This window comes from Thunnus maccoyii, chromosome 9 (genome assembly GCF_910596095.1).
Source record: "Thunnus maccoyii chromosome 9, fThuMac1.1, whole genome shotgun sequence".
Taxonomy (NCBI): domain Eukaryota; kingdom Metazoa; phylum Chordata; class Actinopteri; order Scombriformes; family Scombridae; genus Thunnus; species Thunnus maccoyii.
Genome location: NC_056541.1, coordinates 6604302 through 6676390, shown reverse-complemented (window position 1 = coordinate 6676390; position 72089 = coordinate 6604302). Strand labels below are relative to the sequence as shown.

General features: G+C 38.8%; 1 protein-coding gene across 2 annotated transcripts; it reads left to right on the top strand.

Annotated features, from left to right (window-relative positions):
• Positions 1–21205: 21205 nt before the first annotated feature.
• On the top strand, positions 21206–70622 carry smarca2 (SWI/SNF related, matrix associated, actin dependent regulator of chromatin, subfamily a, member 2). Of its 2 annotated transcripts, XM_042420927.1 has the most exons (34): positions 21206–21328; positions 22933–23196; positions 23564–23693; positions 23909–24394; positions 25036–25119; positions 26619–26871; positions 28822–28948; positions 29299–29472; positions 29728–29901; positions 30599–30769; positions 31396–31446; positions 33437–33567; positions 33857–33914; positions 34206–34300; positions 34788–34935; positions 37571–37734; positions 39853–39919; positions 40034–40144; positions 42983–43225; positions 44680–44793; positions 45704–45808; positions 46272–46358; positions 46845–46891; positions 48452–48618; positions 49552–49715; positions 51152–51379; positions 51790–51867; positions 53087–53305; positions 55369–55592; positions 60078–60183; positions 60489–60590; positions 61556–61682; positions 62447–62580; positions 68345–70622. In XM_042420927.1, exons 2-34 carry the CDS (start codon positions 22963–22965, stop codon positions 68378–68380), a joined length of 4839 nt encoding a protein of 1612 aa, XP_042276861.1. In that variant the 5' UTR covers positions 21206–21328; positions 22933–22962; the 3' UTR covers positions 68381–70622. The 2 variants fall into 2 exon arrangements, with proteins under 2 accessions (XP_042276861.1, XP_042276862.1); XM_042420928.1 differs by lacking the exon at positions 25036–25119.
• The last annotated feature ends 1467 nt before the right edge of the window (positions 70623–72089 follow it).

Below are 72089 nucleotides of genomic sequence, written 5' to 3'. Positions count from 1 at the left end.
AACATTTGAGAGGTTGCTTTATTGAGCAATCTGCACCAATTCATCAACAATACAACATCTGTCACTGTCGAATAAAAGCGTTTCACATATCCATAATATTGTTGATGCTGCACAGATCCACACGCAGAGCGTGATTGATACCTTGTTTGTGCAGTAAAGTACACTGAACCCTGCTCTTGTGGCTTTGTGCTCAATTCCCCTGTAGCAAAATTCAGAGCAGGCTGGCACACGCTCAAAAATAAGATACAATATTGCAATTTAATAAAGATGCAGATATAAAAAAAAAAATAAAAAAAGACTCCTCTGAGGCACCTCGCCCTGTAAAACAACAAGAAATAAACCAGCTCAAGTGTACCCATTCAACATCCTTGTTGACATGACAGCTTATTCTGTTGGCAAGCGAGTGAAAAGGGCCTGTTACATGCTTCTCTGACACTTTTCATTATCACCTGCACAAAAGCAACAGTGAAAGACGAGGAGGAGGAGGAGGAGGAGGAGGAGAGGGAGGAGGAGGAGGAGGAGGAGGAGAGGTGGGGTGAAGTTGACAGTATCCCCACGCTCATTCATCATAGCCAAAGGTATCTGCATCATGCATTAGAGTCAATAAAGCCTGGTGAAACTGGAGCTGATTTCTTGCTAAATTCCGCCATTAGTCACAGGCCCATATTTCAGGATTAGCCAATCCTAAAAGGGGTAATTGTTGCACAGGGAGGACTCTTAAGGCTGTCTGAAGCAGTGTGCACTCAACTTTTTAAGAGTGTTTGTTTAGGTATGATTTTTTTTTCCTTTTTAAAAAGTGGTGTCATTCTTCAGGATTGACCAGCTGTAGAATTCCTGAGTTTGTGGCCCTTTGAGGTTTTCAAGTGATCTTTCTCTGAGCACAAAAGAGAGACATCAGAGAAGCACCACATGGAAAGGCTACTGTATGTTTTAAAAAGTCTAATGGTTACCTTCTGAAAGTATTCAATTGTCGCATGAACACTTTTTTTTTTTTTTTCCCAGCAGCGCTTAGCATGGCGTGATCACATTTCTTCATCGAGGTGAGGTATGCACAAGACAATATGACGCCGCAGAGCCACTTAAAAAAAAACCCCCCGGTGATATTTGATAGAAGTCTTAATCGTTATTTTGGGGCAAAGCGGGACAATGGCGCCTGCAGGAGTAGCGTCAGATTGAGTTCCGTTTTTTTTTTCACGCAAAAACTCTTAATACGCGCATGTTAAATCGTTTGCAATTGAGGGAAATTTTCAGCACCGGGCTTTACCCACAAGAGAAACCGCTGAGAAATAAGCTATTATTTGCAACTCTATCCCGTTTGATTTCTCTCAGCAGTGAAAGGAAATAACTCCCATTGAGCTCTGTGAAACAAGTAAACCATAACATTTGGTCAGTCTCTGTCGTGCGGTTTCAGGGAAAACCAAAATATCCCATTCAGAACAGGCTTCCACAGGCTCACGGTGCACATTGAACTCCCGCTGAACTGGTTGTTAATGATTATAACCCTGATATATGCGGGTATATACGGTAAATGAGGGCACACTTAGGAAACCACAGGGGCCTTGTTATGCTTTTGCTATTTTCTTACAGCTTAAGGAGGTCCACCTGTTCCCCGTTAAGTCACACCATGTTACTGTTAACTCGGAATATTTTAGAAGCAACATGAAGAAACGCAAAATCAGTGCTGTCAGCGAGTCACTTCCAATCATTTTTTGGTCAAAGGTTTCATTAAAACGAGACAAAAACATTAAGCTCCTCCGCTTTTAGACATTATAAACGCCAAACATTTAAGACTCCGTCCACTAACAGAAGTGAAAGGACATGTTTTATTGTCGAACTAACTACACGTTTCATTACGCTTGTAGCTTTCTGATTCATGCATGTGAAGATCTAATGATAAAAGACAGCAGCTCCTTAGAAAATCACTGAAGAGGTTTTAGGATGAAAACATTTTCTGTGCTTTGACTGTTTCTGTGAAACATCCCATGTTGTTACACTAAGTGAAAAGCTTTCAACACAGCTGAAAGGAGAAAAATTGAAACTAAAAACACTGTATTCACGGTCACTTAGAGCTGTATTGAGCATCCGGGGAGTACTTCCCCTCACTACGGCCTGTATTAGCTTGTTTATGCATAGTCACATAAAAAGCTGTTTTGTGGTTCAATCAAACTCTTGTTTTTAATCCTTACACACAGAGAAAGGCACCTAACGTGTGTGTATGTCATCTACTAAAAGCATGACAGTGTGGTTTGTCCGGAGTGACAGAATCAGTGTAAACTACAGGAAACAAAACACAAAGTTTAGGGTGTAAAAGAAGACGGATGTTGACATCTAATAACAAACAATCAAAGGAATCAACTGATGCTCATATTCAGGTGTTTCTTGTTTTTTCTTTTTTAACTTGGTATAAACACCAGAAAAGGAAAAGTACATTTACAAGTCTGCCATGCTTAACTAAACTGATATCAAATTTTGTTTGGAATGAATAAATGTACTTGTATGTCATCATGATGCCAAAGTATTCCAAGTACTGTAGTTTTTTTACACAAATAGCAAAACACAATATTATTATGGAAGTTAATCACTATACAGTTAATAGACAAAATCATATTAACACTTCATAAAAGGATTATTCTGGAGTAAGTAACTACTGCCACAAACTTGAGTTATTAGTTTGTCTGTTGGTTAGTTGTGACTGGACGCTATTCATATTTTTTAGTTCAGATTTATTTTGCAGAAGTTTTTTGCACCTTTCTGACTGGTGCATCTGCATTTTGGAAACAGAAACGTTGGCATTTTGTACATGTACATGCCTCTAGAACATAGATAGATACATATAAAAACAGATATACATACAACATTTATTACATATACAGTATGCAGACAAAAAGACTAATACATAGCTGGTCTTGTGATTAGTGGCAATTCAATTTAAAACCGTTATAACGAAGGGGACAAAACTACTAAAATGACTTTTTCCATCTACGTGTTGTGTATGCTGCTAATTTGTAAATCCATTCGTGAATCCATTTTTGCTTTAACATTAAAGTTTCCCCATTATTCTCTTAAATGCCTCCCATAAGGGCAGGAGCTTTTCCTGTAACATGTGTTACCATAAATTCAGTTTTTTCACCTTTATCTGTCCTGGAAATCCTGATCAGTTCACCATAAAGGCTTAAATCTCCAGCTGTATTATTGCTTTAAAGATAACACACACAAGGAAGTGGAGCAAAATAAAACAAAAAAGGTACACAAATGCATGTCTGTCTATAGAATGACTTAAATGTCCACAGCTGGGATGAGGGTCAGAAATAGAGTCAGTGGAACCGAAGTCAAGGAAGGCCTAAGATGAAGGCTAAAAAACTGAAATCATGGCTGATAAAAGTGCAGTTCAATACAGTACGATATGATTAGTTCCCAGGGTGACACTTCTTCCTCTTAATATGTTCAAAGGGTCCTCAGATCTTAAGAAACTTCGGGTGGCTATTGGTCACTTAGTTTCTTCAATGTATAAACTAGAAGCCATGTCATTTAGCCATTTTAAAGCACTTAAGATAAGACGCTTTATGATACTGTTGGGGGGGTTGGGGTCAAGTGCTGCATACAGCTACATAAAGCTACATAAAGAAAAATACAAGGTACAAACAATATAGGTACATAATCTTAATATGTACATGACACTGAACAGACACTTACACGATACACTTTTCTACCCCAGTACATACAGTTTACACTATTTCCAAAATGGAAAAGAGAGAGACAGTGTTGAACATTTGTGCAGAATAAACTGCCTGATATGTCAACACCTTGAGGATATGACATGAAAAAATCATTGAGTTGACACATTTTTGACATTAATGAATAAAACTGAATTTCAAGAGTTTCTCCAGTGTGTTCGAATGCCAGTAGGCCACTGGGTTTTACTGACAGTGTTCACACATTTCACCTTCTTTCATCAACAGGTTTCTACTGGTCACATCATTATTCCCTCCTCTCTGCTTTGACTGCAAAGCGAATTCCTCTTGATGACTGCAGTGGGCCTGCTATGTTCTGGCTCAGAGCCAGCCCTGTCTACATTTCACTGATGGACTCGCACAGCAATTTGCCTGAACAAACTTATCCCAGCTGTATGGCTAAACCTCTGGAAAACGCATCACTGTGACAATTTCAGGCATGTTTGGCTTTTCAAATGGATTTTCAGAGATGTTCCTTCCTGTAACTTGTGTTATTTGAGTCAGATTAAAAATAGAATCAAACTGACTTATGTCAGCACACCTCTCAAAGATGGCATTTAGTTCATGTGTGAGCGTTTTCTTCTCAGACAAGTAACTCTGAGTTCAGCGGAAAACTGTCAAGCGATGAATGGCAGAGTAATACAGGCTTTGAATGTATTACAAATGACACCATCATAAATAACTTTTCCATAAGATGGAACAGACGGTTTTGCTTTTGAAGCTTTTTTGAGAGTTTGATGCTGTGTCTCTCTGGATATACAGTTATAAAATAGTCAAAACTTTAAAAAACATGTCCACACATGTCTGATGGACAATATTTAAACCCCTGGCATTGCAGGGTGCATGGAAAGACAAATACAGACCACATCATAAAACTATTCCATGTATACTCTTTTAAAAAATGATCATGTTTGGCAGCTAAAATCTGGATCTCTGAAATGTGAAGAAATGTTTAAAAGAAATGAAAAAGTCTGAATTCATCAGCATAAGTCCTCACCTGGGGGACCAGACTGCCTACTGGTCTGAAGGCCCGTTATTCCAAAACCATGATAGCTCCAAAAACTTCCCATTGGACCAAAAGCCTGAAAACAAACGCCCATTGTTCTGAAAATACACACTCTAGAGTTGTTGTACTTCAGATGGAACTACAACATCTACTCCTTCTAAAAGATAATTTATGATTTCTAACAACGCATAAACAGACGCTAACTCATTCAACATTCAACATCTAACATAATTCGGTATTAATTGTAGCTCTGTGTAAAGTGAATAAACATGATGAATTTCTTAGATAACGCTCGTCTGCCTTAACGACGTAGTTTACACATTTTTATAACTGCTGATTTATTAAATTGGAGTTCTACCAAATGAAACATGATACCAAATTTAGCAGAAGACCTCAGTAATATATAAAAAGTCTGTTTTGTCAGGTAATTAACATTATCAGCGTCCGATAACCAATAATGACGCACTGTCATTATTTACGGCTAGGTGTTCCGATCAGGCTACTTCTGTCGTCTTTTGCCTTTAATACCTTAGTGTGTTTTAAAAAATAATGATGTTTTATGGTGTGACTACACTGTGGTTAAGGTCTGGTTATATTTAAGCACAAAAATCACTGGGTTAGGGTTAGGGAAAGATCATGGCTTAGGTTAAAATGATCACTTGCACATCAAAATACATTAAGATATTAAGGGCAAAAATCTCCAGGGAGAGAGTGTATTTTAGGAGAAATAGGCCTTCAGAGCAGTAGGCTTTTGTTTTCAAGATAATGGGACATCAGACTTATGGGCTTTCGTTGCAATGGGAAGTTTTTCAAACTATTGGGGTTTTGGAATAATGGGCCATCGGACCAACAGCATGGCACCCTGACCTGCTGGTGTCTGCCCTGGTTAACACTGTACCTACAGTACTTACTGCAGTATGGGACAACATAGCAGACAAAGGATATGATATGAAAGAAAGATGCTTGCTTAACCAGCAGCCAGAGTACAGAAGTGGAGTTAGATCCCAAGATGTTTTTCATAAAACTGTCGGCTGTTTTCTGAATCATACATCTGAATGTAAGCTGACTCTCACCCTGATCCCTATGTGGCTATTTATGATTTGGTGATGTGAAGACAGAAGGCAGAGTTGAAGACTGAATTTGAAAACCAAAATTCGACCTGAGTGCACTTAAAGGGGACATATCGTGCTTTTTGTGATTTTCTGTTATTTATATACTGTTATAACGTCAGATGTCTATGTTAAACGTGTTCAAAAGTCCAAAACTTGAGGTGAACATATGTGAAAATGCTACCCGCAAATCAAAACCCAGGGATTCATCCTGCTCTAAATACTCCGTTTGCAACGTTACCTCCACTTCCTCCTTGTGATGATGTCAGATTGTTTGTGCATGTCCACAAACAGCCATCTAATCCGTAGATTTTGTTGGTTGTTCCATGAGTTGTTCATGTTGTCCACTCACATATTTCAGGTCGGATTTGGGCTTAAACATGTACAACTGTTTTGAGAAGTTTGTATTTCCAGTAAAGAACAAGAAAAATAAGTGAAATACTACTATTTTGTCTTCCGAAACGCAGCTTCTGAAAACCGGCCAATCAGAACAGAGTGGGCTCATCGGGAGTGGGTCCTTAAAGAGACAGGAGCTAAAACGGCCTGTTTCAGACAGAGGCTGAACTGAGGTGCTGCATAAAGAGCTAGTACGAGATAAATAAAGAGTTTTTCTGAACTGTAAATCATGCAAAGATATTCCAGTGGAGCCCCAGAATATAAATATAGCGTCCCTTTTATGACCCTATGGTGCAACATTCATCAGGACTCTGGCATTAGTGTGGGAATGTAATTCGTGGTTTTCTGTGAAAACCACAAGTTATTGTATGTACACACTCCAGAGAGCAACAGTCGTCTGTTTGATTTCAGTTTTACATTTTGAAAAGGGTCAATGTTAGGATTTTTCAACATTGATGTTAAGGTTTTTATTAAACCTTTGGTTTTCATTAAAAAAATAAAATCACTGCTTTAATTGAAATGGTCCACTTTTAGACAAAATATGTCATTTGTTGTCATACAAAGAAAGACAAAGTTTTAATTAACTAGATGTAAGTCAACATTGTGTGGATTCTGCATAATGTTGAGAGTAAATCTGATGGGTGCTGGGTGGGTGCACCCATGGGAAGCAGTAAAAGCTCTGCTCCACCCCGTTCTTTACCTCATCACCCAAACCAGAGTTTGCATATTTTGCATTTGTGTACCGGTAAACAGAATTCTTCCAGATAATAGTGCCCTGATGGTGTTTTTGGCAATGATGAATCCCCATGCACCTGCAATATGATCCTTAAAATCCATTTTATTTAACATTTTATTTCTAAGCAAGTCTCCATTCTCCGGGGACCAGATATACAAAATAGTAATAAAAAAAGTAAATATGCGTGGGTACATCATAGATTATCATCGATCCCTAACTTTAACCAAGTGTTGAAGTAGTAATTTTAACCCCTAAACCTATAAGCAAGTTGTTTTTGTGCCTAAACCTAACCAAACCTTAATCATAACTGTGTAAGATTAGAAAAAAGTTGGACAGACATGAGACAAACAAAGTGTATCGACTCACACTTGGAAAGGTTACAGAGAGGAATTAGTTTGGATATGAACCAATCACTGAACATCACTGACTCCGCTCAGTGAATCCTGTGAATCCTCTCCCTGCTTAATACCATGACAAAACATGAGCCTGACAAATTTGACCAGACAGCTTGTTTGTGGGCGACAACAAGTCATCACAAGATTCCAGCGCAGGGTGAAAAAGTTACATACACATCTGCTCCGAGAGACGAGGGGAAAATGCCTTTTGAATCGAAGCGTCGAAGGCCTTTAAGTGCAGCCTGGAGAATGGCGGGGGGATTTGTATTGTGAAAGGCTTGAGAGGAGAGAGGTGGGGCACTTTGACAAGCTCTTTGTGAGCAGAGGAATCACATATTAATTGCAGCACAGGGCGGCTGCCATTGCTGTCAATGGGCCTTCATCAGCAGTGCCAGGTGAAATACCACAGGCTTGAATACAACAACTAAATACTTATCTCTGGTATTGTTCTCTGAAAGTGAGCGCTGACTCCCAAGTCTAAAGATGAAGGCTGATTTATCTGAAGGCAATGACTTATCCTGTTTGTCCAAAATACATCTGTCGTTACCTCAGTAATGGGTTAAGCCCCGAAACCTGTCAAATGGCACAGGGTTGACAAAACATACATCATCTTCTACTTACACACTGTTGAATCTGATAAGAATGGTGTGGATTACCCACAAGTAATAACCTGTATAAATACCTAATACAATGTAACTCTGGGAGTTTAAGAATCACAACTTTTTTGTCCTGTTTAGTTCACTTTATAATCCACATGGGAAATTTAGTTTGCAACAAAGCACAGAAAGCACAAAGACAGCAGAGATACACCACAAATATGAAAGTTAATCCTATAAGAAATGATAAAATGTTGCAGATGCAGCACAATAATGTGCAACAGGACAGAAAGGAGACATTTGTGACAAATATCCACTTTGTCTTTAATGTAATATATCTAACTTCTGAAACAGAGAGATATTCAAACATGTAGAAAGTCACCACAGGAACGAACTTATCCAGAAACAGACAACAAAACACAGGCAACCATGTCAGGGTTTTCTTTGCACAGACAGACAAATGGTGCAATGTTTACAAAAGGGTCAACACCCGTGTGAAAGTATGCTGCACAATATACTGTATCCTTTCTGTCAGATTGGTCAAAACAAAGGATGCCAAATATTTTCAAATTTCTAGACTGATAAAACACCGTCCCTCAACTTGTATTACAGGGGATCATCTCACAAAGCCATTTGTTAACTTTCAGAAAAGAATTCAACTCTCTTTGTGTCTTTTTTTGGTCACACCAAAGATGAGGTTTGCTCTTAAAGCTAAGGCCAAGGTAGCAAACCAGAAATGTAAAATGTAATGCATATTTTTGGAAAGTTGTCTATGTAATGTACCAGTTTTTTTAAATTAATTGACATGTGGTTAAATCCCTCACTTAGTCTACTTAAATGTCTCTGTGTGAATTAGTGGGTTAATTTCTTATTCACAGTGTGAAGTATGTCACTGTGAATACTTTCCAAGATCATGTGACAACAAATATCACAGGACCGAACAATTTTCTTAAGAGCTCGAAGGTGTAGTCAGAACATTTTCTTATTCAAGTCCAAACTCATGAGGCTGACATGTCTAATAGCACGTTAAGCCCCAATCATAAAACATATAAAACAGTTAATGTGGCTTTACCAATCTATAAGAACAAAATCTGATGTTAAACAGAGATGTCTGTCTGCAGGAGCTTCAAACAAAACCATTTTAATATTCAAATGATCAATGAACATATATAATAGTCTGAGGGCCCATTGGTCTGTATACATAATCAATACACAGACTCTGGTCTTGATCCAGACCAAATTTAATCTGGTCCAGGAACAAAATTTAACCTCAGCCTGACCTCTTTTGAGTGACACATCACTATCATGTCTTCATTCATTCTGCCTGCTAGTCGCCACTGTTAGCAAGGTTGTTGTTGAATGTTGGAGCTTTGGTTGATAAATTAAAGTGCCTTGTTCAAAACTAGCCAATAAATAAAAGAAAAGTTGATGGTGGAAAACATGCATTTAAGGATGATTGAACTGAAAAATACACAATAATTTTACCAGTGGGAAGACCTTTGTGCTTGATTTGCAGTGAAACAGTAGTCACTGTGAAGAGTGAGAACCCAAAACCCCACTATATCACCAAGCATGCTTGTTCTGAAAAAACACGGAGGGATCATAAAATCACAAAACTGAACCAGTTGACGTTGTCATATCAAGAGTCCAGCAGAATAATTATAAAATCAAACATTGTCAACAATGTATACAGTGAAGAACTCATAGTAGATTCATTAACAAACACTCACACCAGTGTCTCCATCTGGCCATCGCACTTTTTTTACACTCAAGGTTAAGGACTTGGTTATACAACAAAGGTGTCACGTCTCCCATTAAGAGTTTTTGTACTGAAATATCATGATGTAATGAGCCCTTACTGGATCTTTGATGCACAGGAGATGTATTAATTGGACCTCTAAGACTTGTATTTGAGTAGCCTTGCTTTAAAATGTTTGTAAGGTTGAGGAGAAACAAAGAGTACAAGTTGGAGGAAGACATACAGTATCTTTAATTTTAAGGGAGGTAGGAAAAAGTCGACACACTTGTGATAAAGACAAGCAGATGTCAAAAAAAAGTGCAAAGATGTCTTGAAAGTGTGTTTCAGCGAGAGCCAGAACTACTACAGATCCACCAAACATCTGGCTTTTGACACCTCACTTTCAAACCACTTAAAAGGTCAAACACAAGGAAAAGATTTTGACCTCACAGGTATTCTTATCTTACAAAACAGGGACAGCTCCCTTTTTGAAATTTTAAAGTATATATTTGAATATACGAATTCCTTCTGCAATGGCATTTTGGATGATTCAGGCGTAGAAAATGATTACCCTGTTGGCTATCTACCACCGGGGCTTCCCAGTAAACTTTGTGAGTGGAAACAAACTATTAGTCCTAGCATACCACACATACCACAGTGTATCATCTCTGAGTTTCTTCTTTCTGCACCAATTCAAAGAAGAAACAAGACAAAAAGACATTTGCACATTTTCTCCTTTAACACCGAGTAGACGTACAGCAACAGGCATACTCCTTGACAAATACAGATGGACCTATTGTACCTTTCTTTACACCTTAACACCACTAACCCCACTCCTGTGGATGTGGTTAAGATGAAGTGGTCTTAACAGCTCACAGATGCTCGCCATGCGCTGATGGTGGGCAGGTATTCAGGGCTGACTTCATCCCCCCTGAGCTGCAGCGATTCACTGTGACAAGTTCAAAACACATGCTGGCTTAGCACTTTCAGCTTCGCCTCTGCTACAAGTTGAAAGAGCTGGAAACACATTTAAGTAAAAGGAGCCAAACTAACCATTTTGCCCCGTTTCATCTGTTTCATCCAATTCCAACCAGCGGTGAAAGAAGAGGACACAACTCAATTACTGATTCCATTAACAGACATGTAGCAAGAGCAGTTGTTTCATTTTTGTGGTTTAAAAACTCGCAATAAAAACGTTTTAATGCTCGGTTTGGTGGCCGCTGAAGTTACTTTTTCTTTTCAAGATTTTTTACAAGTTTGTTTCTGCACATCACTTTGCATAATTCACATGTCAATCATACAATCTTGGGAAGGACTGTGAAGTCTTTTTCCTTGAGTGCACTGCGCTTCATCACAAGTGATGATTTCCTCACTCACCATTGTATCTTACATGAAAAGATGGGAAGTACCCCATTTACAAAGAGAAAGGAGCAGTATGTTATTTATTTATAATGCTCTACTGCAAAAACTGCCTCATTATCTCTGCTCTCTGGTTACATTTAAATACAGTGTCAGGTCACAGGACCTTTTAACATTAGCTGTATCTCTTGTTCACGCTGAACTTGGAACAGGTGGGTTTGAATACTATGCTATGTACAAATGGGATTACTTGCAAAAAAATATAAGTTACACTCTCTAATTTTGCTTGAAGATTTTAAAAGGCTGTACTTATGTATTTGCAGTTCCACTTGTAATTGCTTTTCTTAATGTGAAAATAATGTTTTAAACTGTATATCTTTATTCTTCTTGAAGAGATCCCAATTTCAAAGAGAGACTCTTTTTTGTAATTATAGTAGTAATTATTGTAGTTATACAATTGGATGAAAAGGTTGTGGTCATCCAAAAACTAAGCAGCAGATTCTGTTGTGAGAACAAATCTCCCCCATTAACTGTATATAAAGATGGACGTTTGTTTGCATTGGAGCCATGATTGGCGCCATCTTTTCCATTTGGGAAAGCTAGTTTACTGGGAAAACTGAGCACTGCACACTTGGGCTAAGGTTAGATACTTGCTAAATTGTGCTAACAGGGCAGGTATTATAATCAAGTAACATTAAACTTATCAAAATATTGCGTCAATAGTCTGACTCAGTGCGAGTCCTGGAGCCAGGGAGAACAGCAGGTGAGCCAACTGTCAATCACAGCTGTCAAACAACGCCCACACAGCAGACATCAAAGCTACTATAAGTCTTCAAATCTTATTAACTAAACAATAATTTCCAAAATCACCAAAAGTTTTATGATGTAGTATATGCAGAATTGGAGAAGGAGGTTGCGCTTCAACAATGGGATTCTCGGCGGAGTGCTAAACCCAAGATCCAGTGAGCATGTTCCAAAAATATGAAAAAGTAGCACATCTCAAATGTCCTAGTCAAGGGAGACAAAATATATTTATTTGGCTCACATCACAATAGAAAAACACATAAGCGTTTTGGCGCAGAGCCTTCTTCAGAGCGTTTGAAGTATACAGGTTCAGTTCGGTCATATATACAAGGACAGAGTTAAGGCACAGCTGGGAGTTGGACCCAGTTATTCAGGAACAATCACTTTTCTTATCCTGTGGTTCTAGATACAGGGGCCAATCACAAGTATATAGTTAAATATGTAGTATATGCAGTTTGATACTAGAAAGCTGTTTCATCTGCTGAAAGTGGATAGTTTCTCTGTGCTCACCTTAAATCTGAGTTTAGTTGTGTACCTGCGAGAATGATTTGTGACATCACAATTACTTTGAAAGACAGTCGGGGTCCAGTATGTAATTTTACACCATCAGTTAAAGTTTTCAAATGAAAAATATTTGCGTATTTGTCAACTTTGCTTTGTGCTATCACAGAATCAACAAATTGTCCAAAGTATTACAAAATTGCCCCCTAGAACAACACGTATGAGCATTTTATGATCTGTCTGATCTGATTTTTCAATGAGGGAGAAGGAGTAGATGTCATTTTAGGAAATTTTAACTCGTTACCTGAACTTTTTTGTGGAAAAAACACATCATACACAAGTTATTATTCCAAGCAAAGTCTGGATGGGAACCTTAAGCAAGTAGATATTTCAAACTGAACTATGACCTTTTCATGTCATTTGTCAATACACATTGAGATGTCAGACCAGAAAACATTTTATTTTTGTGTGTATGTCCTTGTGATAAGGGCGACAGATCATAAAATGCTCATACGTGTTGTTCTAGGGGGCAATTTTGTAATACTTTGGACAATTTGTTGATTCTGTGATAGCACAAAGCAAAGTTGACAATTATATAAACAAAATTGTTGCAGATTTTCTGTCAGAACACTAAAGAGCGTGTGCAAAATGCTTACACATGGTGAATGCTATAACATCACCGGCTGTTAATCAACATCTGTGCTTATGTGTCTTCTGTCAGAAGATATTATCGGGCAGGATCCTCCCTGATCATCATGCTGCTGCTCTGGTCCGGCCGGGCCACCAGATGTCAGGCAGGTTGTAATATTAAACAGTGTGCTTCAACAATGAATGGCAGAGCACCTGCAACAAAGGCAACTACAAAGACGGCTTCCTCTGACAGCATTTCCTCTCTTCTCAGCCTCCTACATGACCCCGGCACCATCTTGGAAAAAGATCTCAGTGCCGTTGCTCTGGACCGGACGCCAGTCCCTCGAGAGCGCTCAAAAGCAGCTCTTGCAAATTGAGCACCGGCAGGCAGAAATTGAAGGTGGAGTGATGGAGGAGGGCATGGTGCACCTGCCCGTAAATCTTACTGGAGTTTTCCTTTCATGAGAAGCACTTGAAGAGAGAAATAACAAACACTGGTCAGAAGGCCAGAAAATAAAGCGGGGAGAGAGAGAGAGAGAGAGAGAGAGAGAGAGAGAGAGAGCGCAGCCAGTTGGCCAAGAACGATGTTTAGGAAATCCTTTATTGAGACGACACAACAGCCGGGGCCAAACTGGACACCTCTGAGACCCAACAGTCAACCATGCAGACACTAAACGTCTGTTTTTTCCAACAGTCTGTGTGAAATATAATACCCAACAACTTTTGAGGATGACTAACATATAATATTTTTAAAACATCAATAACTTGAGAATGGCAATGAACAACATATAGAACTATACACTGTACTTTTACTACTAATATTTTTTTATCACCACTGTAATAAAACAGCACTTTTGTTAATATTATTATGATAATAATGATGATAATTAGGAAATAACACTGTAAAAAGCTGAAAAGGGAAGCAAAGTAAATCTTCATGAATCAATGAGTTCAACTTAAGTGAAATTTGACATGCAAACTATCCAAACAGTGCAGACCTTGATGGAACAGAGAGCCGGAGAGTCCAAAATGGAGAAAGCTATCTTAACTTATTAGCTGTGTTGCATCATCTGCTTTAATTTGACCTCCTCTATTATAATTTGATTTATTGAACAGGACAGTGTGCAGTACTAAGCATAAATGATGCACTGCACCGGAGTTAGTTTGAAGCTAATTTGTATCTGTAGTCCATTATAATCAAAACATACAACAACACAACAACAAACAGTACAAAGCAAAAAACCCAAAACAAACAAACAAACAAACAAACAAACAAAAAAAGTCTATTACAGTACAAGCTGCTCCATGAAAAGAGAAATACATTGCAGACAGGTATGAGACAGCTAGGAGTCAATGTAAAAAAATGTCCTTTGAATAAACTGTGAGACCTTATTGTCCCGTTAGCGACTGAGCTAACACTGAAAGCTTTTTCCCCCCTTTCCCTGTAAATCTTAAGTGATTGAAATGATGTACAATCCTTGAACAAAATACCAGGTGGAGTAAAACATCCAGTAAAGACAAAATAGAAACAAAATTATGGCGCAAGCTAGGTTAGCTAGAGTATTAGCGGTTAGCTCATCAGCTACAGTAGTTTACCAACTAGCCCTGAGTAGCCACTAAATCACCAAACATCTACAACCACAAAGATGCAAGAATTAAAGGACCAGTGTGTAGGATTTAGTGGCATCTAGCGGTAAGGTTGCAGATTGCAACCAACTGAATACCCCCCCTAGACTCCTAAAAGAGTTGAACCTGCATTAACTGTTTTATGGCCACTTGGGGGCAGCAGGTAGAAGTTGTAAACACAACTTTGACATACCGCCATCTTTTAAGTTGATATGTTGAACGTGTTAGCAAACAGTTGCTTATGTCTACATCCAGCAGTTAAGAAGCAACATTATTATTTATTTGGAGTCGTGTTTCTGTCCACCTGGTGAATGTTAGTCCAATATTCACTCTCTTTTAGCTCTGTTTTTGCTCTCTACCAACTCCAAAGGGAAATATCTGGCTCTTTAGCTGCTAAATGTTCCACTATGTTCCCCAGCTAGTCACTAACTGTGTCTGTTTGGTGCTGAGCAGGTAGTGTACAGTGGCTTTTTAGAGCTTTTTCTCCGAAAACAGCTGCCTGCTGCAGCCAAAAATGACGCTATGAGAGCACTGAAAGTGAACCAAAACAGTAAAGTTGCAGCCGGACAGCTAAACAATGAGCTGACACTCGCTATAAAGCCCTGTAAAGCCGAGGGGAGCTGCAGAGTCGCTGATAATTCTCTGTGGGTTCATCATTTGATACATTGTTATTATAAAAAATAACGATTATAGCCACTTTAAAGCAAGAAGCAGAGAAAAAGGAATGAAGGAGATGCTGAAGAAAATGCAGGGGATAAAGAGAAAGAACAAGACAACAATGGAAAGAGGAGGGAAAGAACATGCAATAAAAGAAAAGAAAAGCAGAAGAAATGGCGGTGAAGTGGGAGTGACAAAAAAGGACACAAGAGTTAAAAGAAAAAGTTATTTTTGCTGCTAATATCAATAATAATTTATATGCAATGCACATTTGCTGGTATCTTCTCATTGTAAATACGGCCTCTTCATTATTTCGTTGCCGCCTGTCTTTTCTGTTTACAATTTACAATTCCATTTGAAGTGTTTAAATCAACAGCCACTCCATCATCCGACTCATAAATAAAATAAATACACCGCCATGTAAGCATTGGTTATTCAAATGAGACTCTCAGATAACACAGAGAGAAAGCAAACAGCTCGCTGCCAAATGTGGCACATGTAAAACTAATTATAACACACCCTTTGTTTGCACACACCTGTGGATAACAACACAGTGCACGTGCAAGCTCAAGCGTGTGCACGTGTGTCTTTCATTCAATACAAATATCATGTAATACACAAAGATTAATAATAAGCTGGTTTGTTCTAATGTGAGGAGCTAAAATTAAATGTATAACAAACACTGTTAGGACTGCAAGGATGATGCTAAAAGTTGTAATGTCTATATTTTAGAGATATTTGAATACATTTTTCTTGAAAATACCTCAGAAATACAAGTCAAACTGGCATGTGGAGCTGTGAGTAATGCTTTTTTTTTTTACTTTAATTAATCTATAAACTAAACATATAAACAAATAGATCAAAAAAGTATAATAAAAATGACAACTGCTCATTACCCAAAGTAATGTGTTCATACTGTGTGAAATAAGCATCATTTTATAGTGACATACTGTAAAATATAAGAACGCAATCTAAGCTTGGCAACTGTAATGCTGCTACCAGCAAATTGTCAACATGTTTATGTTATAAATGAACAAAATTATTTATGCATTACTATCTACACTCTAATAAATTGCTTAGTCAGTTAGTTAAGCTTGATTGAAGACTTCCTTAATAACGAGAAAAGTCCATTACAAAGCAGACACAATAATTAAAACGAAGTCCCTCAGAATGAATGAATGAGTGTGTCTCACTTAAGTTTGTGTTACAGTTATGAAGCGCATGATACCAGAAACTAGGAGCTTTTAAATCTATTGAATTACTTTCTATCGCTAAAATGATTAATAAATCGACAAATTATTTTAGTTTAACCAGGATGAAATGATATTTAAAGTAAAATAATCACAAAATGCAAGGAAAAGAAAGATCCATGGGATTATTTCTTCTTAGCATTAATATCAACATTTTGAGGGCATTTTGATTAAGGTGAAAATAATTTCATCTTGATTTTCTAGATACAAATGAAGTAAAGAAGGATTTATCAAAGGAAAAGAAGGGAAGAAAGATGAATTCAAGAGACCTCCTTTGCATCTGTAACTCAGTGTCCTATTGTTCAGGCTAGTCATTTCAAAACCTGTGGAGTTTGAATAAGATGTCACGCCAGTGACTCATTCACCGGAGCCCTTTACTGAGGGTTTCAAGGTGAATGGAAGCCACAACCACTAATCCTTTCACTGCCAAATGTCTGCGGCCAAGCCTTTTCCTGGCTCGGTGAATCTGAGGTGGGCGGCGACTTTAACCACAAAGTTAATTAGGTTTGTTTATTTGGGTAAAATTTACATTCAGGAACTCTGTGCACATCCTTTTATGAAGACAAATAAGAAAAGGGCAGAATTGTTGAAGAGGGGAAGTTAAGATCAAAGTTTAAATGTGCAGCTTTGTTTATTGATCTTTAGGTATTCAAATGACGGGCTGTCAGGATACAGCGCTTTGAATGTCTTACAAGGTCATCCAAGTGTCATCCCTCAGATAGATAGATAGATAGATAGATAGATAGATAGATAGATAGATAGATAGATAGATAAATAGATAGATAGTTAGATAGATAATAGACAGACAGACAGATAGATAGATAGATAGATAAATAGATAATAGACAGATAGATAGATAGATAGATAAATAGATAATAGACAGATAGATAGACAGATAGATAGATAGATAGATAGCTTATAGACAGACAGATAGATAGATAGATAGATAGATAGATAGATAGATAGATAGAACAGGTCGCAATTATAATATTTGTTTTAATTTATTTGGATAAGATACACTTGATGTAAATACAGACAAATTATGAACTGTACCATGTAGGAAAAAAATACTCACTGAGTTTTAACAAACAAATGTCCAGTAAAAACAGGTTTATCTTTTTCATAATGAAAACACAACAAAGTTTCTGATATCAGAAGGATGCAAATGGAGCTTTACTAAACCTGTGTGTTATTTGCATGGCTTTCCTTTGAAACCCCGCATTGCTATGATCAGACTTACTAAGTTCGTGTATGTAAATGGGGACTTGCACTCAATCACTCTGGACGTGGCATGTTTGTTTAGAGATGTCTGTGGTAATTCATTACCTGCCAGGTGCCTTTGTGTTACACGCTGTGTTGCAGAGCTGCAGAGGCCTGTTGAGGGAAACTGCGAGCCGCTGCTGCCACCTGCTGTTAGATTTAAGAACTGCAAGCAGCAGGACAAGATGTTCAAGAGGATCCAGATCTAGATGTAGCTTTACTCTGTATGATTACTAACTTTGAGTGAAAATGTTCAGACAGGTTTTCAGCAGCTGCAGCATTACTTCAAATGGAAACATTTCCAACACATTTCGTCATGCACAAGAACATGAAGAAATCAGCTCTTTATTAAATGTCATCAGACTGCGAAGTGTTGTCGACAGCTCATATAATAAAAAGTCCTCCCTGATCACACCCTCTCACATAAAAACAGTCTGTTAAGCATCCATATTTGATTTGATCATTTAATTTATGTTATTAAACGTTCAACTATCTTTACATTTATTTATTTCAATGTAGTAATGTATTCCAGACATTTACCTAGAAATGCAGTGTCACACTTTAGAGAGCTGATAAAAATGAAAAAAGTTAGGGTTCAGATTATTACCTAATATTTATGTTAGTTCTTACTTTCTTGCATAGTACTCGTTCCAGATCTAGTAGAAGTGCAGATTCTGTTAGTAGCAAAATCTCAATGTAAAAGTAAGACACAAGTAAAAATCTGAAAATCTCAAATCCTACTGATGTAAAAGCATGTATAATCAGAAAAATACAGTAAATTACTAAAATATCATCCTCATTTTGCAGAAGAATGTGTTACTGTGTGAGCAGCCTTTCAGTGTTAAAGTGTTGGAAGTAATTTTAACTTCTTAGGTAATTTAATATACAACAATCAACAAAAATACAGATAAGTTTGTTGTAGGTTTTGAAATTAGTGATTACAGCTGTAAATTGTAGTTAAGATATACTTAATACATTTTTTGTGGTTTCATCTTGTCATTCTTGCAATTTTATTATATTCCCTGTTTTTAATTTTTTAATCTCTTGTGTTTAATACTTATTTGTCTTTTTCATCTCATTGTTTTCATTTGTCAGTAAAGCACTTTGTAATGTTGTTAAGAAAAGTGCTATACAGATAAAAGTTGAATTGGTGTGAATGCTGGAAAACATTCACAACATGTTATTCTAATAGCGTTCTAAATATTTATTATTCTTCAGCCCACTTTTTTGGGACTTCTTTCACCGTATTCAATGTAGAAGCTTCATTCAAACATCAAAACATTCAGCTCAATTAGGACTTGATTGCTATTACTTTTCTTATTCATATGCTTCCTAATTTTGCTCCATTGAAATGAATGGAAAGAATGTTCAAAATTGACACATTTTCACACTTTTTCATGCATTTTCAACTCTTATCTGCTCATTCATATCTTCAAACTTCATTCAAACCTTGAAATGTTCCACACCTTTCATACATTCAAGGTGTTATTCAAATCCCATTAAAACTTTTCAAAATATTTGACTTTGATTGAACCTTAGTTATAATGGAAGTCAATTAGAAAAAACATTCAAACCCACTCAACCTCTTCCAAATCATTCATAAATTCACGTAGAAACTTCATTCCAGCTTTAAACGGGTCACAACACCTGGGACTTTCTCACATTAATTCAACATTTTCATTCATACTTTTTACACAATCACAGCTCAAGTTTCATGAAATTTTCAGCCCTTCTCAGACTTTTACATTAGTGTGTGTGGGGTGGAATATTCAGGATCAGAGTGGACTTTGGGTCCAGGCCTTAAAATTTTATCAAAAATCTTCAACACATTATCATCTGACTCCCACAGCTTCCACTCTACAAACACAATTTATACATCAAAATGTAAACAAATTTGTCGTCTCTTATCCAATATTACTTCCATTGAAATGGGACTCATAATTTTTGAATAAATCACCTAATAAGGTAGAGAGTGCTGTCTAAAAGTCTGATTGACTGCCATGTTATCTGACCTCTGAAGCACCTCGACAAAAACAGAGATGATGGTGAAATTTATCACAGCTCTTTTTTTTCTTTTAAAGGACCATTGTGTTGGAATTAATGACATCTAGAGGTGAGGTTACAGATTGCAACCAACGCAAAAAACGCAAAAAGACTCTCTCTAGAGCCAATGTTTGGTTTGTCCGTTCTGGGCTACTGTAGAAACATGGCGGTTTCTGGCGGGCCCGCTCCCTATGTAGATATAAAGGACTCATTCTAAGGTAACGAAAACACAACCATTCTTATTTTCAGGTGTTCATACACTAATAAAAACATATGATACATGGCTATTAAATCATACAGACACATATCATACATCAGTCTCGCCAGTGAAGTCTCGGGTTGCTAGGGATGGACCTAGTTTTTTTTCTGTCTTTCTATTTTTTTTTTTTTTTTAAATAAAAATGCTTATAGTTTAACTCTTGTCAGGCTTAGACCTCAGCTGATGTTTTATCTTTCAATTAAAGGAAATATCAACTCCTTTGCAGAAGCTCATCTAAGTCCTTGCTCTAAAATTCCCATTTGAACTACTTTCCTTGCTTACTCTACATTTTTGCATCCTTCATCCCTTTCCCACTTTCCCAACTATTCCTATTGCTTCAGCTGCTTTTTCATGCATTTTCAACTCTTATCTACTGATTCATACTCCATTCAAATCTTAAAATGTTCCACCTCTTTCATACATTAGGAGTTTTATTCAACTTTTAACTCCATCCATTCTAATTAGACCTTTCCTACTTTTCCCAACTCATTTATACTCCTTCAGCAGCATCTTCATCCAAATTAAAGCTAGCAGTCCAGTTTAGGGTCAGCCTTTCAACAACCAGCTTTCACCCTGCAATTTCTTCAGAAACTGCATTTTCTAGTTATTATTTAATATTATAGAAAAAACTATATTTTCCTCAAAATAGAACATAAACATTCACATATCTCAAAATAGTACTACCATACTAGAGTAAATGTACTTAGTTATCAAGCAGCTATAATGTAAAACTCAGTTGCAGTGAAGTGAAGTGTAGCCCACTCTTAAATTTGATGAAAGACAGGAAGGGGGTTGACACATAGCTGATGAAATTCACTTTCCTCTTTTGTTCTGGTTTTTATGAACCTGATTGTACTTGGGTCCACCCACAAGATCTCCGAACGACATTTAGATGTCGACCTGCTTTGTTATAAACTTTTACAGTGAGTATCATTGTGTTGTTTGCAATCATGGCCACTCAACCACAAAGTAGTTACAGCAATGGTTGCAGAAGAGCACATACACGCCCAAGAAGGGAGCAAAAATGACTGACGTGTTCATCCAGCCAATCACTGCGGAGGGAGGCGGGACTTCCTGTGACATTGACAAATCAGTAATGGCGACACAAGCAAAACTTTAACATGTCAGCAAAACAACACCAAGGGGGAGTGAACTTGTGCACAGCAGTCATATTTTGGAGAAACATTATATTATTTTCACCTGTTTGTGTGCAGTTTCAGTTCAGCCGGAAGGTAAATTGACTCACGGTGCTTTACATTTGATTATTATTGACACGTAACTACACAGCGTACTGCTAACTGTCAAAACTTTCTGACACGGATCATGGACACAGTTCGTTAGCTCAGGCTAGTTGCTATGCTAGCTGACATTAGCCAGCCGTTAGCTGAGTTCCCCTAGACGAGCGAGCGAAACGGACAGCCTGAAAATGACCTAATTTGTCTGTGGAGCTGCATGCTTCTAAATTGAACACTAAAGTTTATTTTTGGTTTCTTAAAATGTCGCCAAGGTCATGTCAGCAGCTTGACTTTCATCTAAACTTTGATTTTGTCTCCGTATCCGTGATGGCCACCCGTTTTTTGGGGAAGCCATGATCCAATCAGAGTTCGCCTCAAAGAGTGACAGTAAACCAGCCAAGTTAACGTTACTGTAACTGTACCGGAGTCGACAGAAAAACAGTCTAGTTATATATATTTACTGTATTCATTTAGTATATTGATGGTAATAGTCTGATTTATGTAGACATCCATTTAAATCTTGTGATTATGCTTTTTTTCATACGCTACCTTTACTGGAAATGAATTGACAGCATTGGAAAGGGTCGTACTTACTGTACTGACAACATTAGGTTATTATAGAGTGATAGAGATGAGTGATTAACGTAAGATTTTTCATTTTTACATTGCTGTATTGATACTCTTACTTAAGTAAAGGATCTGAATACTTCTTCCACCACTGGTTCTGAGGTTTGACAGTCGAAAGTAATGACAATTTCCAAGTTTTACTAAGTGCACTACAAAATATTTAATTGCATTACAGATTATGTTAAAAGCTATAAAAGAAAGACACATCTAACTTTGAACAATAGCACAGGAACATTTGCATTTTGTAGTTGTCAAAAGAAAAGTTCCAAATCTGCTGCCTTTTATAGACTTATTTCCTAAAGCAACTGTGCAGACTGATGAGTAAAACGATGGAAAGATGTCCTGTGAGAGCTCATTGTCTGGTGTACACAATGACAACACAAGACAGGCATTTGTTTATATTGAGGTTTGCAGTCCACATGCTCAAAACAGCTCTTAGGCTATGTCTTGCAGTTGGCATGGTTCAGGAAATATGTTGTTGGTGTTCAGGGCTCTACTTGGCTCACAATGAGGCAAAAATACCTTAACAGTTATCATATTTTCTGAATAGGATGTGTCAGATCCTATGCAGATGCTAAATGAAATGCTGTCTAGAATTCGTACAGTCTTGTCACTCTATACTTGAAAAAAATACAGTGATTTTTTTTTTTGTGAAAACATATTATATTTTAATGATAAAGGAACTTTGTTTACAAGGAATCCAACAAATAAATAATAGGAAAAAAATAGAACTTTTACCAGCTGCTTCATTTGTTACACAAATGATATTCATGGTGCTCAAAATGTACACTGATGTACAATAAAAAGAGGAAAACTCATACAATATAGTCCAATAAAACAGCCCTGCAATAAAGAGTACATTTTTGTATCATCTTTTGATTCTGATTCAACATACTGTTCATATTGAAACCTGTTGTTTGTGGTGTTTTAGTATTTTTTTTCATAGCATTAAAATCTTGTCTTTTTTTCTGAAGCTGTCTGGGATCTTCCCAGCAGTTCAGTAGATGTCCACCCCTTCAGACACATCAGGTGGTATGTCCCATCCCGGCCCTTCCCCGGGGGCAGGCTTGTCCCCAGGTCCCATCCTGGGCCCCAGCCCTGGACCGGACCCCTCACCAGGCTCTGTTCACAGTATGATGGGACCCAGTCCTGGGCCTGGAACACCTAATGCACCTCATGGCATGCAGGGCCAGGCACAAAGCGAGTACTCTCAGGATGGCATGTATTCTATGCACAAGGTAAAAGCACAGTGGGTCTGCTGCATGAGAACAGTGATGTGGTAGCATTTTATTACAGGCTTACTTGTGACTCCTCAGTTTAAGTGGGATTCCTGTCATCGCCATTTGTCATCTGTTGAGATCAAAATGTATAAATAAATTAAAAACAAATCAAATTGATATATTGATATAAATAAAAATGTCTGGGAATCTACAAGTAGCAATATGAACAATGTTGATAATGTTCATGTGTCACTCAAATACAGAAAGAATTTGTTTTGATGGACAGATTGTTTGCTTAGTTGCTTTAAAAATACAGTTTGGATGGGGTAATGTGTTGGGACAAAGAATGACGGTTAATCTTGATTTTTTTTTTTTCTGTTTTCAGCCCATGGAGGGGATGAATGACAAGACTATGGCAGACGCAATGCACTTTGGTCACATGAAAGGTGTGGGGATGAGATCGCTCCACAGTGGCATGGGGCCTCCACAGAGTCCTATGGACCAGCACAGTCAAGGTATATGTTGATTATCTTATCCCTTTATTTAAATTAAAAGCTGTAGATATACCTAAAAGGCAAAAATAATTATGTTTGCTTTACTTTTTTCAGCTTATAGTAAGGCTACTACATTAAGTATTCTTTGCATAGTAACATCAAACACTTCACAAGTACTTAAAGAGTAATCTTTTTGGCTGTGTGTAATTACCAAAACACTCTCCTGTCTGCTGCAGGTTACATGTCCCCCCATCCATCCCCCATGGGTGTTCATGAGCACGCCTCTAGCCCCATGTCAGGAGGCGGAGGAGGCGGGGGACCCACACCGCCCCACATGCCTCCTTCCCAGGCAGGCACTATGATGCCCATGGATTCCCAAGGAGCCATGCCCAACATGTCCAGCATGGGTCAGCAGGGGCGGGGACCCTCTGCTTTCAGTCCAGTCCAGCTGCAGCAGCTCAGAGCTCAAATCCTGGCTTACAAGATCCTTGGCCGTGGGCAACCCCTACCTGAAAACCTCCAGCTGGCTGTTCAGGGCAAGAGGAGCCTACCCACAATGCAACAACAACAACAGCAGCAGCAGCAGCAGCAGCAGCAACAACAACAACAACAGCAGCAGCAGCAACAACAACAACAACAACAGCAGCAGCAGCAACAACAGCAGCAGCAGCAGCAACAGCAACAACAGGCACCTAGTGCTAGTCCTTACAACAGGCCTCCAGGTAAGAACAGACTGTTTTACAATGTTACAAGCTGGTTAACTTGTGGCTTACTTTATTATGAGCAAATAAATCTATATTTTTTGTCACAGTGCAGGGTCTCTTAAGCTCACAGTTAAATCATAAACTATAATCAGGATTGTATTTTTTTTGTGACTTCCTGATATGATGCAACAAACTTGAAAAAACTTTGACACTTCAATGTGATGTACGTGACCTCGATCTGCTCGATAACCCCTAGTGATAAGAAATGTGATATCAGCCAATCAGACCCTATTTACATGATCAAATTGTATGACTACAAATTTAACACTGTGTAAGTGATCAGTATTACAATGTTAGGAAGCAAATTATCTGGAATCGTTTTAATTCTCACTTTTAGTTTATTTTGCTGTTATTATTGTACTGATTTTTGTGCCGTATGATTTTAAAGTTTTACCGCCCTGATAAAAATATGTTATCTGGTAAATACTGAACTATTGTAATTTAGTTCAAACAAACAAGAAAATTAAGACACTTTATTGAAACCGTAGCAACCATCTGGGCACAGGCTCACACCATCTATTAAGTTCACAAGTTCAAGTTTGGTGCATATAGAGAGACATAGGATTATTAAAATAAATATTATATTATTTTGTTGAAAGGCCTGCCAATGGCACCCATGGGTGGACCCCAGTCAAGTCCATGCCCCACCCCAGCTATGCAAGGTCACAAGCCTTGGCCTGATGGTAAGTTTGCAGTATATGATGGCAAATGGATCTGTAAGATGAACTGTTTTGACTTATAATACACATTTTCATACCACACATCATGTTCCAAGGTGTGAAAGTGAAAGGTTTGAGGCTGATAAGGCTATGCTACTCCCAGCTGTTTGATGTTTAGGCTTGCATCAGTTTATCTTTGAAATTACAGCTTCATATTATAATGTGGAACAATGTTGAAATCCAAGGTTGACATAAAATACAGGATAACTATACTGGCTTTGAAGGTGCTGCGTTATTTCTGCTGAAAAGAGGAAAATTGACTCAGAAAAAAAAAAAAGTGCATACGTTGCTGATTATTTAAACAACTTCATCTAGACAATAATGTTCTTTCATTGACCAAACCAAATACTAATTAGAAGACACAATACAGTGACAGCAACCACAATAGCTTATGGAAATTTGTGATTAATAAATGTTGATGCAATAGTGGAATAAATACTCAGTCGGATGAGACATCGAAGTCTATCAGTGTGAAGAGTTTCCAGTTCTTGTCATTAAAACACCAGGTCTTTTTCTCTTTATGGCACTAAAAGTAGTAGTAGTAGTTGTTGTCTTTTCTATAAATATTTTTTTTTACAAATATTAGACCTTATGTCTCTAATGGAAGGATCATAGCTATCATTAAAATTAAAGGGTTGATCCACCTCTAAAGGATTTCTTTCATTGAGAACCAGTCCCAGCTGTCTGTATCTCTATATTTCCTACTACAGTGTTGACGCACATATTCTAGCAGCAAAAATAGAGTTTTTCCTCTTGTTCCTTGTCTGCTTATCTTTGGAAAATATCGTACCTTACAAATGGATCATCTGTCTTAAATAATTCATATTAATTCATATGAATCTCCTGAGTTCATCACTCTCTATTATTAGAATTTCAAAAGGTTCTTTTTGTCTAGCATACTATTATTAGAGATAATAGTCAGCTAAGCAAAAGAACCTAAAAATAAAAAATGTCAAGTCACACTGAGGTCAATTTAAAACTGAATAAATCCCCCAAAAATTAGGTAGTCAAAACAGCAGTAGCTCCTGGGAGGGTCTGATAGCAAACTGGTGCCAGCTGAGGGATCAGATTTAGAGCGATGCAGAGATGTCTGGGTCTAGAGCTGAGACCAGAGAGACCAGACGGGCCCTCATGGAGCCAGGCCTGGCAAGGGATAGGCCCCTAATGTTATGTAGAGGGATGTGATGTGTTGCAAATCCATCTGTTAAAGTGGAAAAAAATGCTGAAACTAGTTGGAATGAACTTTGTTAAGTATATGCTGCTGTGAGTTTATCTCTCTATGTGTCATCCCTGTGATAGAGGGTGTTGTTTATTGGCTAAAAATGTTAATTACTAAGTATTAGGGCTGATCAACTAATCAGCTAACTGTTGCAGCTTGTTACACATAGCTTATCAATAACAAAAACGATTTCTGATGATTATTTCTGTGACTTTGACTTCGATCTTTTGTTTTTATTCTTCAGGACAGGGTGGTGAAAACCAAGCCGGAGCTCAGAAGCACCTCACCCCCGCCGCCAGCGGACGCCCGTCCCCCGCACCTCCTCAGGCCTCTGCCGTGCCTGCTGGGCCCATGCCAGGCAGCTCAGTGACCCCTCAGCCTCCAGGTCAGCAGGTGTCCCCCATGCCCCAGATGCAGCAGAAGCAGAACCGCATCACGCCGATCCAGAAGCCCCAGGGCTTGGACCCAGTGGGGATCTTGCAAGAGAGAGAGTACAGGTATTTAACACTGGTCATACAATTTATGAACAATTCCTGTCTGGTCTTTGCTACTTCAAGTCACATTTTATCATTCATTCATTTTTTTGGAGCTCAGGAACAAGTGAAAATATAAAGACAATTCATTCCAGAAGATACAACAAAGACTCATTTATATTTCACAGCGCATGTTTTCCTAATTGTTTCGTTGAGATTTTCGGGTGCAGAGACAGACACCCACCTGCCAGGGGTGCAGGACCACTGAGAGATGGATCTAATTTAGACTTGAGCTGTGAGGGAAGTGGTACAGAAATGTTAAAAGGTCGTATCTAGTCAGATTGTTGTTATAGAAAAATGATTCATGAGTCATTTTCAGATGGGACACTGACATGAGAGATAACCAGCACGTTACCAGAGTGAAATGAAAAGCAACCTAACTTACAAGTCTTACTTGTAAACTTCATATTGTGAAAATCCCCAGTAAAGCTGCTGTGCATACATTACCGCAGCTCACTGCTACCCCCTGTGATATTAACCCACAGGCTGTATCAGTTTACAGATGGCCGATGGCAATATGAGGAAGGTACACAGGCCTTAATCTTGCAGTGGCCTTAAGGCTTGTTTTTCCTCACACAACATCAAGTATCTCGTTGGATGGTCTTCTCAGATCACCCTTGACGAGCTGCATTGGTCAGGAAAAGCTCAGAGACCAGAGAGAGCTAACCTCTCTCCACTTTGTACAATTAGGCCATCCTGACATACAGTAACTCTAAAACTATTTTGAAAAACATTATATTTGTAATGCTAAGTTGTAATAACTGATTAATAAACATCTGATGCACTCTGACAGTTGCATAATCAAGTTTCTACACTCAGCCTACACAAGCACATAAATGGACCAAGACTGTGATTTTATATTTGTGTAAAGACCCTCGTCGGCCTGTGATGGTCAGTCCTCAGAATACTTGAGTCGAACTCACAGTCCTCCATAAACTGCCGTTGTCTGGAAAGTCAGATAGTCAGATGGTTATTCTGCGTGTCATACAGCACAAGGATAAGTATGACTTTGCTAAAAATGTAATAAACTCTTTAAAGAGTAACTCAGTATGGTTGGGTGAACAATAAAAAGAGTACATTAGTATAAAACATATTTTAAAGCAGATGTATTTTAATTCAGAATCCATCCTGCAGATCTTGATAATGATACTGGTAACTACCTCCATAATGCAACTGATTTTGTAATTTCATTTTTTTAAATTGTGCTATTTTTGTCTATTTTCTAATGCTGAAAAAAAATTGTCAATTAATCAGTTGCTCAATTGACACAAAATTAATCACCAACAATTTTGATAATCAATCAGTTACATGAGTAAATAATTAGGCTAAAATGGTTTTCTGGTTTCATCTTCTTAAACATGAGGATTTGCATATTTTCTGTTTTTAATTTAATTTAATATCTTTGGGTTTAAGACTGTTAACCGGACAACAGAACTTTATTTCTTTTCTAATTTTAGACATCATCTTGGGCTCTAGGAAATTGTTTTTTACAATTTCTTGACATTTTATCAACTTAACATTAATGGAAAAATAATAGTGAAAAAAAATCAGTAGTCGCAGCCATAATAATTTTCTTAACACTTGAAGTAAGGAAGCTGTGCTTTAACTTTGTCAGCATTTATTCAGTACTGATGGAATGACATGAAAGGTCTAATCGTTATCACTTTGTAGTCAAAAAGTTTGGCTTAATTAGTTTCAATCAGGACAACTTTCATCCCTTTTTAAAGGTAATTGTGTATGACAGCGTGCATGCATATGTTAAACTACTCACGTTGTCTCGGAGGGATGAAGCAGTCCTACCATCCAGAGTGTAGTCCGACAGTTACACTTCTATTCCATTTGTGCATTTATTATACGTTCCAGGGCATTTGAAATTTAATTTTTTTTACTTATTACCCTCATAATGCTCCTCAGGCTGCAGGCTCGGATCGCGCATCGAATTCAAGAGCTGGAGAGTCTCCCGGGGTCCCTGCCTCCTGATCTGAGGACTAAAGCAACAGTAGAGCTCAAAGCGTTGCGTCTACTCAACTTCCAGCGGCAGGTACGCAGCAGTTGCTCTGTTTCATGTTTAATGTCACCGCGTGAATGGGAAGCTGTTATCAGAGTTTACAGGATAGAGTGTTGTAATTATTGAGGAGTGATTGAAATCGGGTTTAGTGTTTTTTTTTTTTTTAGAAAATAACTTCCAAGTCGTTCTTTACTGTGATGTTTCTGGTCATGTAAAAATGTAATGATTTTTTATCAGCTGCAGTTTTACAAATAATTTCCATAAAATTTACAGTTAAGACTTTCAGTTTCTGGAAATAAACACTGTTTAGCCAAGTATGTATATTTTGTATGTAAATATACACATCAGATTGAATTTAATACGTAATCTGTGCATATCTCCAGCTGAGGCAGGATGTGGTGGCGTGTATGAGGCGGGACACGACCTTGGAGACCGCTCTGAACTCCAAGGCTTACAGACGCAGCAAGCGTCAGACGCTGAGGGAAGCGCGCATGACCGAGAAGCTGGAGAAGCAGCAGAAGCTCGAGCAGGAGAAGAAGCGCAGACAGAAACATCAGGTGATTGACACTCATGCTTCTAGTGAAAAAGTTGCATTACTATGAAAGGGAAGTGAATTACTGTTATTTTGTGCTGATGTTTAAAGAAACATTCATTACGTTAAAAGTTACGATGAGAGAACAGTTTAAATAAAATTCAACAATGACAGAAAACTTCAAAAACACAAGACAGTTGCATCAAACAGTCCCTGCATGCTGAAATGGATCCGTCTAAAGTGGATGACAGAACTGACTTTTATGATGTTTGTTTTTCAGGAATATCTGAACAGTATCCTTCAGCACGCTAAAGACTTCAAGGAGTACCACCGTTCGGTATCCGGCAAAATCCAGAAGCTCACCAGAGCCGTCGCCACCTGGCACACCAACACAGAGCGCGAACAGAAGAAAGAGACGGAGAGAATCGAGAAGGAGAGGATGAGGAGGCTTATGGTAAGGGGCAGAAAGTCAAAATACACCATCCTGAGAGCACCTGGTGTGTTTAATAGTTATCTCTGCTTGTTGAAACAGTGTCAAACAAAACTCTCATCTACAAAAAACAATTTGAACATTCGATATTTTAATTTGTATTTGATTTAATTAGCGATTATTATCACATTTTGTCTCCAGCTAAATCGACCGTATAGAGATGTACTCTTGGTAGTGTATGTATCAGTGTAAGACACATCAAACAAAGTGCAAAATCATATTTAAATGCTATACAGGAGCAATATGACCTTAATAAGGATGCAGCGATTACAGTTATCAGTCCAAAATCCAATACCTGAACCAGGGATTATTTTGGTATCTGTGCTTCTTTTATTTTGAAATACAAAATCAGTGCACCTCACTGTCTACAAGTGGTTTGGGTCAATATTAGGTGTTTGGTAACATGATCAAACGTCACTTCTAAACTGTAAGGGGAGTAGTTCAATCACAAATACTATTTGTGCGGTCCAGTTAATAATAATATCAAGCTGTGAATTATGGATTTGTCACAAGTTTCCAATACCAACTGACTGATGCAAGCCAAATCACACCAAAGCTGCAGCGTTATCAAGCTGTAGATAATATTTTCATCAGTATACCTCAAGAGGTTTTGGTCCTTTTTTTCCAACATTTCACTCTTTTGTCACTATCCCCTACCCAGGCAGAAGATGAGGAAGGCTACCGAAAACTCATCGACCAAAAGAAAGACAAGCGTCTGGCGTACCTGCTGCAGCAGACGGATGAGTACGTGGCTAACCTCACCACCCTGGTGTACGAACACAAAGCCGCCCAAGCTGCGAAGGAGAAGAAGAGGAGGAAGAAGAAAAAGAAGGTAGGTCATATTCACAGGATGTTGCTTTATACTAGTCAATGTCAAATCTGTATTCAACTGCTTTCTGAAGGTTCTTTTACTTTTATATTGGTGTTCATGTGTATTTTTCCTATTCAGTTGGGAAAAAAAGGAATTTTCATTAATCATGAAAAGACCAAAACCACCAACGTGTTAGTCTGTCTGTGAATACTTTTTGGCTTCTTTAACCCAACCATGGCCCAAGACCATTTTTCTAACAGAAGACATAGAACGCCTTCAGAAATGTCTCCCAAACATACAGTATCATTTTTATTCAGCCAAAGCAGCAAATTACTAAAGATTTTCAAAATAAATGAAGATACATGATAATGCGGTTGGTGCATAAGGTCCTGCCGTCATTATACAAAGTCAGCCCAACCCTCCTTACGATGAGACAATGGTTTAAACTTGAATTATTCTTTATAATCACCTTAATCTCACTTAACCCTGTGTTTATATGACCTTGCCCTTAAAGGAAGGAATGGACCAAAACCATTACTGAGAGATGATCTAATGCTGGTTGTACCTATATTTTGAACATACCCTGCTGTGATATAAAATAAAAACATTTGTAATCAGCTTCATGTGTTTATGTCTTTGATGTCTAGAAGGTGGATGGAGACGGTGAAGGCACCAGTGCAATCGGACCCGACGGAGAAGTAAGTCATCGGACGCTCACATGTACCGTACAGGGCCGTTACCCGACTCAGAATCATGTCAGTCGAATCGGATTTGGCCGTTCAATACAAAGATTCAACTATTTACTGTTCCTTTTTTTTCATATTTCAGACTATCTGGCAATCAGAAATCAATTGGCATGAGTTTCAGTGATGACTTTGACCACATGAGCATAGTCAAACGCAACAGAGTCATGAGAACATATTTTCGAGCGTTTAATAATCAATAAAAGACAGCTGCATATGATGCAAGATTTGAATTACGGCCTATTTGAATCGCTGACATATAACGTTGGGCTGTTATATGGATTTGTTGGAATAATGAGACAGGCAGCAGACGTGTATTTCTGTTTAAATCAAGCTCTTATTGTTTAAAATATCACTTATAACAACGTGGAAACGAATAAACAGATGAAACAGTTTAAAATAATTTCACGGCATTCACAGTGTTTTCTCACAGAACACATAACATTTTATTAAATATACCAATTCACACCGAATCTCAGACAGTCTCACGGAGACTCCTCATGTGTTTTTACACTCCCGAGTCCGTTTCTGCCACGTTTAGCGAAGCGTAATCTGAACAGGCAGCTGTTTAAATCATGTAAAAAGTAGCGGCGTGCACAGCTCCAAGTCTTCAACGGAGTATCAGGTGCACGGTCGCGGCGAGGATAAAACAAACAAAACACCGACGCTCACGGATCAATCTTATTATTATTTTTTCAGCCAGATGATGCCTTCACGCTGATGACGAAATACTTTTTGCACTCGTGATAATGTATGAGAGGAACAGAAGTGATTCTAAAGCTGAGTCATCACTCTCGGTTTCTACCATGTTTCCCTTTTGGTCGTTGCCTTGGCGATGTGCCTGAGTAAATTCGGGAGGTTGAGTGTCTGACGGAGCATGAAGGGATATAGGGGTGTATTTGTTCAGATGTTTAGTTCAAATATCAACAGTCTCTCTCCAGAATGATCGACTCTACCTTCATGTTTTTCCCCCCTTTTGGTAATTTTACCTTTGTTGTATGAAATGTATGTCTAAAGGCTGATTCCACTTTAAATTTCTACCTGATTTCCAGACGGTTTTTGGGTGTATTTTTATATTGAACTTGACGATACCACTCTCCTGCTTTTACCTCAGTCCTCAAATGCACTCCGGCACAAATGGGGAAAAAAAGTAATCTCAACATCAGATCACACAAATAGTAATTATCCTCTCAGAGCCAGACTGAATCCGAGGTGACGGCACAACCAAAGCAAATTGAACCTCTTGTAAATAACGCAGCAGCAAAAAACAAATGGAAATCCGCAGCGTCCGTTCTCCTTCACAGCTTCCCGCTGCTTTTATTCGCGTTCGTCTCCTGTCAGAAAATACAACCCTTGATGGCCAATTTCGGAAGAAACGCTCATTAACGTCCCACTGGTTTATCTGTAATGAGGGCTGCGGTAGTCCCGAATGTTGGGATTCTAATGAGAGGAGTGATAAAGGGCTTAGAACTGGGATTTATTATCCCCTCTTTATTTTTTTTTAGTAGCATTTAAATGAATGAATCAGTGAAGCAAGGACAGAACTGAAATTCAGGTCCATCCCAATCGGAATACACACAGGAATATTTTCCATTGTCCAGATAATTTGAGTTTTCATCATCAACTTCCCACCGTCAGCTTTGTTTCTACATGTGTGTGTTTTTTATTGCAGGCAGTCTAGATTTGTGAAGTTTTATAACCCAATTCATGAAGAGGAAACAGAAGCAGCATAAAACTAGATGTGTTTAAAATGAAGTTATTTATTGCATGGATTGGTAGTGAGGCAATGAGTCAATGGGTGCCGCTTAAATTAAAGAAATAGGTATAACCAAAAGAGGACTCCTTCTAACTAAAGTTTTGAATTTTGACTTTTGAATTATCTTGAATTATCTATATGAGTTCACTTGTATTCATTCACACACTTTGTGATTTGTTCGTCCTGCAGCCGATGGATGAGAGCAGCCAGATGAGCGAGCTGCCGGTCAAAGTGATTCAGACGGAGACCGGGAAAGTTCTGCAGGGAACGGACGCTCCCAAATCCAGCCAGCTCGAGGCCTGGCTAGAGATGAACCCCGGGTGAGACGTTATTGTGTTGTCAACCTCTGACACACCTGGTTTCTGGAGTTTCTGTGTTTAGCACTCTTCTCCGTATCTGTTCAGTCTTGGTGGCTATCATCGCTCATGAAAGCTGCCCATTGTTTTTTTGTTGCTACTGCAAGAACAAATGCTCCTATTTGATTATAAAGTGTTGAATTAATTCCGCAGGATGCATACATTATTCTGCTGTAACAAAACAAACAATACATATTGTAACTCTGCTTTGTATTTCCTTCATTTTTCCTCTCTCATCCTTTTTGAAAACCAGTTACGAAGTTGCTCCGAGGTCAGACAGCGAGGAGAGCGGCTCGGAGTTCGAGGAGGAGGTCAGTGACTTTCTCATTAAGGAACTCTCAGAGTGGGGGAGATTTTAATAAGCCTTCTCCTGCAATTTTTCACATCATGCAGATATTACTAAAGGGGATTTAGTGTCCACACACTAAATACGCACATCAAAATCCACCAGGGGGCTGTAGCTGTATGCGCTTCAGTAAATGCTGTTTATGATTATTTTTTTGTATTATCCCCATCAGAGCCACTTCTGTGATCTCTCTGTGTTCTGTTATGATCATGTCAAGTACGCTCTCACTCATGCCGTATCAACTTTACCTTATAAGGAGGAAGACGAGTTGGCCAAGGCAGAAACAGAGGAGAAGATGATCGATCCCAACGGAGATGAAGTGTTTGTGACGGCGGCCAAGCACATCATCGAGTACTGTATCACTTCCTGCTATCCAAATATCTCAGATTTACTTGGCAGAGTGCAGTATTTTATCCTCTAGTTAGAAATCCTGACTTTAAAAAGCCAATTTTTGACATATTAGAAGTTTAGTGTTTCCTTGTCAGTGTATATTTTTTAGGAAGTGGAATTATTTAAAAAGCTATTTCTCATTAAACACTTTTGGATTTTGCCAGCCAGAGCCTCATAAAGTAGTAAATCTGTCAAAAACTCTAGAGACTCAGATTAAAGATACAATAAAATAAATAAAGCACTATCAATCTTTGTGCTGAATCTAGAGTTTTTTCCAGAAGGGCCCTGCCGGAGGAGATAAGAGCCGTGCTCCGGCTGAGCTCCCGGCGCTAGCGCAGGCTAAGCCTCGAAACCGATGATTGAAATCAATTCTAAAAGAGCGCAGTTCAGTCTGGGTTCAGGAGGTTTCAAATGCTCTCTCTCTTATATCACACACACACACATTCAGGTCCGCCAAGCAGGATGTGGACGACGAGTACAGCGTCGCTACGGGACAAACCAGCTCCCAGTCGTACTACGGCGTCGCCCATGCTGTCATCGAGAGGGTGGAAAAACAGTCCTCGCTGCTGATCAACGGCATGCTCAAACATTACCAGGTACACACACACACACACACACATACCTGCATTCCTGTTAGTTTGTAGACTTCAGTGTTGAACTTGGATTGTTGTTATTCTAGACTATGTATTATTTTATATCCAGTAAATGTTTCCGTCGAATGAATGTTTATTACGTCACTGCCAGACAATCTTTTTAATGCGAGATTCAAACAGATTCACATTTTCATTTTCACTTAATATTTGTCATTTTTCCAAAAACATGGCTCATGAACTTAAAAAAAGTGCATGGAGCCTTCTATCACATCTGGATTTTAAAACAGCAGCTGCATTTGACAGTAATTTAATAAAACAGAGGTGACCATAATGGATTACTCGTTTTAGTTTAAATTCTGCAAACTGCTCTTCAAAGCGTATTGAAATGAATGAAAATCCAGTTTTAAATTCATGAAACAGTTTGCTGTAATGTAAAATATACTTTACAGTACTGTGCAGATGTTTTTGGGTACTAAAAGTAAAGTGAGTAATGCCATGAATAGTTTTTATTTATCAATTAACTTCCTGCAAAGTTAAGCGAACAGAAGAAACCTAAATTAAATCAACTGTCGGTGTTGACCGGTGTCTCTTTAAAACCTTTAAAACAGCGCCGGTTTATCAAGGTACTTTCCAGGTAGGTTGTTCCAGGCGTCTTGGAAAACTTGTCTGCCGTTTTCCAGTATAGTGCCATGCTTCTAGTACCACAATGTCAAACCGTGTTGATGGGTTTTGGAAGTGTTTCCTTCACTAGTAGACAGCTCCAAGATGTTGTTCTTTGAGCTCAGTAGCAGAATATCAATGAGTATCAGGATCTTTTGACTTCAGCTAACAGCTTCTCAAGCTCGTCCCAGGCAGAACATGACAACCTTATGTTTTTTTTAATAATTCTCTTTCTGAAGTTGCAAAATATGTGCTCTTCCAAGATTGATGTTGCACATAATTAGTTTGCTTAGTAATTAACTGAGATTCTTTTAATTAGGCTTCAAGCGGCAGCAGATTACAATCATCTAGAGCAGAAGGACTCAATCATTGTAATCAACTAGTCAATTAACAAAATTGGCAACAATTTTTATGATTAATACATCCTCTGAGTCATTTCTTAAAACCTAGAAATTCACTCATTCCAGCTGTTCACGTGTCATCAATTACTGGTTGTCTTTGACTTTTATGATAATAAACAGAGTATCTTTGGGTTTGTAGCAGTCGGTCAGGCAAAAACAAGCTATTTGAAGATGTCACCTTTCTGACATTTTATAGACCGAATGATTTAGTTAGTTGAAACCTCACAAAACAGCCTCATGTTTAAAGACATCTCTAATTCTCCAGTTGAATAATCCTAAAGAATATTGCAAAATAACTTCAGCCTGTCTGTTTTATGATGTTGTATTTTGCTTTTAGTGCTGATGACATTGAAGTATTCCAGGAGTGTTTTTGCTGCTCTTCTGGTGAAGAGTCCCTTTAGATAGGCAACTGAATAGTCAAACTTAAAGACTGTTTGATAGTAACAATGCAACCACATTGTTTTCCTGTTCGACACCATGACATCACCGTTACTATAGTGAGTAAGGACGGCAGTGAGAGATAGCTTATTACCAGAGATAGGGGAACTGGCAATCGGATGCCGCTAACATTTTTTTTTTCTTCTAATCAGCTCGTAGCACTACTCTGATATATGGCGTGCCAGACTTTAAATGAGATATGGTGGCGGCTCGCTGGGGAAATTGGCGAGATTTCAGCCGTACAATAATTGGATCAATCGTCTGCACCGCCAACAGCAATATGTGTAAACAATGCTGAGCAGTCAGCCAGAATTTACAGAAACTACACATTTATATAGAACAAACAATTCTCACTTCATCACGTCTTATTAATTTTACCAACCTCCAGCCTCTTTTTTCTCTGGAATTAACTCCGCTGTCAGGCATTTAGTTAACTAACATACAGTCGGTAATTGGTTGGTGGTCCCTCTTCTCTGCTGATACTGGCCTCCTGCCCTTTCCTGTTTCTCCACACTGTCTTTCACTGATTGTTTTCTCCAGGCTTCAGGGAAGCTACATAGCTGCTAACGCCATAGATATTTTTCTACCACGCATGAATCCCTCAGGACATAAAATGCCAAAATGGAAATGAGAACCCTTTTTAAAAAGTACTAAATTAGCTTCTTTAGACACATCTAAAGGTTTATGCTGTTAGGGAAGCCATTTATATGTCCACTTTTCAAATTATTTTCTGGCAGTTTTGCCTTTTAAGACAGTGACAGTAAAGACTTAGGAGAAGTAGAGCGGGACATGCAACATTCATGTTTTGGTTATATGTCAGGTCACGTTAGCCGTCTGAGCCACCATGAGAGCTGGAGTTTTCTCCCTTTTTGATATTCAGACTGTCATGCCTGCCTTTTTAAAATAATATAACATTTAACAGTTAGAATGTTTTGTCTCTTTGATGTGTAATTAGACATGCAACATGTAATTGTCCTTGATATGGCACATTACCGCTCAAAGTGTTCTCTGTTTTCTCGTCTTTTGTGTACAGAGGGAGTAGAAATAGGACATAGTGTTTGGAAGGAACGAGCGGAGAGAATAATATTTTCGCTGTAAGCCTATTTTCAGGCATGCCTTTATCTCTCTGTGTCATCTAGATCCAAGGGCTGGAGTGGATGGTGTCCCTGTACAACAACAATCTGAACGGCATCCTGGCCGACGAGATGGGCCTCGGCAAAACCATCCAAACCATCGCCCTCATCACCTACCTGATGGAGCACAAGAGGCTCAACGGGCCCTATCTCATCATCGTCCCTCTCTCGTCAGTACTCCTCATCCATCAAGGCTTTTTATCGTGCAGTGTTACGACAGCCCAAAATATGTTTAGCGAGGGACTTACGTGCACAGTGTTGGAAATCATTTGTAATTTAAATAGAGTACCAGTCATAAGTGTGGACACACATTCTCATTCAATTGAATGGGAAGGTGTGTCTGTCTAAATTACAAGCTAGGGCTGTAACAAAGAGCAGGAGAGTCTGATTAAGACACTAACGCACCTGTTTGCTTGAAATTTCACCTTTCAAAATGTTACAAAGTGGTTTACACATAAACAATAAAACCAGAGATACAAGAATACAATCAAAAGGCAAACACCAGTAAAACCAGTGTTACAATATGCTTTACATGAATATAAGATTGAAATCAAAAAAGTACAGTATATTAAACATAATATGATCTCACACACAAATCACACACATACACACAAAAGGAACTGATGAGTCAAAGATTTGAACAAACTAAACAAACAAAAGAGCAGTGAGTTACTACTCTGTGACTCATCAGTACAGTTTGGTATCCAATTTTAATTTAAAATAATAGATAAAAACTCACTGCTTTAGTAGACGTGACTGCACAGTGTGTACTTTATTGACAAGCTTTTATAGGAATTCCAGACACTTATATTTGAGCAGATATCAGATATTAGTCATCTCTTGCTGTTGTTTAGAGTCACCACTGCACAAACTTTCCAAGGTGAAAAGAAGTCATGATTAAATGAAGACATTAAAACGTTCCAACCTTATTGTTAAATGTAAATTTCAAAGGTGAAAATGAATTGTAAAAAGTGTAAACAGCAATCCTTTGCATGTGATTATCTTTGTGTTGTTAGCAAGTCTGTTCAGTCATTCATTTAATTTAACAAAATGAGTGATTTCCCTCGCCGTTTCCCCACTTAATCACTGCAAAGTTCTTCAAACACCACTCCGGCTTTTACCTCCAAGCAGCAGGAGACCTTCTCTCCGTGTTGTTTGATTCACGCTGGAGTTTTAACCTAACTCCCCCAAAAAAACAAAATAAATGAGTGAAAACTCCTGGGGGGTCCTTTCATAATTTAAATTTCAGGGAAAGCTCTGCACTGTAGTTCATCTAATTAGTATTTCTTTTTTTGTGATAATGTACAACTGCAGGTGTTAGAGGTGGATTAGAGTTAATTGTGATTGTGTAATTGATTATTTTTTTCAATATCCGTGTTTTTTTTCATCATTACTGAGGAGACGCACTGCTTTTTGTAGTCAAACTGAGCACAGCAGAGGCTTAAGTTTGAGTGCTGTGTGCTTTTTGATATGCACAGTGAGCTGATTGTCCTCTCTCACTCGTAGTCGTGTGTTGGGAAATTAGAATGAACGGACAGAGAGATCGATCCACCCAGGAGGCACATTTTCGAACAAAGCCCTCTCTAAGAAAAGTCTCATCTTGAGCTGCAATCCGTTTGACCCTCTGGAAGGTTATTGCTCTTTGCTGCTACAAGGGATTTTTTTTTTTCTCTAATGTTTATCTAGCGAATTACGTCTGGACCGTGGAGACAGACGTTTCAATGAGCACTCAGCCTCTTAATATGTGATTGCTGGAGTTCTGTCTTCTCCTCTTCATGTATTACTTAGACTGCCTGTAATTGCTGTAAAAAAAAAAAATAAGGCTGGTGATTTTCAAATGTTCTTATTGTCAATAAATGGCATGTGCAAAGACAAACCAACAGTGAACTTCGTTAGCTTGTTTTGCTACATGTCACAACCTCTTGACTTGAGGTTCTTTGAGGAATTTATGATGTAGTACAAAGTGAGGAGGTTGTGACATGTAGCGCTACAAGCTAGCGACGCTCTGTAAATGGAACTTTACTCTTGAGATTTACATTTTTTATGGCTGTTCTTAGTCTTTTGGAGACTTTTCTAAACAAACTACCATAATCTCTCTCATCCTGGTGAAGGAACACATCACCCAGTGCAACGGTTTGACTCTCCATCAAGATATTTCAGGCTTTATATACACACACACACACAACACTGTCGACTTGGCTCTGCACATGATATTTGTTGACAATAAGAAAAATGTAACATGTAACCTCCCACATGTGTGATGATTGTCACTGATTTATTTCCACCAGGACTTTGTCTAACTGGGTCTATGAACTTGACAAGTGGGCACCCTCTGTGGTCAAAATTGCTTACAAGGTAAGAAAACCTTTTAATTAACTTTTTTTTAAAATCTAAAACACTCTGATGGCATTTGACTGAATTCTGACAGAAAGTTGTCTTTTCTTTGTGTCTCCCCCCCTCCCATGGTAGGGCACCCCTGCCTTACGCCGTGGGCTTGTACCTCAGCTCCGTAGCGGGAAATTCAACGTTTTGCTGACTACCTACGAATACATCATCAAGGACAAGCACATACTGGCCAAGGTGAAAGAAATCAAAAGCTCTGTCCTCTCTGTGTGATTCACTCTCTCACACAAAGTTTCCTGCAGATTTTACACATACATGCTCTTCTATTCATTTAAAATTTTACAAAATCTTTATTACACCTTTACTAATCAATTGTTAAAGGAGTGATGCTTACACTATTTTGCTCTGCACTTGCTGCAAAACTCATGGAAGCAGTAATAACAGATTCTAGGTAAAAGCTAATCTTAAAAAGGTGCAGCGGATCTGAAAAGGCAGGCTTTTAAACCTCTCAGATCCTGAGGGAGATTATTTGGGTCAGCGTGGATCTAAAGGTGAAGAGGGAGCTTTATCAAAGGTCTGTCTGAGCTTTGGGAACAGTGGGAAGAGAGTCTTTTAAGGGCTCATACAATACATACTACACAGCACCACCGGGAACGGCTGCATTGCGTTTTCGGCTGTGACGCAGTTTTGCACAAGCACATATATTCTTCTGACAATGATAAAGCTGCAGTCAGGGAAACCATGGATACTACCATGGCGCTTTCCCAGCTGGACGGTTCAATCCTTAAATATCCAGTGATAAGCTAGCGTATATGGGTTTTTTTCCCTGAATGAGAGGGCTTAGAAAGATTAAATTTGGCTCCTGAAGTAGTACGCACTATTCAGGGTGCAAGAACTCCATCTAATACAGCAAAATGATCCGTTTTTCCAGCACCGGTGTGTGGAGAGGGGCACGGATCCTATGTCGTGCTCTTCATATTATGTGTTAATTTTCTTCCAGCTGTCAGTAAATAGAAATTTGTCCCTATCTACGGTGAAACACATCCTGCCATGAAGGCTATGGAGAGAGATCTGTCTTTGCACTTCCGCTGGTTAAGGACTTCTTAAAAGGAGACAGAAGACAGCGACCTTTCATGGCGCTCTTGACGGCCACATGTGGAAACTCCCTTTTGAACCACTAGTGCAAATCTCTCAAACTACTGTCCTTAAAGACAGCACTTCTCTTAGCCCTGACTTTGGCAAAAAAAAAGTGATCTGTGTGCACTCTCAATCATCTCTCCTCATTATCAGAGATGACGGGAGCTCAGCCACTCTGAGGCTGAATTCCACATTCATGCCCAAAGTCATAACCAGCTCTTTCAGGTGAAGAAGGTTTTTTTTTTTCCTTCCTCTTCACAGAAACAAGAGGGTAGAAACATCACTTCATCTCTGTCCGGCGCACACGTCGTCTCATTATATGGTGCACGCAGCAGGTTTCAGGCAGACACGGCATCTGTTTGTGCCTTACAGAGAGCATTCGCAGCGCTCGCCCATCGGCTGTGTGAAGCTATCACACAGACATATGACACAGCGGGTCCCCCCCCCCCCCCCCGCCTGGTATTCGTGCTCATTATATGAGAGCTTTGCCCTCCTCCACAGCCTTCCTCAGACGAATGGCAGTGGGAGACACATGAGCAGCAGCATCATGGGCGTCATTTTATTCGGTTCCTTCTGAGTTTTTCTCTTATTCATTCAGTATTGAACATCCTCGGCAACCAGCGACATGTTGTTAACTCTGGGCATGTTACACACACACACATTCATCTCTGTAGAGAGACGCTATATGCGCTACAAGCTGTCATACACTCAAGCTCTCTTCTAACTTATTTGCACGAGGTTTTGGGACTGCCACTGTGAGTGAAGTGTGAGTTCGTCCACTTGCACCTGTGCACCATGTGGTATCCTCCTCTACTCACATCATTGTGGCTCAGTGAATTTTTGCCCTCTCGTTCCTGCTCTTTTTTGGGACTTTACAGTGCGTAATTATCATCCCTGCTTTACATGAACGGAGTGTAATGCTTTCACTCTCACCTGTCACACAGGGCCTGGAACAGTAGAGGGCCACGGCACAGCTTATGCTATTTTATCTTTATTGTGCACTGTGTGCTTATGGTTCTTGTGAACTGGTGTGAGTTAGTGCTTTTCTCTACAAATACTAAGTCAATCATTTTTTGAGTCAATGATCTCAATCGCTAAATTCAAGCCCTTGCTGGTGGTCATTTTGGAAATTATCACTCCAGTCATAAGATTTGAAATCTTATAGCAGCTTGTATGTCTACTGTGTGGGAGTTGATTGACAGCTGTGATTGACAGTTGGCTCTCTCCGGCTCCAGGACTCGCACTGGATCGGACTGTTGTTGCCATATTTCACTAAGTTTCTTGATTACAATTTACAGAACCTGCTCTGTTGGCACAATTTAGCTATTACCACCTTTCTGACAGTGTCAACAAATACTGAAAATGTATAAGCTTCGTAAATATAGAATTCATGGCAGAGCTGTTATATTGGATTGCATCAGGTCGCACAGGTAGGTGTACCTATCTGAGTGAGAGAGTGTTTATCGGCCACTCTGGAGGGTAAAGTGAGTCTTATCTGGCAGTCTGCAGGTGCACATAATAAAATGACTTCTGAGTGTATATATATATGTATATATATATGTAGCCAGCGAGTTGATCAGCTCTAAAGATCAAAATATTTCCTAAGTCACTACATAGTACTCGCTACTGTAAAGCCCTTTATGTCACTGTATTTCTGAAGATTTTGTGTTTAATTAACAGTAAAATCTTGCGTTGTTACATGTTCATTTGTTCACACCAGATTGACAACAGTGTGCTCAAACAATTATGAGCATAAGAAATAAGAGAGGGGAGTAAGGAACCTCTCATTCGTATGCAGCAGAGTTGTGTACCCCGGAGGTAGTCGGAGTAGGAAATCGGGGGGGGCATCAACATTTCCTTCCCTGCAGCCACTCCCGAGCTCCTCAGCAGCCCGTGATGCGGAAATATCGATTTTAATAAATCCTCTTCCACATACAGATTCGTTGGAAGTACATGATAGTGGATGAAGGTCACCGCATGAAGAACCATCATTGTAAACTGACCCAGGTGTTGAACACCCACTATGTGGCTCCCCGCCGCCTCCTCCTAACCGGTACACCGCTGCAGAACAAGCTGCCCGAGCTGTGGGCCCTGCTCAACTTCCTCCTGCCCACCATCTTCAAGAGCTGCAGCACCTTCGAGCAGTGGTTCAACGCCCCGTTCGCTATGACGGGAGAGAGGGTAAGTACTGTGAGGAGTTTGCAAGCCGATGAGTTTTGTCAAACGGCTCTTTCTTCAGATCTGCTTCTCGATCTTGCTCCTGGTCTTTCCATTTGCAGTATCACACTTGTCATTTCTCCTAGAAGTAGAAGGAAGTATAAGTATAATTTAAGAAAACTGTCTGATGTTCCCACTTACTACCCATAAAAATGTTGTGAATAAGAATAAATGTAATTATACATATGTAAAGAAACATTAAACACATGTAATATATAAATAAACTATTATTATTGGGCGGCTGTGGCTCAGGAGGTAGAGCAGGTCGTCCACTTATCGAAAAGATCAGCGGTTCGATTCCCAGCTCCTCCAGTCAGCATATCAAAGTGTCCTCGTGCAAGATGCTGAACCCCAATTTGCTCCCGATGGCTGCGCCGTTGGTAGCAACTTGCATGGCAGCCCCCCCCCCCACGCCATCAGCATATGAATGTGTGTGTTTGTGAATGGGTGAATATAGTTTGTAGTGTGAAAGCACTTCGAGTGGTCGGAAGATTAGAAAGGAGCTATAAAAGTGCAGTCCATTTACCATCCATCTACCGCTTATTATTATCATTATTCTCCTCCGTGGGGAAGTGTTCCCTGCACTCTGTGACCAAGGTCAGATACAAAACAGCATCCTCATTAGCAATTCAAGGGAAATTATGTGTTTTTTTTCACTTTTCCTCAAGTAACGGTTGTACCGTCCCCCTCTCTCACTAAAGGTTACAATAGCTTGAACTGTTCACCTTCAGACGGCATCAAGCCCAAGACTGAATAAACCTCTAAAAACCAATTTGCAGTAAATAAAAGGAATCGCTTATATTTCCAAAACCACAAGTCAAAGCAGCTTTTAGCCAGACAATCTCTACGTGTTATATCCCATTTCTCAAACATTCATCACGCCGGTTCAACTGAGATTACATTTTTGTTTCAGGTTGGACTCTTACCGATAGGTCGCTCTGCAAGGAAAATACATGTGTTTTATTTTTCAGCAGCAAAGAAAACTAAGCGCATGAGCTTTTCAAGGCAGATCAAGCACGCCTGAAAAAAAAGTTAATTGAAGTTATTACATTTAACCTTTTTTTTTTTTCTCCCCATTGTTGTTGCTATGCTTTTCCTTTACTTCGGCTATTAGATTCATATCAGTGTGACAAATCGGGTTCACCGCCGGCCACAACAAGCACCGCGCACCGTGGCCCAAAAACATAATGGAAAATATACGCTCTAGCAAACAGGAGGATTCAGGCACAGTCGCACAGATTGTTGTTGTACAAAATATCCTCTTCATATAGCTTGTTTTTTTTGTTGTCAGAAGGTTAAACTGCAGTTTTAAGAACATTTTAGCAGGTAAAAAAAAATCTTTCAGTCTGGCTTTTGCGAGCCTACATGCAGAACAATCCCGTGTTGTAGTATCACATATACTTTCTGGTTTTGTTTAGGTTGATCTAAACGAGGAGGAGACCATCCTGATTATCCGCCGTTTGCATAAAGTGCTTCGGCCCTTCCTGCTGCGCAGACTGAAGAAAGAGGTGGAGTCTCAGCTGCCGGAGAAGGTGAGTTTGAAACTTGAAATCTTGTTGTTATGTTTAATTCGCTGAAGCGTGATTGCATTTGGGAACCGTTACTTGTGTAGATATAAAATAATGATCATTTGGAGCAGACACACATCGGAGACACTAATATCCTCTATGGAGACCAGGGTGGATGAGTGCAGGTATATTATATCAAATATTCTCCATGTCCTGGGTATAAATTCATTGAACAAGGTCACATACATGCTATCAACTTGTTATCAACTTTACTCCAGACTCTTAACTGCAGTCTTATTTCTAGAGGATAAAATAAAAAGTATTTATAGTAAGTGTATCATCTCATCAGGGTGGTGCAGAGCCATGGATGATGACACCAGGACGTGCTCATAAGAAATTTATAAAAGCGATAAGTTACGCTGTCTGTGCTGCACCCTCAGCGGAGATTGTTTATCACATACAGGTTGCTGCACAGAGACGTGTATGTTATGGTAGGGCTGGGCAATATATCAATATTACATCATTATTGTGTGAGACTAGATATCGTTCCTGGTTTTAAAGGCTGCATTACAGTAAATTGATGTGTTTTTCTGAACTTATCAGACTGTTGTAGCTGTTCTGTTATTTGCCTTTGCACACATAGTCATTATATCCACATTACTGATGATTAAGCACCAACAGTCATCCCTACAATATTGTCACAATATCGATATCAAGGTATTTGGTCAAAAGTATTGTGATGTTTGATTTCGTCCATATAGCCCTATGCTATGGTGCCTTTCTGTCTCCTTCACTACTCTTTCTTTGTATTTTGGTTGTTTATTTTTCTCTCATGGTGTGAAGAACGAAGAGATTACGGCGTCAAGCTCAAACAACCTCGCCACTGAGTTGACATCGCCTTTGAAAAAGCATTTTTTTGTTATCGTTCACACAGGTGGAGTATGTCATAAAATGTGACATGTCTGCTATACAGAAGGTTCTGTACAGGCACATGCAGAAAGGCATCCTTCTCACTGACGGCTCCGAGAAAGACAAGAAGGTAACTCTACTCCCCTAAGACCCCCCTGTGGCTCTTGCTTTTGTTTTATCAGCGTGTGGCACGGTGACAAACTGAGCTTTAGGGCTTAGCTCAGAGGTGTTTACTGTTTCCTGCTGTTTGACATCACAAGGTCCCTGAATTTTATTGTATAATTGAAGTAACAGTCACACTGTGATATCCGCAAGGTATTGTGTTTTTCCAAAGATGACTCAACTTCTAAAGCTACACTTTGGCTTTTTGCCTCCGTTTAATTGTCAGAGCAGCAGAATGACTGTAATCCAAACCACCTGGGAATGTAGGCAGCACAGGGTTTGGAGAAAAAAATCCACTGGAATACACTGCTCAGAATCTGTTCAGCTCAAAGCAGTGATCTGACAGTCAGTATCATATTAGCACGTTAGCTGCATTACCTAGCAAGACTTTGACATTGAATTTCTTTTATTATTTAATTATTTTTCTCCAGGGCAAAGGAGGGGCGAAGACCCTGATGAACACCATCATGCAGCTGAAGAAGATCTGCAACCATCCATACATGTTCCAGCACATCGAGGTGAGCTGCTGCAACTGGCTGTTAAAAAGCTTGTGAACACTATAATATTATACATTTACCCAAATATCAGCTAGTTGTCATGTTCATTACCTTCATTGAAATAGGTGTTAAGTTGTTAACGCTTCCTTTAAAATGCTTTGTATGACATCACAAATCAAATTTCTTTTGTTAAATGTATGAAACAATTTGGGATGGTGACATTGTGTATGTGCATAAATTACATTAAGGGCATTACACAACAATCTAGTCAATCAGCTGGTTAAAACTTTGTATTTACTTGACAGCACTCTTCAAGCCAAGAACTGTTGTTATTTGCAGAGTTAGACCTTGTTCAGACATTAAAAACAAGTCCTGCATTGTCAAATTTGAGTAAACTTATAGATTTAATTTAGTAAGAAACAGATAAGCAGCAGTTCCTGTCTATTCATGATTAAGTCTATCAGTCATTTGATAGCCCTCACCTGACATAAATGTTCTCTGTTGAAGGAATCCTTCGCTGAGCACTTGGGCTATCCGAACGGCATCATCTCTGGGTAAGTTGGACAAAAAGAGTCTCGTCCTCTTCACGGTCACACACCTGGTTATACTGTATTTGTACCATTCAGTGCTATAAAACGTTGGTAGTAACAGAATCCTGAATTTTATCATGATGACACAATCTGTTCAATCTGCATCTGTACACACAAATACTGCAATCACCTTCACTGGTGTGTAATGAGTAGGATCATAGACTTGAGGGATGATAAAGGTAAACATATGTTTTGTGGTGCTCGATGATTGTGGAGTAAAGAAGAAATAACTCATTTTACAGCACAAGTTTCTTTTTTTCCCCCCATTTTCTAAATTATTCTGAACATCCTGTCAATATCGTTTTACTATCAGATCTATTAAGGAGATTTTCTCCTCTGAGCAAAACACAAATAGTCACAAACAAATAGATTGACAACAGATGATATGTATTTACAACTGTTGGATCATTGCCAAGGTTTGTCAGTTTCTCTCATACTTTGTGTAAAGCTCATTATTAGCACAGCAGTAAGTCATTTAAAAACCCCTAATGTGAAAAGACATCTGAAGTTCACATCTGAAAAGCCGGTGTGTGCCAGATAATTCTCACATTTCTGCTGTACTTAGCAGTAGATAACAGTTATCCATCGCTGCAGTTCACCTCCAACCAGAGACATAATATTTCTATCCTCATTTTACTGTTATATTCTTGAGATTTGGGAATTAAAAAGTGGACTTTGGCTTGACTTGATTACACAAAAGAACACAAAACGACAGGAACGCTTTACAATACACTACAAACAACTAGATGTGGTGACAGAAACAGGACATCCATTGATTAAATCAGTACAATCCAATATACTGTATTGTTACACCCCTATCTGAAACCAACCGGAGGTGAATGAGAGTAAAATAATTGGAGGGTTTTTGACCTTGACCTCTCCAACCGATGCTGCTTCAGGCTGGTAGATCTGCTGGTTAAAGTCTTCACAGAAGTGTGTCCGGTATTATTTTGCTCCTGAGTGTATTTATAAATCTGCCTGAAATGCTTTCTAATTTCTAGAAAGTAGCGGTTAGTCTCTAGTAAATTAAAAATCTGTTTGCCTACCTTCCAGATCAATGTCTGTCTTAACACCTGTCAATGTTTTAAAGAGTAATCGGGCGTGTGCAGTGCAGTTGTTGACCCGGGGTCGCTAAATGCTAATTAAATATAATGAACTGTGGATAAAGTTCAGCATATCTTAAATAAACCATAATCTCTTGCATAATAAATAAGATGTTGTGAAGGTGGCAGAAGATGAGGTCTACTGTACAGCAGGGTTGCATTAAAACTGATTAACTGTCAGTAACTTGTTGCCTTTATAGCTGACTTATTAAGATAATATTGATCCAGAATGTAAAGACCTTTTTTTTACATAAACAATATAGAGATGCTACAGTTGCTGCACCACACGCTATAGTAAATTTTGGCCTGAGTGACAACATGCTGTAGCACCAGGATACTATGGGCAGATACTGCTGTCAGACTTGAATAAACACTGTTGTTAACTTATGATACATATTTTGATTCATCACCTCCATCCCAGGCCTGATCTTTATCGAGCGTCCGGGAAGTTTGAGCTTCTCGACCGCATCCTGCCGAAGCTACACGCCACCAACCACAGAGTTCTTCTCTTCTGCCAGATGACCACTCTGATGACGATCATGGAGGACTACTTCAGCTACCGCAACTTTCAATATTTACGTCTAGACGGTAAGATTACGCCTCTGCTAATGTTTAATCACTGTCGTCACAGTTCTTGTAACGTCCGCATGGCTTTCTATCCCCTCTCTGTGTCAAGACACGTGAACATAATCTCAGATTAAGTCAGATATTGAGGATTTATAACCCCTTTATCCCTTTATGTATTTGTATATGTATATTAAAAATTTCAGTTTCTTATCGTAACTGAAATTCACTCATACTTGTCAGACTGAAAGAATAATAATCTGTCACCCTGAGGAGTCTGAGAATGCACATCACCACCACTCAGCGTGATACACACACTCAACATCTCAAACAGAATGCAATCCTATCAGCCTCCAGAAACCAGAGTTCACCGAGGAGATCTGATCCGTTCATACTCTGGGCTCCTTTTGAAAGAGGATAAATTGTGCAGCATGATATTGAAATGGTCTCTCACTTCATTTATCCCTGACTGCTGTGTGTGAGTGACAGACGAGGCTGCAGCACATAGAAAACATGAAACATGAGAAAAAAAAAAGAGTTTCAGAGTGAAGTCAAGTTTTATGGTAACTTTTCTACTAAAGAGATGTAGACTGTACACACACACACACAGAGTTAAAGTATGTGATGTGTTTTTGGGTGGTAATTGTTTGTTTTGAAGATAAGCTCTAAAATGATAAAAATAATATGGCAATCAGTCCATATCCAAGTAATTCTTATTTGAGATGTCTGGTAACATTTCAAATCTAATCAGTAACTGAAAAACACACAGAACTTGGGTGGTGTAAAGATCTATTACCATGATAAAGAAATTAATAAAAGATTAAGTCTGATAATCAGCTTTTATGTCAGAAAGCATTCGGTCAAAGATGAGACACAGTATAAAGGTTTTACTTTCCCAAAAATAATAAGATTTAGATCAGAAGGTCAAGCTGCTTATAATAACGTTTGATCTTTCAGGAACCACCAAGTCTGAGGACCGAGCCTCACTGCTGAAGAAATTTAACGACGAAGGATCTCAGTACTTCATCTTCCTGCTCAGCACCAGAGCCGGCGGCCTCGGTCTCAACCTGCAGGCCGCCGACACCGTCGTCATCTTCGACAGCGACTGGAACCCGCACCAGGTCAGTAAACACAATCATTAAAACTTAAAAGGGCAGGACTCGCTGTCTCCATGCACGGTTACAGAAACAGTAAATTGTTTGCTGTTGGTGTTTGAAGCAGAGATGTCAGGCATATGATGAAGGATTGTTATAAGCTAAAATAAAGCCAATCAAATGCTTCTTTACTGTACTCTACTGTGTTGTCTTCATCCAACACTGCTCTCCTGTAAGACACCCGGGCTCTGAATTACCTCACAGTTTATTTATCCAGCATCAAAGACTCACTATATTATAAATTACACAAAGACACTAATGATACAGATGCATCAGTACACACAGATAATCAATCATGTCAATATAATTATAATTAGTAATAAAGTCTCTCTCAGATCTGCAGTCACACACTCACCTGGGGGATACAAGCCCGGTCTGACTTGTTCCCACGGTGATGGGCTTTATAGCTGCATCGTTACCATGGATACTGTGTAGCTTAGTATTAAATATGAAATATAAGATAACAGCATAAAAATATGGAAATAACACAAATACACCTTACAACTATTAAATAAAAGGTAAAATTACTGATGAAATTCTCTTCTATATTACAAGATTTTGCTATTAGACATAGTGAACATTTAAAGCTCAAATGATGTATTTAATGTAACATGCGAGAGGCAGATGTTACATAATTCAACTGTAGTGTTTGGATGTGAATAATTATTAGGAAGCACATTGAGTGAGTCTGAATTCAGATACTGAGGTCGGCAAAGTGCACCGAATCACTACACTCTGATGTTATCATTAGCAAAGAGCAGCTCACGTAGCAGCTTCTCGTTTCCACCCGACGCCGCCGTCGCTTCGACCGGTCCAAACGAGATGCGCTGTGGCAGCAGGTCATATCAGCTTTCACTAATTGATCTCGTTTGGCCTGTAACTTGATCACAGGCCAAAAATTTAACCGATGATGTCGGCTTTTTCCTGCTCCAAACCATCGGTATTGTCAGGTCATCATGTCGTCAGAATCCAGACTTAAAGGCAAAGAAAAGTAAAGAAAAACTTAACCAACTGCCAACTTTTTAACTTTGTTTGTTACTCAATTTGTAGTGAGAGTACGTGGCTGGATTCACAGTAGAATCAGTAGATGTTTGTCTTTGTGTGATGTATTTTTTGGAAACATTTCCTCTCACGCAGATGCAGAACATAAGTGCACGGGTGATGATGCAGCGCGTTTGATCAATCGTTCTTTGATTTCTTTTAGCTCGGTGTGTCATGGCTCTAACAGGCAAACATTGAGCGTGTCTGATACAGAGCTGAATGTCTGCTTTGATTTTATTTACAAGCATATGGTGGCTTGAAGAGCAGTGTTAAACAATCTGTAATTGGCTGAAGACTTACACCGTCATCGTAAAATTTCAGGCCACATTCTCTCATTCTCACATCTCTTTCTCTGATTCCAGGACCTTCAGGCGCAGGACCGCGCTCACCGCATCGGTCAGCAGAACGAAGTGCGTGTGCTTCGCCTCTGCTCCGTCAACAGCGTGGAGGAGAAAATCCTGGCAGCTGCCAAATACAAACTGAACGTGGATCAGAAGGTCATCCAGGCGGGCATGTTCGACCAGAAGTCATCGAGCCACGAGCGCCGCGCCTTCCTCCAGGCCATTTTAGAGCACGAGGAGCAGAATGAGGTACGCTCATAGTTGTGTCTTATTTCATATGTTTGATCGTTTATCTGGGGATTTTAAATATCTCAGGACTAAGATGAACTATTTGTGCCTGATGAGGCGGTGAATGAGTACGAGATCCTAAATAGTTTTCCTCTTGTTAAATTATGCGTGCTGGTTTTGATTGAATGACTGCAGCCCCCAGAGAGAACTCCCTAGATATGATCAGCAAGTTAACCATCCATTACTAAGAACATAACATGGTTTTGTAATGGAATCTCTGCTATTCAATTGGTATTTGATTAAATCTGTACGCCTTAATTGACCTGTGAGGCTTCTGTTTTACCCCAGCAGTTAAAACGGAAACTGGAGAGATTGTGTATTACATTGTGATTGTCATAAAGAGACGTTTTTTTTTCTCATTGCAACTGTAGGAGGAAGATGAGGTACCCGATGATGAAACCCTTAACCAGATGATAGCCCGCAATGAAGATGAATTTGAGCTCTTCATGGTAAGAAAAACATTTCACATTCTAGTGAGGTTTTAATGACATTTAAATTGCTGAGTAAAGCACTGAAATGACTGGTGTTAAAATATGAATTTTCCAAAACAATAGAAGCAGACAGCTGGTTCTTTTCTATGCCAAATAATTGTTGGTTGTCCGTCATGTGGAGACCGTGATTTTGGTGAAACGTCCTCAGTGTTTCACTCACCATCTGACTTGGCAACAGCTGTCTCCAGCCAGATGCTTCTTCTTGCATAGACTGAATTGCCATGGTTACAGGTCTCACAGTCACCGTGTCGTTCACAGTGCACCACCTGGCTGTTTGTGTGCATCAGTGTTTGAAATGCAGTAGTTGAGCCATTGATTAATCTTAATATTTTTTTTCTAGATAGATGGTGAAACTCATAGCTCAAGGTGACGTCCTCATATGCCTTTTTTTGTCCCGACCAACAGTCAATAATCCAAAGATATCCAGTTTAAGCGTAAAAGTAACCAGAAAATATTCACATTTAAGAACCTGGAAACAGAGAATTTTTGCATTTTTTTCTTAAAAAGTTACTCACAACAATAAATCTGTTACCAAAACAGCTAGAAATTTGTATATTCAGTCAGTCTCCATGGTGACCAGTTGTGAGACATCAAATTGTTTGAAAAACTTGTATTTAACTGATTGGAGCCAGCTGAATCCATATTATGTAACATCTCTCACGAGTGACCAAATTTCACAAGCATCTGGAAGCACGCCATAAGAGAAGGTTGTCTGAAGGTGCCTTTAATATTACTGATTCTAAAGCTGTATTTATAGTAGTGCATTAAGATGTTACAGTGTAATTTAACAGCCTACACAGTGAATGGAAGAAGGTAAACAGTAGTCAGAAGACCAGGCAAAATAGAACCTGGCTTGTAAATCTTGTTATATTAGTACGTTGGTAGCCCGCCATCGCTCTGTATCTCAAAATTTAATGAAACACTGTAAACACAGTTATTGTAGGGAATGTAACTAAAGCACCAAATGGCTTGATCATATATGATATATGCATTGTTTCCATGGTGATATTAGTGGAAGAATCAGACACTGATTTGTAATACAGTATAGGTATCTACAGTGTCTTTAACCCCTTGATTCAAGCATAAATCAATCTCAAGTGTTTCATTTATGCGGTCCGTGTGTTAGTCTCTTTGCTGTTTGACCTGATGTGATTGATTTACTTTTTCTCCTCCGTAGCGCATGGACATGGACCGACGCCGGGAGGACGCCAGGAACCCGAAGCGTAAGCCCCGTCTAATGGAGGAGGACGAGCTGCCTTCATGGATCATCAAAGACGACGCCGAGGTGGAACGTCTCACGTACGAAGAAGAGGAGGAGAAGATGTTCGGCCGGGGATCACGCTGTCGTCGGGACGTGGACTACAGCGACACGCTGACTGAGAAACAGTGGCTACGGGTAAAGTCTTGAGTGTATCAGTCAAACTTTTTTTCCTGGAAATGAAAGCACTGATATACAAATATGGTGATATATTGAACTGCTGTAAAGCTTTGACATTCATTATGAACCTATAACGTATGCAAGAGAATATTTATTTATTCACCTGCATAGTAACGGAAAAGAAAACAGAACACACAACTGATGAAAAAGTGCTTCTTTCCACTTTTTCCACTCGGCACCAAAGCAATTAATTACAGCAATCTTGCGTAATACACCGACTGATTTGATTTACATGAACTCAATCTGGGTAATTAAAGATATAAAACTTCTCTGCGCTCAACACCTGTTGGAACGCCACACTCGTTGAGTCCATTCAGTCATACATCACAGTCTATTATGTGATCTCACATTGTTTATTTGACTGCAATTAACTTGCAGTTTAATTTCTTTCGTCTGAAACAAAGAAAAAAAAACTTTGATTTGTATTCGGTTTATTTATGCTCACGTTGCCAAGAAGTTACACACTAGTTTCTTCTTGTCAACAAATTGCATGAAAAGAGCAAATCAAGCAGGGAATGTTTTTAGTCCCGCTTTCAATACTTTCCTACTTCCCTACTCTGTCAATGCCACTCAGCCCCAAGATCTTTAAAAAAACAGGTGCATAGTAAAACAACTATATTTAAGTTTAATTTAATAAAAAAGGTTCAGTCGTTTCATAAAACATCTTGGCACTTAGTTTTGTAGCAGATGTAGCTCAAACAGGAGGAAATAGTGCATTAACTGGGGGCTATTTCTAGCTGTGGATTAATATGCATTGGGTATGCTAGTATTTAAAGCAGCAGGAAGTGTATGTTAGAATCAAAATAAACAGCGGCTGCGTTCATGGTAATGATGGAACATGTCACAGAGTGAAACATTGAGGCTCAGTGATGTGTTTTTGAGCAACAGTGGAGCTGTTTGACACAGAGGAATAAGATTTCAGTCTCTGGATACAAAGACAATACTTGGTTTTGGTCTTTCTGGTCTTTATATGAGGTTCTGTTGAAATTAAGAAAAATATGTTGCAACATTTTAATTACCATGATGTCTTTCGTGATTAACATGCAGTAAAAAGTTTTTATAGGACAGTCTTACTTTGGAAAATTGTGCTGAAGCTAAAATTAGAGTCAGCTGAACAATAAAATCTTTCTTTTTGCAACATCAACAGTTCCACAATTACAGTGTGGATGTAATGTAAACAAACAATGTGACATTTAATCGCAACCCAATATTTTTTTTATTCAACAAGCGAAATTAATACCCGCTGTGAGCAGATCAAGTCTTCAACAGAACTGGATTTAGTGCCAAACTTTAGCTTAGCTTGATGCTAATGGCGCCCAGTCACCCACACAAGATATCTTGTGACACACTCCCCCCTGAAGAGACATCTCAGGCTCGGCAGATCCGTTTCATTGACTGTGGCTCAGGTGTTTTCAGGGAAAACAAGAATAGAACAAAGAAAGTCTGAGACTGAGGTGTGACAGTATGTTGGAAATGTTTTGTTGTGGTTCAAAGAAGCTCTAATCAAAAGAGGAAAGATGCGACCTGTAGGCTGTCTGTCTCTGATGAGAATAAAAGAAGACAAGACTATATACAGTACTAGTCACAAAGTTTGGACACACTTTCTCATTCAAGGGAACGAGAAAGCATATCCAAACTGACTGATACTGTACATACAAGGAAATTAGCTGTGAGGGGGAAAAGTGACATTGAAGGGTAAAGGTAAAACCAGCCCTGTTGGCCACCAGACAAATGAGCAGCTTTCATGTATGTGTAATCTTTAGAAATATAGAAATGCAAGTTAGTACCTAAATTAAAGATTTCAGACACTTACTTTAAAAGGTACCATAAATAAAATAAACAAGCAGGAGTGATGTCAAATATAAAACGATGATGATCCTTTATTCTGAAGTCCTTTGTTCTTATGTTGCTGAGGGTAAAATTGCATATTGATTGACTAATCCTACACCATTTTTGGACAAGTTGAAGTGATTTTAGGATTAACCCTGTCTCTGCTCTGCTCTGGCTCTTTTCGACACCAGGCCATCGAGGACGGAAACCTGGAGGAGATGGAGGAGGAGATCCGGCTGAAAAAGCGCAAACGCAAGAGACGTCAGGACAAGGACTCGTCGAGCAGGGAGGACGGTAGCTCCAAGGCCAAGAAGAGACGCGGACGCCCGCCCGCTGAGAAACTATCCCCCAATCCCCCGAAACTCACCAAGCAAATGAACACCATCATCGACACAGTGATCAACTACAGAGACGGGTAAGGAGAATCCAGGTCTGATACCGCAGCCCCTAGCGTCTCGTTAAGGCTTCAAATCCCCGTTCTTAAGACTTTCACACCTACCTGCATTGTGTCTTGGGTACTGAGCACTGTCAGAAGTATTTCACAGTTCCCCTCGGTTCCTGGACCACGTCGAGACAGGTCCAAATTACACCCAGTCTAATCAAATCCGGCAGGGTCCCATTGTATTGCCGCGGGTCTTAGGTCTGTATGTCAAGCTGTCTAATGCCCAAGTGGATCTAATTGGACTTTATGAGCTCCTACCATCTGGTGTCACAATCTCTGCTGGCAAGAAGAGTGTTTTCTCGTGAGATGGAGAGTGTGAACAGTGCAGAGAAAATGACGTGTTGCTATTTGGCTGCAGGTTCTCGTTTACTGGTGGAGCATCATGCTGCTGCCGGTGTTGGTGTTAATTTACACACGTTAGGTTTAGGAAGGTTTTCCACAGGTGTGTTTCGCTTAGGGTCTGACCAACAATCCAATACGCAAAGATATTCAAATGTGGGAACCAGTGAATGAACAAATGACTGTAAAGATTAATCAATTATCAAAATAGTTGCCGATTAATTTTCTGTCAGTATTCTCATTAATTGATTGCTTCAGCTCTAGATTACAAACTGTGCTGGTTTGGAGAGAGAGAGCTGGACATGATCCCTCAGCAGCGTCTCACTCACCATCACTTCTAATAGTGTTTGATGTGGTCAACCAGAGTCTCTGCTGGTCAATGACAATGGTTTTCCCCCTTTTGTTATCAATGTAACTCAATTAGTGTCTGAAAACTGACTTTTTTGAAGTTCAGGGTGAACATTTTCATACCTTAAACTAGACTTTGGCGGTATATATTTTTTCATATGCAATTTCATTGGGGTATATGACGGTATTTGTGTTTTTTTTTTTTTAAAAAAAACATAAAACATAAAAGCTGAGCTGCTGGTGATAGAAGTCATTGTAGCATGTATGACATTGTCTAGTGGTGATGCGTCGGTCAGGGTTTTTCAATACCTGCACCCACCCGACCAATTATGAGAGCCGATCCACACCGCCTGACACGTAAAAATATGCGACAATCAACCAACCGAACCCGACCTGACCTGCAAACCAACACACGTGCAGAAAATACATCAGAAATATGTGCGCTTACGTGGAAGAACAAGGCAAAAATTCAGAGATAAAACAATTAACACTGTCTCTTACCGTTCATCTGGTACCGTAGTGAATAAACGTCAGGAACAAACTTACTGAAGGCCAGCAGATGAATATCAGCTCGAACAAAGAAAAGTCTTGCGAGTTTCATTTACCACAAACATAACAAGACACGAATATCTCATATTTTGGCTAAAGTTTTCAGCGAACTTATAAAATTTGAATCAGAGGCAACGAGCAGAAATAGAAAAAGGGGGGATTACATGCTGCCTTCAAGTACTCCTTGTAAACTCCAAGTTTGCTCCCAGTCTGTCATACCATCAGGATTTCTAAATTCCCTGTTTTACCGTGACACCGCCCAAGCCTACTGTTAACTGTCAAAAAAATGTGTTAGACTTTGGTGGATCAAAAAGTATGTGGCTTATGTGGTACATCTCTTAAAAAAAAAACAAAAAAAACAAACAAAGAAGTACATCTAGTTTTGTGAGTGTTGCACATAGTGAGGCTCAGGACCATGCTGTGATTAACCAGAGGAAAGTACACATTTGTGCCTGGTCAGCAGGGTAATTAACAGATATGACGTCATGTCTTAGAACATACAGTGTGATAAATCTCCTGGTGTTCTCCTACAGTCCTGTAAGTTAGTGTACTTGTGTGTGTGTATTTTTTCCTTGTGGTCTGTTTTGTCGTGTAGATGATTTTTTTTTTTTCTTTTTTTTGCCTTTGTGCAAAATCTTAAGTATGTGTGTGTCTGTCTTTGTAATATACACCCATGCATGGAAGAACATGTGCATTTGTGTTCCCATTACTCAAATATGCACTGGCTGACTACTGTGCCGGAGCTTTTCCAGGAAACTGCTACCTGCCGTTCCAGAAGTCAAATTCTTTCCTCTCCCAGTTGATGGTTGTTCTTCCCAGAGCATCTCAATCATAGCTCTGGCTAACCCCCCCCTCCCCTTCACTTAACTAGAGCGGGACAAATCTTGGAATTTCAATACCAGGACTTTGGATTCCTACAGTGTAGCACTGTTTCCCCATAAAACAAACTGCACTTCAGTTTAAATTTGATCTGGAGCTTCCTAGATTTTGATTATTCAGTAGAGCTCTCTAGTGAACATGGCAGCAGAGATTTTTAAATACAGTAAGTCACACGTAGGCCACATTGTTTTGAAATCATCAGGGTGTTTTTCTTGCTATCACAAGCCATTAGAAGAAAAAGCCTTCATTATCATATTTCCATTCATTCCAGTGTCTTTCACAGTCGTCGACAATTGGGTCTGTTCCAAGACGTCCCTGTTGCCTTGACACTGCGCTGGGAGGCATCGCACTTCATACATCAAAAGATATAAAAAACCTATTTTGAACATAGGATTCATCTTTGTGGTTTCAGCACAGTTTACACAGTGGATCAAAGCTCAGACGCACCGCAGTGGGGTGACTGTATAATATCCAAGTCATCTGAGATTAGCAGCCTTGGAATCGAGCTAAAGAGTCCCGCTGCTGCAGTTTCAACCAAAATAAATGAATGTATTATTTGAATAATTACAAAAAAAGGTCAAATCTGGTAATATAATACCAAAATCAAATTTTAAAAGTTATTGATTGATAGAAAGAAGTACTGACTTCCCAGGGCCAAAATAGAGGAAAATATAACATATTACCTCTTATAGCAGCCTTATAATAAAAGTTTTTTTTTTAATAAACAGCCAAATAGTTTGTTACTGGGGGTTGGGAGTACAGCTGCAACCATTAATTGATTGGTTGTAAACTATTAAATTAATTGCCAACCATCTTGATAGTCAATTAATCGTGTTGTGTCATTTTTTAAGAAAAAAATGTCCAAATTCTCTGATTCTAGCTTCCTAAAATTTGAATATTTTCTGACTTTGTTGGTCTTCTATGACAGTAAACTGGATATCTTTGGGTTGTGGACTGTTGGTTGGACCAAAAGGCGACATGAGGACATCATCTTGGCTTTTGGAAACAGTTAATGACATTTTATAAACCAAACAACTAAGTGAAAATAATCAACAGATTAATTGATAATGGAAAATAATCATTACTCCCTAGTTTGGGGATATCCTGCACTACTAATCAGACCAGTTTGATATTTTTGTCTTTGGTCTTGCAACCTGAGCAGTCCGATAAGTTGAGATGGAAATCATCATCATCAGGTAATGTGGGATGTTGTCTAGTAATACGTGTGATGTGCAGTTTAGTCGTAGCTGTTATTGTGTTTCTCTCTCTGTAGCTCTACAGTTTGCTTTCTAGCAGTCTTGAATTAATCGCTGCAGGTTTAAAGCCACATCAACATAATTGTTGAGTTGCTGCACAGCCTTTTCCAGCTGATTCAAGATTTGAATTGCTGTCCATCTGGTCAACCTAGAGACCAGAGAGGCAGAGGTTACTTACTGGAGTCTTATTGGTCTTATTAATCGTGCAAAGAGCAGCAAGATGATCTTTATCTGGCCTGACAGGTGTGTTTAAATTGACTGTAAGTACATCAGAGTTTATGCTAATAAGAACAAAACAGGGAGAAGTCTATCCTGGCAGAATTTAACCCATAATAAAGTAATCACATAATAATAAATTGAATCAGATGGGATGGGATTGCAGAAACCTCGGTGTCGGCATAGAAAACCTTTTGTGGGATGAAACGATGCAGATGAGCAGTAATTGGTATTAATCAAGCTCCTGTGTTTATAACATCAGTGTAAAAAAACATGAACGCTCATTAATCCTAACTTTTCCCAAACTCCGGGGAAATCAGTTGGGGATAAATTACATTTAAAGACAGCTCCGTCAATCTTTATCTCTGTTACAGGAGGCGAATGATTCAAGGGTAGTTTGATTTCTCACATGCCTATAACATGGGCTCGTTTTTTAGAGCTGTGCGCCGCGTACTGTCCCAAAAGAACAGAGACCTTGAAAAAGAGCCAAATCAAAACATGGTATTGAACATATTTATTTTATAAAAGGTGAAATGAGGGACAAGGTATTAAATAACTGCTGGTTCTTTGTTTAATATCACTGCTCCCCAAAGGCCTTCTCATTAAGACTCTGAATGCCTGGACATTGACTCTACTAAAGCTGAAACAATTAGTTGAATAATCAAGTCTGTTGATTGTATTTTCATAATCAAATAACCTCCATAAAGTCATTTTTCAAGCAGAAATGCTAAATATTCCCCAGTGCCAGCTTCTAAATTGTTGTTTGCTGCTTTTCTTCATCTTATGTAATAGTGAACTGACCATCTTTGGGTTTTGGAAAGACATCGGAATACAAATTGAATATTGATGTAGAATTATTTTGTGTTAACAGGTCAGGAAGACAACTGAGCGAGGTCTTCGTCCAGCTACCATCCAGGAAGGAGCTCCCGGAGTATTATGAGCTGATCAGAAAACCAGTGGACTTCAAGAAGATTAAGGTTTGTTGAATATGAAGACGCAGGAAGTGATGTTCATGAGGAATAAGATGGCAACAAAAGGTTAAAAGTGGAGTTTAAAAAAAATCTGCAATAGCACATAAATTCTCACCTTTTACTACCAACTGTCTAAGAGATTGTAATTTAAAAAAAAAAAAGATTTAATTTCATTCAGGATTTGGGATTATTAACATCATCTTTGTGTTTTGAGACAATGAGAGGAAACGTTCCACCTTGAATACCACATCAGGTGGAGGCTCACAGTTTAAGAAGCCGTTGCTCCACGCTGCTGTTTTTACTTTCAACAGGAACGTGTAAGAAACCATAAATACAGAAACGTGGGAGACCTGGAGAAGGACGTGATGCTGCTTTGTCACAACGCCCAGACCTTCAACCTGGAGGGATCCCAGGTCAGAACTGTGCAGTGGAACTTTACATTCTTTAATCTATCCTTTATTTTTCTTCGTCTACTCAGAAACTAGAAATCTGTAGCTTTTCACTCAAGCAGTGATGAAACAATTCATCCCAAGTGTCAGAAAATTTATGAACAATTTTGAAAAATGAGTAATTATCTATCAAGGAAAAACATTCTTTGTTGTCTTGGTTTTTTCTGTTTTTAATGTCTGTCAAAACAAGACATCACCATCACTGTCAAAGTCAATGACAGTGACTTTTACTTTACTTTTTTTCTCTTCTTTGTCTTTGTCCAAATAGTTGCAAAGAAATAAAAGTTCTTTAGGTTCAGTTGGTTCTTATGTTAATTAACAGTGTCAGCCTGTAACCTCGTGTCTAGACAGCAAACGTAGCGTGAGCAGCACATCAGCAGCGAGTGCTCCATCTGTGTGTCTACACCGGAGGCGTTCAGGTGCAGCGTTGAGCGTAGGTCACCTGTGTGCTCGAAGCGCTCAGAGCCCGATACACACGACTGTAGTGACGCATGTAAAAACGGAGGAAAATAGACGTGAAGTGTAAATGAACGCTTCAGGTATCAATCACGCCCGTGAGACGCTGCTGGGACTCGAGCCTGCAGGGAGCCGGTGCAGACAGCTGCATAGATTAAAACGAGAGCGCATCTGTTGGCGTGTGTGACATGCATGTGAAAAACGGCGTCTGACACGCTCGCTGTCGAGACACGGGGTGATGTATTACACCATCCAACAGAGAGTGTCCCAAAACTCCCAAAAGAGAGTCATACAGAGCGTTTCCTTATTGCTTTTCAGGAAACAAACTAGATTTCATTCTTACAGTTGGAGGTTCTGCTTCCTTTAGATGAAAAGAAAGAATCAATTATAATAATTGATACTTAGCTGCTAGTTTTACTCCATTTCTCCATCCATCAAAACTTAATATCTCTTTTTTTTTTTTAACCACACAGATATACGAGGATTCCATCGTCCTTCAGTCTGTGTTCAAGAGTGCGAGGCAGAAAATCGCCAAGGACGAAGAGAGCGAGGACGACAGCGATGATGACGACGACGACGAGGATGAGTCAGAGGCCGAGGGTAAGGCACACCGCTTCAAAGGCATGCGTACGAGTACACAGACACACGTTTGTGTCGTCTCATTTAAATTCTGTAAACAGACTGAATCCTGTTCTGGTTTGAGATTCATTTTGCCACCATCCTACTGGGAGTCATGGGTTCCTGCTGCCTTCAAACTGTGCAGCATCGAGGAAAACAGAATATAAAAGACAGGGATGAAGAAAACAGAACAAAAAGTACATGTTTGACTTCTGACAGAGTAATTTGACCTGAAAAAATGATCCTAACTCAAGCTGCACTTGCTTTTTCTGGAGCTTTCAAACAGTCTTCCTCCACTGTGGAGGAAAGGTTGAAAGAACCAGAAAGACTGTGAGATGAAGACCATGAAAAACACTGTTAGATGCAGTTGAAAGCTACAGAAAAAGCTAGTAAGCTAGTCTTGAGTTAAAATAAGTTTATTTCATTCATGTAATGAATCACAAAAAAATAGTAAAATCATTAAGTAAAAGTACAGAAAGATATAAAGTTTCAAAACAAATTTCTGTTTTTGTGCAAGAACACTGTTTGTTTGCTTTCTGTTAGACAAAAAATCTAAACATTTTCCATATATAAAAAACCTGGCCACAAATTAAAGTTTTATTGGTGATGTCTTTTAAGCATAACCTGCTGATTCTTAAAGCCTAAATGTGGCTGGAAACTCAGACGAGACAAACATGATCTTTGTTTTCAGACACGCCGGTTATATTAGTCTTTGTTTGTTACTTTCCCCCTTGTGCTTCATTCAGCCAAGTCTGTGCGGGTTAAGATCAAGCTGAGTAAGGAGGGACGCAGCCACGACAAAGGCAAGAAGAGGCAAAGCCGAGGGAAGGCCAAGCCGGTGGTCAGCGACGACGACAGCGACGACGACCTGGACGATAACGTAGGTCATTCCACTTCATTAATCGCAGTTAAACTGTTGTCAGAAGGAAGTAAAACAGTAAAAAAAACAGCAGTACTCTGGGTCATTCAAAAACTTCTATGTGGGAGCTTGTATTGATAACTCAAACTGTGTTTGGAGAAAAAGACGTCATAGTGGTAAGCGGTGCAGTTTAGGGATGAAGCCTGTAAATTCAGATCTGTGTATCTCCTGCCAAAATCCCATTCCTCTCACCGGGAAGAAACCACACGCTCTGAAGACTACCATATGTACCATCCACAAACCCCAACATCAGTGCAGTTAAGGCTGCAACAAAGCATGATTGACTAGTCTTTTTTGTGTCAGGGCCTAAGATAATGAGTTGTTTTGTCCGAACAACAGTCCAAAACTCAATGATATGCAATTTACAACGATATGAAATGCAGAAAAGCAACAAATCATCACATTTAAGAAGCTGGAACCAGAGAATATTTGGTATTTTTGCTTGAGAAATTACCGAATCAATCATCAAAATTGTTGACAATTAATTTTTTGTCAGTGGACTAACTGATTAACTGTCTCACCACTAAGTGCAACCGTCAAATACTGAGGTATGATATTACAGTAATATAACTTAACTGTTCAGTCTGCAGTAACTTTTCATGCTAAAATGACTTGTAGCTGGCAAAATGTGTTCAGATAAACACCAGTAAAGAACAGAGCAAAACCAGTAAACTAAAAAGGTAAAAATCTTCAGGAAGCTCACCAAGTGGCCTAATTGATGAGGCACCTTCAGCAGGTGGATTGAGTGCAGAATAAAGTCCTAATTTAGAACAAAACCTTTCATAAAATAGTTAACTATGTACCAGATGAACTACAGTATGATTGTTGTTAATCTAAACTACACTGGAAAATCATACAACAACCCTCTGGAGACGCTAGTATTCAAATTAATTGAGCTTTTGGGTCGTAAGCCATTAAATATTCTATTATGAAGCCATCTCTCTGGCACCGCTGTGTTTACTGTATCACCCTCTTCTGTGTTTATCCTCCCCTTCACCGGATCTGCGCAAACAGTCCAACATCATCTAATTGGCTGCCAGCATACGATGAAACGAGTAATGGGAAATTAAAACCATGACAACCACCAGTTATGTACCTGTTTTCATATAATTAGCGCCTAATAGAGACCTCGTTTCCTCCCCTCCCCCCTGCTTCTGCTCGAACTGTTAGTCATGCGAGTGAAACTTTCACCACACGTACACATGAAAGAGGTTCAGAGTCATCTCCATCTAATAAAAACACATTCTCTCTCAGTACCATTTTAGTTAATAATGGCAGATGCTTTATTGACCTTGAGATTTTAATGACTTTGATAATCCTCTGACTTTTCCTCAAACCGCACCATGAGGTGGACTTTTACTTCTTTCATATAATATCTCGACAACTACGCTCTCCAGAGGATAATTAGTAATAACTTTGATCTCCTGACTTTTCATTTAACACCATCATCAGGTCAAAATTTCATTCTCTCCATTACTATGATACCAAATATCTGCCAGACTGACATTCCCATCAGCCTCAGCTGTACTTTGTGGTGAGGGTTAATTAGCAAATGTTCACATGCTAACATGCTGTGTGTTAGTCTTGTTTAATCTGCATTTGATCCAGATCTGCAGTAAATTACGTGTAGTAATAAACAATCATGCCGATAGGCCCTTGTTGGCCGTGATTTTTGGAGTTAAATCCCATCTGGGATGATTAACGGGATCTGTTTCCTATATTCTCTCTAAATTTAGCAGCTTTACACAGTACATAATGTGTACTCTGTATATTTATACACAGACACACACAGGTTTGGAGTGAATACCTAAATCCTGTCTGGGATGATTAGAGATGATTAGAGCTTTGTAGAGGGATGAATTGTAAACAATTTTAGATCTGTTGCTTAAATTTTGCCTAAATTCAGCCACTTGATGATGTATATTTATACACAGACACACACACAGGTTTGTCTTCTATACTTGTGGGGACCCTTAACCTTCAAACTCCAGTCAAAATGTCCTCACTACACTGGTTTCAAACTGAAACTGGTTCTCACAAAGATAGAAAGACAAATCACACACACGTAACAGACAAAATCCTTTTTATATTTGTCTCGCAGTTGCTGCTCACACTGTTTACACATTTTGTTCAGTATTCTGTATACCCGCCAGACTGTTTCCATTATCAGATCATCCCAGTTTCTATCCGCCTTTTGATATTCCAAGCCACACTGCTTTCTCAAGTAATAACAGCCTGCCTTCTCTGTCATGGGATATCATTTGGCTCCCATGACCGCTGAGTGTCTTCCATCAAAGACTGAACTCTTCACATTTAAGGACCTATTGATTGTCAAGTTCTTAGATTCTGAAAGGATTTTTAATTAGTGCTTTATTTGAAGTATGTGTAGGTGTGAAAAGGTCAACCAGTGAGGCCCATATAGAAACACAGACAGCGCTTACATCAGTGGAGACATAATTATAGTATGGTGTCAGCTACAGGTGCAAAGGTAAAGGTCAGTAGCTAGAAAATAAAGTGAAAAACTTTCCTCAGCTGAGTTACTCATATAACGTGTTACTTACATACCTAACTCGTAATATACGTCATAATCCATGATACAGTCTAAGCTCAAAATTACTAACGTCAAATTTCAGACGTCAGCTCGGATCAGCATGAAACTCACGGTTAGATCATCAGTACGAAAGATGAACAACTGTCTTAGAAAATCATCTAGTTCTGTGATAAAAAGTTGAAGACTGTATACATAAAAAAAAAATTGGGTAGAAGTTAATTACAACTCTCAAGGTGCATTTTGGCAAGAAACAGTCCATCACCATGCTTAAAATCCAGTTCCAATTCACTTTTGAGTGAATTCAGCAATAATGGCGCCATGTTTTTGTTTGTAACATGAACTACAAAGCGTTTTGAATTCATCACCGCTCTGATTTGCGCCTCTCACTAACTTCTTCTCCATAGCAACAGTGGCTGAGGATCATGGGTACTTAAGTATTCTTAGATAACATGATGTCTCAGAAAAAAAAAGTTGAAATAATTGAAACCGATGGTCATAGTAAAAACATACAGGATCATCAACTATCTGGAGGAATCCTGAGTTTCTGTGTTCAGTAATATTGAGGAAATTGTTCAAAGTTCACTTAAAAAAGTACACTTTGCAATTGTATAACACTAGTCAAAAACTTCATATAATTTATTAATGTTTATTAATGTTTTCTGGTACCATAAAAGGTGAGTTTACATCAGTAATGTTTGTTCACACGACCGTAAAACAGTCGTTAACTCATCATTTAATGAGACTTCATGACTGGATGTCTTAAAGCTAATCCATATATGAAAAATGGTTCATCATATCCAGGAAGATGGTTTGTGTGATTGTGAACACATCTTTTCACATGTCTGTGTAGGTTATTCTAAGTGCTGTTTGCTCACTATCAACCATTTAACATTAACTATATCACATTTCTGTCTGTCGTTCTGCTCCAGTGAATTAATCATGTTGACTTTAATTTTCCTATATTTAACCAGACGAGTCTTTGATAGTAAAATCTCTTTTTCAAGAGAGACCCGGCCAAGACGGCAGCATGAACATAGTCACAACAATACAACAACTGTCACACACTACAAATGAAAACACACAATATTCATTAAATAAGCAATAAAATAGAATATAATTAAAAGGAGACACATAGACCAATCTATTACTCACATATACAAATCTGGTTCCTCTCAGTAAAAGCACAAATCAAAGTTGATCAGAAATTCACCAGACATAATTTAAATACTATATTTTAATTTTCCACAATCTTGATGTTAAAGTGATGATATTTAGCCACTAAACTGAACCGAGTGAAGCTTCCCTGCAGAATGTGTCTTTTATTGAAGCAGTCTGTGGTCAGAGAGTGTCGGACAGATCGCTGCGAGCTCCGTCCCCGCCGGCCGACGAGGTTGTCTGATCGAGTCATCGACTTGACAGAGTCAGGGCTTTTTGTTCTTTGAATTATTTATTTGGGCGCCAACGTGACATTTGGCATTTCAGGAGAAATTCTCTGGACATGTTTAGTTTTTTTTTTTATAAGATACATAGAGCTGAAACGACTAATCCATCGACAGAACATTAATTAGCTTTTTTTTGTAAGTAAAAATGCCAAAAATGATCAGGTTTCAGCTTTTCAAACGTGAATATTTGCCATTTTCTTTTTAGTCTTTTATGATATGAAACTGGATATGTTTAGGTTTTGGAGTGTTGAGCAAAAAAATCAAATCAAATGCCAAAATAAAACTTTCAACATTTTATGGGTTGCAAAATTAAAAAAAAAAAAAAAAAAAACAGTTTAATTGATAATAAAAATAGTTGCAGTCCTAATAGGAAACAAAACATCGGAAAACTTTGGTTCCTCCATATGTCTCTAAGCCCCTTTCTGGGTAACAATTTAATTAATCATTACTTTATTTTTACCCAAATTCATGACTTTATAAATATAGAAAACACAATACAGTATAAGACCTTTTTAGATCAGCTATACATCCTTATAAAAATGACTATTTTGCTACTTTTAAAAAGGAGCCAGCAGAGTAGTCTGGAGACCTTTAACCTGTTAACACAAACCTGAAATCTAACAGCAGTGAGCATTACCGTAATACTCAATGCATAGGGATCAATACTTGTTTCCCTTCTTTAGATTTTGGTCAATACTGGGCTTAAAGAGGTCATATTATACCCCTTCCCCAGTTTAATATTTTCACTTTGGTGGATGCAGCTTCTCTGTCTTACTCAGCCTGAAACGGGCTGTTTTGTGTCCGCTCAGTGCCCCTCTTTTCTGATTGGCTGACAGTTTTCTGAGTGACGCATGCCAAGGCCAACATAGATGAACATATTATGTTTCTTTCAGGAGGGGCGCCCCTCCAAGGAAATGGTAGGGGAAATGCTGAGCATATAGTTGTGACATCACAACCTTACGGAAATCCAAACGGCTCATTCAAAGGCGGTTTTCTCCGTGGGTGAACATTTTGATACTTTCACAGTATTTATATGGAACCTACACCTGCTTTATAATCAAAAAAGAAATAAAAATCTCCTCTTCTACAATATGTCCCCTTTAAGTAGGAAGCTGGAGGCCGAACTTTTGCATTTGTGGTGCATCAGTGTTTTTATTGGTGCCAACAGTGATGCTGAACTGAAGGGTGTTTGAGGTTAATGTTAACAGGTCCGCCAAACTAAGACCTTCACCAAACCACGGCCAACAGCCCCGTTACTCTGTGAATATAAATGTAGTCAGTTATTTCCTCAGCTGTCGAATAGTCGTGGTGGTAATATATTCTATATATATTTTTTATATGAATCTTTCCCCTCTCTCCCTACTTCACCACAGCTTAAAAACTCAACTTCCCTCCCAGCATTTCAGTTCTCCAAAAGTGTCTTTAAACATCTTCTTCTCCCTCTACAGCTGCTGTTGTCGGCTTCTTCCCACAAACAGACTCTATACAGGAGAGAATATAAAGGAAAAAAAACACACCGGCTTCACCTTCAGACCTCCTTTCGTCTGGAGCTCTTCCTCTCTTATTTCAGGGTGTTGATTTATGCAGCTTATGATGACCTACGCTGCCTCTTGTTGATGCTCTCAACAGGCAATAAACCTTCATCACACAGCGCTCTCCCTCCCTCTCTCTCTCTTTCTGCCTCTTTGCCAGCCTTTAAATCCTCTTTAACACTCTCTCTCTCTCTCTGCAGGATCTGTCAGACAAGAGCAAGAGCGACGACGAGTGAGGAAGAAGACGCGAGGACGTGAGGATATTGTTTATAGCACTTATAAACTAAAAGGACAATATCTTCCGTTACTGTTTGTTCAGGTTCATATTCTTTATTTTTAAAACTTTCATTTCATTCGTCCTATTCGGCCGTCTAGTGCATTTTGTCGCCTCTCCTCCCACCAGCTTGGAAATGTATTACTTATAATCAGCTACGGCAAAACCAATCTGCATATATTCCTGTTTTTAAGACAGTTTTGTAGTATATTTTTCAACTCTGTGCTTTAAAAAAGATTGAAATTCTGTATGGAGGGAAAAAAAAAAAAAAAAAGATGTAGCCACGCTATAATCAGCTTTTGCTTTATTTGCAATTCCTTGCTTGCACTTTTAGAAAATGAAATATACAAATCTTAGAAAAATAAAAACAACAACAACAAAAAAAAAATATATATATATAATTGCCAAGGATATCCAAGTTAATATGGAGAGCCACTGGCAATTAAAAATGGCAATCAATGCAGTTGTTACTTGACAGCACAGCTCAGTTTTACTTTGTGCAGTGCCAAATGCTGAAATGTAGAGAAATCATCAGTTGGCCAAGCCCCCCACCCACCCCCCACCCACCCCTCAACCCCCCCTTAGTTACCGTTGCTACGCCTGTCAAGCTTTCTCTTCCTACACCACACATAATGTTTAAAAACTTACTTGTAAACTACATTGTGTCCTTGAATTCAGTCCGAGGTAGGGACGTAACTTAAGCTAAATAAGCTCCATGATTTGGTTGGAAACAGCAGCTGAGATTTTTATATCTCTAGCTGACTTTTTTTTTTTTTAAAGTTAAAAGCAAGAACCCTGCAAAATGGTCCTAAATATGTACTTGACAGCTAATTAGCCCAAGTATTAAAAGAAAGAGAAGGAAACATGTCAGATCAGAATGTTATTTATATAATAAATACAAACCTGTTCGGATACGTAGCTTTCTTTACATAACTGTATCTTCAAATATGTTTTTACTTTAAACGTTACAAGAAAAAAGGACTAACCGGTCTGTTTGGTGAATGTAACACTATCTCAGATATCCACGAGGTTTGGTCGGGGTTGCTGAACTGGCCTTTAACCAGTAACCCCACAAAATGTTCTCAGTTAATGTTTTGCTCCTCGGCCTTGGAAGTACTGCTGGGTTTACAGCTGTCGTCAGTAAGCTAGTTAGGTGGACGTGCTAATGTTTGCTGCTTACGTCAGAGCAGATAAACACACGGTTTGTGCCATTTCTTATACTTTTTTTTTGCTCTTTTATTTTTAAACGTGTGGAGAAATCTAAAAGCTTGACAGGCCAGCTGTACCTGGTTATGGTTGCTAAGCTATGATTGGACAATCAATGTCTTGGGGAGGGGGTTTGATGAATGGTCAACACATTTGTGAGAGTTTAAACTATTTTTCAAGTTTTTAAAGCCAATAAAATCTCAAGTCGTTGCTCAATCACCTTCAAATTAATTACAGTCGGACATTAATGCTGAATGCTTTTTAACTGCTTTTATTAAAAGATGTAACCTTGCAGCGTAGAGGCGGCACATATTTTAGCTAAGTCAATGTATTTCATGTATCTTTTCTTCTAAGGCTTTCAAGTTGTTGTGTATCAGCAGACATCTTGACTTTGTTGTAATACTTTTCTCTCTCTCAGAGAGGTGAGTTTGTGTTATTTTGATTGAAAAACTGGCCTTCAGAGCAAACACCATGTTTTGTAGAGTAAAACCAGCGTTTATCGTAGCAATAAATGTAGCTTTTTCAAGAATCTGAGAATATTTTGCACCTTGCGGTCCTGTTTCAACAAAACGGATCGCAAAGAACCGAGTATCAGCTCGATTTTTAGCTGATTATTAGAGAGACAATGACAAACAAAAAACAGTATTATAGGTATTAAAAAAAAAAAAAAAATCAGATTTGAATGACATTCAATATAAAACAGTATATTTTTGACATTGTTTTGATTTATGCATTTGGATTGAGGTGTTTTGTGTTCCTGTGTTACTTTTGAGCCCTCATTTTATCGGTTATATGTTTGTAGCATGCAACTCTTTTTGCAATATATGTACTGTAATGTACTGTTCACATGCAGATATATCATTTTTTGTTTGTGTAATACGTGCTTACCGACTCATTCATAAGTGTGACTTAATCTTTGCTTTCTTTGCACAGTGTCTTTGTGGTTGTATCTCATAGCCCAGGGCAAATAAAATCTCACAGATTTTCAGCACAAAGAATGTTTTCTCGTTTTTTTTTTTTTCTGCTGGGAACCGTTTCTTCCACCTGTTTGTGTGTTTCTAATGAGTTTCACGATGCACGCTACCTACAGAACTTAAAGTAAATGCCTTTATAAACTGGGAAGTCCTCAGAGCCTTGAATATGAGAGGAAGAGCTGCACGGATAGTAAAGCAGAAGATAAACAAGCATCAACCCACCTGCACTGTGCATTTACACCAGAAATGCATGAAACTCTGTCGGTTTATGACTAAAACTCTGTACTCACAAAGACAAATATAAATCTGTACGCCCTCTTTTCATCAGCTTCATAAAGCTGTGTGTTGTTCAGTTCAATAAATCTAAATTTATTTATAACATTAGATTTTTTTAGCCATGTTAGACGTCTCCTGTTGATGGTGTAGTCCACCGTTTTAGACTGAAATATCTCAACAACTAATGGATGGATTGTCACAAACTTTGGCACAAATATCAATGGTGCCCAGTGGATGAATCTTACTGACTTGGTGACTTTTTCCCCCTCTAGCGCCACCAACAGGTCAAATTTTTTTTATTTATCCAGTGAACACCTACAAGATGGATGGGAACAAAAGTCTGGGCAGACATTTATGGCTCCCTGGAGATGTATCCTAGTGACTCAAGTGATCAGTTTTTATCTAGCACCATCATCATGTCAAAATTGGAGTTTGTCCAGTATTTAAAGTCCTCCTCCACTCAAAAAAAATGTTTTTATTCTTGTTCTTGGATGTTTGAACATTACTGTACATAATGAGCAGTAAGTTAAGCAAGTTAATTTTTTTATTAAACTGCTACTTTTACTCAAGTAAAAGCTCTACATCCCACCTCTGATAGTTTCACAATATTAAATATGGTTTAAGTGTGAAATACAGTCAAATGGAGTTTGACAGTTACTGTCCAGGGTCAGTTTTCCATTATCTATTGTTGACATAATAAACTTGAACATGAATAATCAGACTTTTTTCCAAATCAGCTCTGTATAATTGCACAATCATGGGAAAAAACAAACAAACAGGAACTATGACCTGTAATTTTAAAGGCTTTTAGTATTATTGATTGATTGTACATCAAACAAAAAGGTCAAAATTATTGTAAAAATATGAGTGTTATTGTGCATCTGGCAACATGTCCGTACGGAGGATAAATCCTTCTGATTTACGTAACAACTTGGCCTTTTGTCCGGCGTCACCCTCGGGAGACATCTCAAAAAGATCAGCAAAGATATTTCTCCATTATTCATTCGTCTGACTTTGCTTTCTGGTGTTTAATGGGAGTTAAAGCCTTGAAGAGCTGCTAACGTGGCTACAGAAGATTTTATCTTTCATTCTTTTTTTGGGTTTGTTTTTTTCCCCCCGCTCTCTTGACCTTAGGCAATTAAATGTGTTTTCCCCTACAGTCTGTTTGTTTACTGTACTTCATACTGTATACTAGCATTCCTGCAAGAAGGGGCT

What these genes read in the sequence shown, in the direction of transcription:
- smarca2 (XM_042420927.1), top strand. Translation starts at nt 22,963, where the DNA reads ATGTCCACCCCTTCAGACACATCAGGTGGTATGTCCCATCCCGGCCCT. An exon ending in AGTCTCAGCTGCCGGAGAAG is followed by an intron (nt 44,794 to 45,703) that starts GTGAGTTTGAAA and finishes TCGTTCACACAG; the next exon opens with GTGGAGTATGTCATAAAATG. An exon ending in GTGATCAACTACAGAGACGG is followed by an intron (nt 55,593 to 60,077) that starts GTAAGGAGAATC and finishes TTGTGTTAACAG; the next exon opens with GTCAGGAAGACAACTGAGCG.